This window comes from Oncorhynchus masou, chromosome 32 (genome assembly GCF_036934945.1).
Source record: "Oncorhynchus masou masou isolate Uvic2021 chromosome 32, UVic_Omas_1.1, whole genome shotgun sequence".
Classification (NCBI taxonomy): Eukaryota; Metazoa; Chordata; class Actinopteri; order Salmoniformes; family Salmonidae; genus Oncorhynchus; species Oncorhynchus masou.
This window is the reverse complement of record NC_088243.1, coordinates 42,439,314-42,511,402: the sequence shown is the minus strand read 5'-3', so window position 1 is coordinate 42,511,402 and position 72,089 is coordinate 42,439,314. Positions and strand designations below refer to the sequence as shown.

At 44.1% G+C, this 72,089-nt stretch overlaps 1 protein-coding gene across 2 annotated transcripts; it reads right to left on the bottom strand.

Moving 5' to 3' along the window:
* Positions 1 to 26,012: 26,012 nt before the first annotated feature.
* msrab (methionine sulfoxide reductase Ab) lies at positions 26,013 to 70,325 on the bottom strand. Of its 2 annotated transcripts, none has more exons than XM_064954179.1 (6): positions 70,095 to 70,325; positions 61,558 to 61,626; positions 60,653 to 60,772; positions 52,630 to 52,734; positions 44,911 to 45,017; positions 26,013 to 29,436 (listed from the first exon to the last, which is right to left on the bottom strand). In XM_064954179.1, the coding sequence occupies exons 1-6, from the start codon at positions 70,273 to 70,275 to the stop codon at positions 29,251 to 29,253; spliced, it is 768 nt and encodes a 255-aa protein (XP_064810251.1). In that variant the 5' UTR covers positions 70,276 to 70,325; the 3' UTR covers positions 26,013 to 29,250. The 2 variants fall into 2 exon arrangements, with proteins under 2 accessions (XP_064810251.1, XP_064810252.1); XM_064954180.1 differs by lacking the exon at positions 70,095 to 70,325 and adding an exon at positions 66,574 to 66,674.
* Between the last annotated feature and the right edge of the window lie 1,764 nt (positions 70,326 to 72,089).

Genomic DNA, 72,089 nt, shown 5'->3' with positions numbered 1-72,089 from the left:
AGTGGGTTAACAGCCTTGTTCAGGGGCAGAACGACAGATTTTTACCTTATCAGCTCAGGGATTCGATCCAGCAACCTTTCGGTTACTGGCCCAGCACTCTAACCAGTAAGCTACCTGCCTTGAGGGACAACAAAAGTTAGACGGGTGGAGAGAGAGAGAGAGCAAAGAGAGGAGATACAGTGTAATAATAATAGTGACAGAGAAACATAGTTTTATTTGGAAATCTGCCCATGATTTTGACACAGTCAACCATGTCATACCACCATCATATGCTCTCAAGGTAGCCGGGGGCAATGTAATTTCATCACCCACTGTCTAGGTGACCACTTACATACGGAACATAATTGAAAGGTTGCATGCCAGCAGTGGTGATTTTAGCATGTAAATCTTGGGGGGGCAAACAATTTTTTTATTTTTTTATGCATGCCTACAAAGTCACTAAACAATACATGAATTGCACTATAACGGTGACAAACGGTGCCCACAGACTGTTAAGGCCTACATAAAGCAGTCCCAACAACAGAGTCCCAACACCTTACCACTGCTACACCTGGTTATCAGCGGAGCCTTGTCTGGCAGCAAAACAGCCCCATTTACTGCCTTTAAAAAATAAATAGCTGATATGGCTGACTTGCTTATACAAATGTGGTTTCTATTGACAATTGAGATGAACAAATTTTGGCATAAGGGGACAACGAGCGCATGAGAGGCAATCCGTAATTTTGATTAAGACATGAATGAGCGAGCTGGGACGGACGTAATCAATGTAACTATTTGTTCAGCACTTTTGAAATGTACAGCGACAGAATTCAGAACATGGGCCGATCTTACAGTATTCTCCTTGCACACCATGTCAGAACCATAGGATAAATAAAGGTGGCATAAAAGCAGACAATGAAAGCTCTTACAATATTCTACGATTACATTTATCTAAAACAGGCTGTAGGCTACATGTGCACCACCAAGTCAGAATAGCAGGCAAAATCAAGAGCGACACAACATACACTTAGCTACAGTATACATACAGTGGGGAGAACAAGTATTTGATACACTGATGATTTTGCAGGTTTTCCTGCAGGGCTGTGTTTCATGTCATCAAACTGTCATCAAGGTCTGGCATTTTCTGGACTTATGGTGCTTTCAGGATAACTGAGACCTCGGAAAAAAACAAGGTCGAATCATGATGACGTCAGTGATTTTCAGGTCAGAGCTCTAGAAAGAGGCCAGAGTTCCCGACTTGCAATTCCGAGTTGGATGACCATTCAAAACGTTTTTCTTTTTTTTCAGAGTTCCCAGTTCCAAGTTTCCAGTTGTTTTGAGCATGGCAGAAGTCATGCTGGATTGACAACATGGCCAATGTTGAATGTTTATCCTTTTAAGCTTGGAAAAGAGACCCTTAAACTCAGACTTGGGACCACACAAACACTCCACTGAATCTATTGATTGTTTTGCAATGCTTGCCATTTGCCACTGATTCATCCCAAACCACTCATTGTTGAATTAGCGATTTCCAGATTGTTGTGTAATGTTTATGTCCAATGGCCAATGAGCACCGATACATTTTATATATAATTTCTCTTCATTATTTCTCTTCATATGACAAGGATTAAAAAGCATTTGCCAGTAGATTGCCAACTTGATTCATGATGATGACTGCTAGCTTGCTAGCTAAGATCAGTCCAATCAAAGCTACTGTAGATATAACGTGATTTGACATCATTTATCTGTGGCCAATGACTTTGAGCCTTCTGAGATGGGCACTTCTAATGTAACTCAATGGCAGCATCCAAGGGGCTTGCATTTTTGAGTTCCACCCTTAGATATGGTGGTGGCGTAGTGTCCCCATGAGTGACAGAACAATGAGCCAATCACGGCGCAACTAGGGAACATTACCCACTCACAGCGCTACTAGAGAACATTAGCAAAACTCCACAAAAAAAGAGACCAAGTTCGTATGCGGGTTTAATAAACTTAGCGATTTAAAAAAATTGTATGCAAACTGATATGTCAAAATAACATGCACAAAAGATACGGCTCAACAGCCCCACCTGCCCTGCATGACGGGTCGCCACTGCATGACGGGTCGCACTGCATGACGGGTCGCACTGCATGCCAGGGATAAATAGTAGTAAGGGGTTTACATGAGTGTGTGTGTGTGTGTGTGTCTGTGCATGGATAAATATGTGAGTCAGGTAAGGACTTCTATGAGCAAGGGAGAGAGAAATAGCAGCGAGACAGAATAAGAGAGAGACAGAATAACAAAAAGAACTGCCTGGCGACAACAGTCGGACATCACAGTTGGTCAAATAGTGTTGTTGTTTTGACTGCTCCACTCAACAAACACTGACCTGTCTTCTCACCACAGGACCTTTGTACAAACACACAAATGTACAAGCATGGGCATACAAGCACACGCGCGCGCGCTCGCACGCACGCACCATCCACAACCAAAAGTCATACCCCCACACTTCCAACCCAGTGAACACTGAACACACATGAAACCACTCACATTATGCATCCACACACACACACAGGACAGGAAGTCAGTAGTGAAAACCAACCACTTCTCTCTCTTCAGAAGAGCCTGTAGGCCAGGTCAAAGTTACCCATTCTCATTCTCTCCATCTGAGGAGTAATCCGTCACTCCAGCCAGCGCACGCCCCCTTCCTCACCCCCGTCCCCTCTCCCCTAGTCCCCTTCAAAGGGTGCAGGTGATGGATGGGGTGCGTTGGTCCTTGCTGGGAGCCCAGTGGGGGCTTGGCGGGGGGTTATAGCCGTGAAATTGGGCGCCGTGCGGAGGAGCTAATTGAAGTGAGGGTCACTAGCGCGTGTCTCCGGCTATGGCAGTCAGCGAGGTGTCTGATTGGCCCTAACAGAGAGCGAGAGACAGATAAGGAAGACGATGGTTGTGTGTGTGTGTGTTTGTCAGTTTGACCAGGGGTATATGGCCACTCAGGCTATAGAGTCGTTGGAGGAACAAACAAACAATAATAAAAACAACAACTAGGAACAATTTGGAGGGCTTAGCAAATTAAGTAAGACAAACAAAAGTGGGGATGTTGGTTGATAAGGGAGGGAGAGGTGGAAGGGTAATGGCTTTTAGACCGAGAAGTGTGTGTGTGTGTATGTGTGTGTGTCATAGCTTTGTATGGCAGGAAAGAGAGGACAAGTCAGTGGTTTCAATGGAGACTACCCAACATGACAAACTACACACACACGTACACACACAAGCAAAACATTTTAGCGGCCCTTCTTGTGACAGTGAAGATGAAACATTTTACGTTTTTAAAGTTCAGTTCCTGCAATTCTATGGGGATGAGAGAAAAATGAGCAATTTTACAGATACTTTTCTGAAATTGTTCACATTCTGCCAGAGGGTGGAGGCAAATTTTTGCCGTTTTTAACGTGATAATTGATGATAAGTTAACTTGTAATACTACAAGTTTATATAGTTGGCTGCTAGACTCATTCACCAATCTAAAAATGTTTAGCTGACATGGTCTAATTGAGTAACAGCTGATGCACAGCCAAATTTAGAAATTGCACATTGTGTATTCTATTATTCTAACTCTCAACAGTAAGTTGGTATCCCGACTGAGTAAAAAAAAAAAAATGGGACTTGGGCCTACAAGTGGGGCCTCTGGCTCCATGCAGCCAGTTGACCATCACTGGTCCATAGCATGAGACCCTTGGTAGAGGGTACTGAAGGACACTAGCTCAGATATGGTAAGAATCACATTTCCATTTACTATTGATCATAAACGGTATAAGGACAAAGTACAAAGTATTAGCCTTACAGCAGAGGTCGCTGTCCTAAATTCTGTACAAAGCATTATGCTAGCCCCTATGAGCAAAGATGTTGAAAATACACCTTGTTTTGTTGAAAATATATATATTGTGTTGAAAACATGTTGAAAATACATCTTGGGATCAGTAGAAGACTAAACAGTTAGCATATAAACATTAGGGGGTCAGGGCATTGATTGGTGTTTGAAGGCAGATCTTCTATAGAGGTCGTTGTGTTCAACTGGAATAATTATGAACGGACTCTGTGAATGAAAGCCCTGTCGTCTCTGCCTGTTTGATGTTGACCGTACCGTACTATTATCAAATAACCAGCACTCAGATCCATTGATAGACTAGACATCCAGGTGGGCTGCCGTGTGTGTGTGTGTCTAATCTATGTTTGTGTATGTGTGTGTGTCTAATCTATGTTTGTGTATGTGTGTGTGTGTGTCTAATCTATGTTTGTGTATGTGTGTGTGTCTAATCTATGTTTGTGTATGTGTGTGGGTCTAATCTATGTTTGTGTATGTGTGTGTGTGTGTGTCTAATCTATGTTTGTGTATGTGTGTGTGTGTGTCTAATCTATGTTTGTGTATGTGTGTGTGTCTAATCTATGTTTGTGTATGTGTGTGTGTGTGTGTGTCTAATCTATGTTTGTGTATGTGTGTGTGTGTGTGTGTCTAATCTATGTTTGTGTATGTGTGTGTGTGTGTCTAATCTATGTTTGTGTATGTGTATGTGTGTGTGTGTGTGTGTCCCACATTATTCTTTAAACACTTGAGCACACTTTAATAAGCACCACTATCCCAGGTCAAGTGTGTTACACCTACTAGTAGAGATACGTGATCGTTGTATTCCCTGTTTTCCAGATGACTTGCTCCCTCTGCAGAAGACCCTAAGAATTGCAACTGCATCCCGACTAACAACAACTCAATCCTCAAACTAAGGGCTAAATTCACTCCGGACAGTGGAAGATCAACGTTATAGTGCCATTGACATTTAAAGGTAATTTCCGATCGTGCGGGACATATGCAGCGTTTACCGTGAACGCAGTCTCCGCGAGCATGTCAATTTTAAATTTAAATGTCAATCGCGCTATAATGCAGATCTCCTGCAGTCCGGATTGAATCTATTATTCTAACTCTGACGGAGTTTCCCCCCCCAAAATATATACATATATACAAAAAATATATACGACCGCTTATGTCGCTTATGTCTGGGGCTGGCCCTGCTAACACCTCACTCCTATGACTGATCATAGATACTTGAAACTTATACTGAAAAAATAGTTTCGTAAGGTAATGGATTGAACTTATGATAATGGTTTGACTGCTGTCATAAGCTCCAGATTTGACTTTGTTAATAAAGTATTTCATCAAATATGAAACATCCAAACTGTGTTGTCCAACCTCTGACCAATATCATTTCCAATGAAAAACAGGGAGGAATCGTTTTCAATAATATGGAGATAAGAGTATTGTGAAGATGCCAAGGGGATCAAAAGCATACAGTATGTTGTGTTCCCTCCCTACTTTAATAAGAAAATAACAATATTGTTGTATCATGTCATCATCTGACCCTTGGCATTCAAGTCCCTTTCTGATCTCCCCCATTAGGTAAACCAATTGCTTTTAAATGTTGTCACCAAGCTGAGAAAAATCTTGGCTTTACTACTGGCTTTACTAGTTTTTATGAATTTAATGAATTCAAACAAGCATTCCAGACAATAATACAAATATTTTTTTGTAATAGTTAACAGCACACAGATATGTGAGCACACTCAAACAGACCTCTCCCTCTCAGACAGAGTTCTCCGGGCCCCATAGTAACACACAGGGCCTCATTCGTCTCCTCCCATCCCTCTATCTCCCCCTGCTAGGATCCCCACAGCTGCGCGGACCAGGTGCGTTCCGCCCATACACACACACACACACACACACACACACACACACACACACACACACACACACACACACACACACACACACACACACACACACACACACACACACACACACACACACACACACACACACAGACAGATTTCCACCCGCCAACGGACACAGCAGGAAATGCCTAATACCAGTTTTAGAATGATGCCACTATGCCAGCGTGACAGGGTGCCTGCAGGAGCTGCCACTCTTCCTCCCTGAGGAGAGAGCGAGAGAGATAAAGAGGCAGAGATGGAGAGAGAAAGAGACAGATATGGAGAGAGCGAAAGAGGATGAGAGAGTTAATCATAGAAATGAAGTGCTATTTAGCATTTACTTCAGAAAATAGATTGAGAGGAGCAGTAGAGTATCTCCCTTCAGCTAGATTGTATACCAGAAAAAAAACCTTTTGAGAAGGTCAGGCCTCTGGTTCTGCAATAAAAATAAATTTAAAAAAGCTAACGGAACACACGTCGTAGTTCAACAGTGTCAAGTTCTGACCTTAGTTCCTTTGTTATGTCTTTGTTTTAGTATGGTCAGGGCGTGAGTTGGGTGGGTTGTCTATGTTCGTTTTTCAATAATTTGGGATTTCTGTGTTCGGCCTCGTATGGTTCTCAATCAGAGGCAGCTGTCAATCGTTGTCCCTGATTGAGAATCATACTTAGGTAGCCTGGTTTCAGTTTTGAGTTGTGGGTGTTTATTTTCCGTGTTAGTGTCTGTGCTACACGGGACTGTTTCGGTTTGATTTACTTCACGTTTATTGTTTTGTTCAGTGTTCGTTATTCATTAAAAAACATGAACACTTACCAAGCTGCGTTTTGGTCCTCCGGTCCTTCATACTACTCCTCTTCCTTACAAACAGTTAGTCATATTGGACTTTCTGGCCTTGTCTAAACCTCAATATCCCTCTGGCTTCCTCGAGTTGAATAGGAGAGCTGGAAGTGTGGCAAAGAGATTCTAGCCTTGTCCAAACAAGAGGCCTTGGTTTATAGGCAACAGGATGAAAGGCTTTCCTCTTTCTCCTCAGTCAGAGGAACTAGGAGTGGTGGTGGAGACCTGGTGTTACTGACTGAGCGGGAAGCAGCTCCACTCACATTGATAAGACACAGTGTGTGTGTGTGTGTTACAGCCCATGTCAACATCAGGCCTATTGTACTGTGTACTGAGAAAGATTGGGTCCTCCCAAGATCAGCTTTAGCTTCCCTGGTCTGGTTTATTCAGTGCTTCCTAGAGGAACATGGAGCATGATACTAGGATAATGGTACAGAGAGTAGGGAGAGAGGAGATAGGGGGAGAGGGAGCCACCATGGTGGGAATCTCACAGTCACTAAGAAGGGTGTGGAGCTTGGGTATGTTTTCATGTGTGTGAATGTGTGTGTGTGGGGATTCAAATCAAATCTTATTGGTCAAATACACATGGTTAGCAGATGTTATTGCGAGTGTAGCGAAATGCTTGCGCTTCCAGTTCTGACAGTGCAGCAATATCCAACATGTAATCTAACAATTCTCTAACAATTCACAAATCTCAGTAAAGGAATAAGAATATATACAGTGCCTTGCGAAAGTATTCGGCCCCCTTGAACTTTGCGACCTTTTGCCACATTTCAGGCTTCGAACATAAAGATATAAAACTGTATTTTTTTGTGAAGAATCAACAACAAGTGGGACACAATCATGAAGTGGAACGACATTTATTGGATATTTCAAACTTTTTTAACAAATCAAAAACTGAAAAATTGGGCGTGCAAAATTATTCAGCCCCCTTAAGTTAATACTTTGTAGCACCACCTTTTCCTGCGATTACAGCTGTAAGTCGCTTGGGGTATGTCTCTATCAGTTTTGCACATCGAGAGACTGACATTTTTTCCCATTCCTCCTTGCAAAACAGCTCGAGCTCAGTGAGGTTGGATGGAGAGCATTTGTGAACAGCAGTTTTCAGTTCTTTCCACAGATTCTCGATTGGATTCAGGTCTGGACTTTGACTTGGCCATTCTAACACCTGGATATGTTTATTTTTGAACCATTCCATTGTAGATTTTGCTTTATGTTTTGGATTATTGTCTTGTTGGAAGACAAATCTCCGTCCCAGTCTCAGGTCTTTTGCAGACTCCATCAGGTTTTCTTCCAGAATGGTCCTGTATTTGGCTCCATCCATCTTCCCATCAATTTTAACCATCTTCCCTGTCCCTGCTGAAGAAAAGCAGGCCTAAACCATGATGCTGCCACCACCATGTTTGACAGTGGGGATGGTGTGTTCAAGGTGATGAGCTGTGTTGCTTTTACGCCAAACATAACGTTTTGCATTGTTGCCAAAAAGTTCAATTTTGGTTTCATCTGACCAGAGCACCTTCTTCCACATGTTTGGTGTGTCTCACAGGTGGCTTGTGGCATACTTTAAACGACACTTTTTATGGATATCTTTAAGAAATGGCTTTCTTCTTGCCACTCTTCCATAAAGGCCAGATTTGTGCAATATACGACTGATTGTTGTCCTATGGACAGAGTCTCCCACCTCAGCTGTAGATCTCTGCAGTTCATCCAGAGTGATCATGGGCCTCTTGGCTGCATCTCTGATCAGTCTTCTCCTTGTATGAGCTGAAAGTTTAGAGGGACGGCCAGGTCTTGGTAGATTTGCAGTGGTCTGATACTCCTTCCATTTCAATATTATCGCTTGCACAGTGCTCCTTGGGATGTTTAAATCTTGGGAAATCTTTTTGTATCCAAATCCGGCTTTAAACTTCTTCACAACAGTATCTCGGACCTGCCTGGCGTGTTCCTTGTTCTTCATGATGCTCTCTGCGCTTTTAACGGACCTCTGAGACTATCCCAGTGCAGGTGCATTTATATGGAGACTTGATTACACACAGGTGGATTGTATTTATCATCATTAGTCATTTAGGTCAACTTAGGATCATTCAGAGATCCTCACTGAACTTCTGGAGAGAGTTTGCTGCACTGAAAGTAAAGGGGCTGAATAATTTTGCACGCCCAATTTTTCAGTTTTTGATTTGTTAGAAAAGTTTGAAATATCCAATAAATGTTGTTCCACTTCATGATTGTGTCCCACTTGTTGTTGATTCTTCACAAAAAAATACAGTTTTATATCTTTATGTTTGAAGCCTGAAAGGTGGCAAACGGTCGCAAAGTTCAAGGGGGCCGAATACTGTACATATGAATATATGGATGAGCAATGACAGAGCGGCATAGGCAAGATGCAATAGATGGCATAAAATACAGTACATACTGTTCATATAAGATGAGTAATGCAAGATATGTAAACCTGATTAAAGTGGCATCATTAAAGTGACTAGTGATCCACTTATTAAAGTGGCCAATGATTTAAAGTCTGTATGTAGGCAGTAGCCTCCCCTTGTTAGGGACGTTTAACAATCTGAAGGTATTTTTCACTCTTGTGAACATGTGCATGTGCGTGTGTGCACATGCTGAGAGCATGTGTGCATGAGCATACGAGCGCGAGTATCTGTGTAAATCTGTGTATGCCTGTGTATGCGTGTGGAATTTGTGTGTACATACTGTACAATATGTCAGTGTGTACATACTGGACATTATGTCAGTGTGTGTCGGCCACATGCGTGACAGGCTGTAGACACACAGAGAGATGCCAGAGACAGAGGAAAGGGTAGAGCACGGGGAGGATGAAAAAGAGTCGTTTGTGGCCAGGGCCTGCTGACAGGTGGGCTGGGTCGATCCCTTTACCCGTCCACCCGTCCACACCACCCCCCCCCGCACGCCCTCCCTCTGCCCACACTAACTCAGCCAGGTGCCGTTGCTGTGGCAACAGGGTGGCCCTCGACCGACACACACACACATACTGTGCATCACGATAGCATGCTAACCACAGAGAGGAAGGGCTACCAGGCGCTGTCACTTAACCATAAAACACAGTCCATTTTTCCCTGACAACCAATGACAATGCAGGTGTGGTACAATATCCTGTTGTGATGGTTGCAAATCATTTGTAGGTGGAAAAGAACAGACATTGGTATCGTATGCTATGCCGTTGGCCTGAATGCTTATCCTGTGTGTTGTCATCATGGTGGTGTATACACTGACTATACCAAACATTATCAACACCTTCCTAATGTTGAGTTGCACACCCTTTTGCCCTCAGATGAGCCTCAATTCGCCGGGGCATGGACTATAAAAGGTGTGGAAAGTGTTCCACAGGGATGATGGCCCATGTTGACTCCAATGCTTCCCACAGTTGTGTTAAGTTGGCTGGATGTCCTTTGAGCATTCTTGATACACACGGGAAACTGTTGAGCGTGAAAACCCAGCAGCATTGCAGTTCTTGACACAAACCGTGCGTCTGGCACCTACTCCCATGCCCCGTTCAAAGGCACTTGAATCTTTTGTCTTGCCCATTCACCCTCTGAATGGCACACATACACAATCCATGTCTCAATTGTCTCGAAGGCTTAAAAATCCTTCTTTAACCTGTCTCCACGTCATCTCGACTGATTGAGGTGGACTTATCAAGTGACGTCAATAAGGGATCATATCTTTCACCTGGTCAGTCTAAGTCATGGAAAGAGCAGGTGTTTTTCATGTTTGTATAGTCAGTGTATATGGAGCTTCTCCCACCATCTTCACTGATCAGCCCAACAAGAGGCCTTCTTCTCTGGGGGCATTTGTGTGTGTGCACTTGTATGCGTGTAACTGTGTGTTTGAATCTGTACGTGTACATGTGTGTGTGTGTGCATGCGTGTAACGGTGTGTGCACTTGTGTGTGTGCTCTTGCATGCGTGTAACTGTGTGTTTGAATCTGTATGTGTACACGCGTGTGTGTGTGTGTGTGTGCGCTTGCGAGCGTGTAACTTAGCTATGTGTGTGTCTGTGTATCTGTGTGTGCATCTGTGTGTGGGTGGGTGCACATGGGTTTTTATAAAACAAGTACTAGAGTTATTTTGGTCTGTGGCTCACCACAGCTCACACTCTCCCTGTCATGTTCTGTTGTCACACGGCCTTGAAGAGCAAGAGAAAGACTGAAAAGAAGAACGGCCCCACGGACAACATGCTAGCCCTGCTTATCATAAGGCTCTTCGCTTTCCGAATAAACACCATAGAACCAATTGAACTCACACTGGATGGTAATGCAACATGAACACCATAAGACACGGGCATGCTTAATGGTTATGTCTGAATGATGTTTTAGCCAGTAATATTAGTCATTCATCATTTATGTGAAATTCATATATTAGTAACTTATTTTACCCACTGTGTATGTATGTTGGTGAGTATGCGTATGTGTGTGCACACACACGTGTATTTGCATGTGTGTGTGTGTGTGTGTGTGTAGTGTGTGTTGAAAAACAGGTCAAGTAAGGTCCCAAACCAAGCTTCACCTGAATGGAGAGGTCTGGCTGCTATGAACAAGCCAGTCAGTTCATTCGGATGTGACCAGTCATATCTAGAGTTGTCGCTGCTGATGAGCAGTATATGTACAATGGAAACAACTCACCACAACAAACATCACTGTTTGTCCTGAACCATCTATACCTAGTCCACCTACCACTAGTCACTTCCACCCTCAATGAGCTGGGGCGCCTACCTATGCAGTGGGAGGATGGGTTCACACATATAGGTGTGTGTGTGTGTGTGTACGTGTGTGTTTTAACGTTTTCCATCCACAAGCTGCCAGGCCAAGCTGCCACCACCGGATGTTTTTTGAGGCCAGTTTTGTTTGACAATACTGCTGCGTAGCGTGAGCCTCACGGAGCTACAGGGGGTTAAGGTTTAGTCGACTTATTCATATCGCTGTGGCTGTTCTCAGTCATAAATAGGTTACTGAATGGTATCAGGTAGCACAATGTCTTTTCAACATATTTTTAAAAAGGTCCAATGCAGCTATTTTTATCTAAATAGAAAATAAACAAAGATGGCTTCTAAGCAAAGAGCAGTGTCGCGAGCAAGAACTTTGCTCGGACTGTCTGGGAGTGGTCTGTGTGGGGAGGGGAAAACTAGTTGTTATTGGCAGACAGGTATGGAGCTATCTTTCTTATTGGTCTATTAACTCATTTACTGCCTGGTAATGTCACCATGGAAGGCCAAAACTCCATCCCACCAAAACAGGCAGAAATTTCAGGCCGTCTTTTCAAACAACCCTGACACTAAACGCGCATTATCATAATTTCCACAATTTCAAAGTATTATTCCAACCCCATAGTGTGGATATAAAACAGTTTGACAAAGTATTTACATTTGAGAAAAATAATACGATACATAAAAGTATGTAAGTTTTTATCTATGTAGAGCCATGTACAAATCCAATAGCAGCCCTACACACACACACACACACACCACTCCAACAGGAAGAGTGTGGGTGTTTGGGAGCAGCTGCACGGGAGAAGTGTCAAACATGGTTTCCTCCTGAATCTCTCTTCTTTCATTCTCTCTCCCTCTTGTGTGCACGCGCTCACACACACACACACACACACACACACACACACACACACACACACACACACACACACACACACACACACACACACACACACACACACACACACACACCATCTCCACCAACTATCTTTACCACTCCATAGCTCTTATCAGGAAGCAGAACCATATCATGCAATTCAAAGAAGCAGGAGATTAAAATCTGCAGAGTTAGCACAGCTAGTGGGTGTGTGTTTGTGTGACTAGCGTAGAGAAAACGGAAGGACTGACGCAAAGACCGTTACTTATACAGTGTCAGCCAAAAGTTTGGACACACCTACACAATCAAGGGATTTTCTTTATTTTTAATATTTTCTACATTGCAGAACAATAGTGACATCAAAAAAGACATCAAAACTATGAAATAAAACATATGGGATCATGTAGTAACCAAAAAAGTTTTAAACAAATCAAAATATGTTTTATATTTGAGATTCTTCAAAGTAGCCACCCTTTTCCTAGATGACAGCTTGGCACACTCTTGGCATTTTCTCAACCGGCTTCATCAGGTAGCCACCTGGAATGCATTTCAATTAACAGGTGTGCCTTGTTAAAAGTTAATTTGTTGAATTTTTTTCCTTCTTAATGTGTTTGAGCCAATCAGTTGTGTGGTGACAAGGTAGGAGTGGTATACAGAAAATAGCCCTATTTGGTAAAAGACCAAGTCCATATTATGCCAAGAACAGCTCTCGCAAAGAGAAATGACGGTCCATCATTACTTTTAGACATGGAGGTCTGTCAATCCGAAAAATGTCAAGAACTTTGAAAGTTTCTTCAAGTGCAGTCGCAAAAACCATCAAGCGCTATGATGAAACTGGCTCTCATGAGGACTGCTACAGGAAAGGAAGACCCAGAGTTACCTCTGCTGCAGAGGATAAGTTCATTAGAGTTACCAGGCTCAGAAATTGCAGCCCAAATAAATGCTTCACAGAGTTCAAGTAACAGACACATCTCAACATCAACTGTTCAGAGGAGACTGCGTGAACAAGGCCTTCATGGTCGAATTGCTGCAAAGAAAACGGACACCAATAAGAAGAAGAGACTTACCTGGGCCAAGAAACACAAGCAATGGACATCATTTGGACAAAATTTGACATTTGGAATAATTTGACACCGTGTCTTTGTGAGATGCAGAGTAGGTGAACGGATGATCTCTGCATGTGTGGTCCCCACTGTGAAGCATGGAGGAGGAGGTGTGATGGTGTGGTGGTGCTTTGCTGGTGACACTGTCTGTGATTTATTTAGAATTCAAGGCACACTTAACCAGCATGGCTACCACAGCATTCTGAAGCAATACGCCATCCCATCTGGTTTAAGCTTAGTCCCACTATCATTTGTTTTTCAACAGGACAATGACCCAACACACCTCCAGGCTGTGTAAGGGCTATTTGACCAAGAAGGAGAGTGATGGAGTGCTGCATCAGATAACCTGGCCTCCACAATCACATGACTTCAACCCAATTGAGATGGTTTGGGATGAGTTGGACTACCGAGTGAAGGAAAAACAGCCAAAAAGTGCTCAGCTTATGTGCAAACTCCTTCAAGACTGTTGGAAAAGGATTCCCCTGAGAGAATGCCAAAAGCTGTCATCAAGGCAAAGGGTGGCTACTTTGAAGAATCTCCAATATAAAATATATTTTGATTTACTTTAACACGTTATTGGTTACAACATGATTCCATATGTGTTATTTCATAGTTTTGATGTCTTCACTATTATTCTACAATGTAGAAAATAATGACAATTAAGAATAACCCTACTTTTAACTGGTACTGTAAGTATGTGTCCTATTTTCGTGAACTGTAAGTATTGTCCCTTAATGTGATGTGGATGTTGAGCGGCTTCACTGCGGGTAGATTGTATGTTTTAATATTCAATATAATTTATATATATATATATATATATATATATATATATAATGTTGTCACTTAACACCTTCTGATGGTGTCATGATAAATGCTGAAATAAGTCCAACTTAGTTTAAGATCTATTTATACTTTGGTTAAGTGAGTGGCTGATGATAATAGAAAGATGTTTATAGTTAGAATCATTAACCAGGAAAGAGTAACCAATGAGAAAATATACAGTGCAATTTGAAATAACACAAACATACCTAGCTCAACGGATAAACTTAACATTCACAGTCAGACTCTTGGGAGAGTTGGGGCAACTCCCCCATGGCTTCCTTTTGGTACTAAGATTGTGTCTTGGTCTTTAGCTAGTGGAGAGATGGATCCCGATGAGCACAAGACACTGAAAATAAGTATTTTCAATGTCTTGTGCTCACTGGGATGGAGTGGTATACAGGCTCAAAGCTCATGGTGTTTGGACACAGCCCGAGACAGGACAGTCACAGGACAGGAGGCCTCAGACAGGCCCTATTGTGTCCAGATGGGCCTTTATCGAGTCCACAGCTGGGTACAAAGAGCCTGCCGGTATGCCTCTGCAATGTGTCATTCTCTCTCTCTCTCACACACACACACACACACAATATTGTGACTTAGTGGTTAGTGGACAAAATAAATAACATAATTCTGGGAAAAGACATATCACTGTATAGGCAATGGGACTGAGAACATGACATTTGATACATTTGGTGTCTCACTAAATTAGTCCACTTGTTTTCACAAATCAAAGAAAGGTCAATCAGCCAATCAGGTTGCCAGGTGTAGTCCTTTGAGGCTAACCTTTAGGTGGGGTTCCCCACTGGAAAACAACTATTGGTTTGAGGTGAAACTGGCAACCTAGGAACCTGGAGGTGTAAATGAGTCATCGACATGGGAGTGGCTAGTTAGTTGGTTGACAACCAGAAGGGAAGTGATGCAATCTTGTTTACCAGAGCTCCAGCTCCATCTCTGCACCCCCGCTGCCCCCACTTCCCGCCCCCGTCCCAACCGCCACCGCTAGTGGCGTCCTGCAATGTGACTGCAGCCCTAATGCAGAGAGGTGCACCCACGCACCCCTGCTGCACACTCCTGTGAATCAAAACACAACAGTATAAGCCTCGAGCTCAGCCCTTCAATACACCACAGATATTATTATAGCTAACAGCAATTTGGTACTGTATGCTCTGTCCTAGATTGTCTGCTATTTATTATTTGTATGAAACTCCACACAACCCCACACAGGAAAATAAAGTTCTTTGAATTGAATTGAATGAAAGGGACAACATTATTACTATAATTAAGAGATGGTAACCCCTAGGCAGTTGGCAGTTGGAATGGGAACAATTGGTAATGATATTCTGACTGTCGTTCAGAGGGAACAAAGGTCACTCTGAAGAGATGGTCATACTAATTATGCAATGGGTGGGTCTCATCCTGAATGCTGATTGGTTAAAACCGCATTCCAGTCGGTGTCTATTCCACAAGTTACCGCCGGCAAGATCGATGACGTTAAAATGGCGCTTTACTCGGTTCCATCTGACTGCGCAATCCACTGTCTCATCAGCCCAGCCAGGCAATTTATAAACTTGATCTCCAATATAAAAAGAATCTAGACATTTAGCTTTCAACAGCGGAGAAGTGTATAAACCTCGCTGTCTGTCTCTCAGACATTTGCAACATTGTTTCAATAGTCAAATTCGATCTCCAGCTGTCCCATAGTAATGAATGTGTCCTGAGTCGGAACGAGACAGACAAGCAGGCAGCGTTTCTCAGCCAGTCGAAATCACGAATCAGCCGGCATAATTTGTATGGATACTGTATATACAAAACAATGTCTGTTGAAAAAAGGTCAATGGAAACGAAGTGCGGCTAGTTTGCAGTGTTTCCAGCTTCAGTTTGAAGTGACTGTTTTAACTGTGCTGTTGGCTAGCTCCTCTGAACAACAGTGTCCTGATGATTTAGCTCATTGTTATGGATGTATCCAAATAAATGTCACGAGAAAACAGCATAAACAAATGCAAATGCAACCACTTTGCTGTGATTCTGGCTGCACTTTTTTGACGTGACTGTAAGTTAGCCGTAGTTGGCTAGCTAGCAAGCATGGGATAAGAACGTTGCCAGCCAGTATGGCAATGGAACATTCAGAATGAACGATAGATACAGAACAAAAAGACTGAACGACTGGGTCGCGTCTCTAGCAACCGAACCGATAGAACGAACGACCAGTCGGCTTGGGTAGCAACCCTAGATTTGTGTTGGGACTATATTTTGTGGAAGGATGAAATAGTATAAATAAATTGAAAGTGTGTCAATCATTATTTGAATATGTTGGTAACGCGTTGCATAAAAGTGATAAAGCCCTCGAAGCCGGTGTTTGGAGGATATATTGGCACAGTTTGTCGACAGTTGACTTTGTCTCGGACCTAACAACACCTGTGCCAATATATCCTCCAAACACTCAGCTTCGAGGGCCTCGTTACTTTATTAGAACATTCTAAGTTAGAACCTATTTAAAGACATAAATTCACAAAAGTACAACGTCTTCGAACATACAATTACGAAACTTCAGAAGCTATTTTCAATTTTCTTTCTTGGTCCTGGAGTAATGAAATGTTCAGAGTGCATTCAGGGGAGTTACTGCTTTCAATACATTTGAAAACATTTAATTGGGCAAAAAAATCAGTTGGGGAAGGTTTTCGTCCGACAGCGACACGATGTACAGACTTGGAAAGGGACAAACAATCGGTTATATGTGCACCTGACAAAGCTTGGCTATATCATCATGACACACCGCAGGTGCACCATTATCATTCCTTATCGATAAATACCAGTTTTTCCATTTGATTAGAAATGCCATGGCAGTCATGGAGCCATTACTATACGCACTGAGCACACACACACACACACACACACACACACACACACACACACACACACACACACACACACACACACGCAGCCTCGCTGCTCAGCTCCTCTCTTCCGCTTGTGTTGTCAGCTCCTCACTGACTATGTCCTGTTTTGTGTGTGTGCGTGAATGCGTATATGAGCGCGTGTGTCAGTGTGTGTGACTATGCTTGTACGCGTGTGTGGCTGAGTGTGTATGTACGTGTGTGTTTGTGCGTGCGTGGATGCCAGATGTGTTTTGCGTCCCCTCTCCGTCCGTCCGGCACGCCGGGTCTTAATCGGAGCGTCACAGCTCTGGAGCCCCGGAGCACAGCGGGCCCTCTGTGTCGCCCCAAGAAACGCACCGTTGTGTGGGCCTGGGCATCTGCAGCCCGGGGGCGAGGGAGGAGCCGGTGGCCTTCCCTGGTGGCTTTTACAAGCTGCCTCCTTTTTTGGGATGGTTGACCTCTGAACTCTTGGAGATAGCACTACAACCTCCACACAAATACACACATGCATGCAGATGGACACACGCGTGAGCATGTCACGCACATGGGTACACGCAACCGTGCACACACGCAAGCTCGAGCAAGGGCATGCACAAACTCGCACACACACCCTCGTATTCACCCATCCACACACACATGGATGGTCTCGGGGGGCAGTGTATGGCGTGTCACTCTCTCTGGCCCCAGTGGCACGTGCTCCACTAGGCCTGGCTGGAGGCCCAACTCGCTGGCACCCTGCACCTGTGAGCCTGAGCCACCAAGAGACAGGAAACCCCGAAATAACTGCTGAGTGTCTTCATCTCGTGAGTGTGTATGACAGAGAGGGAGAGAGAGATACAGAAAGAGAGTGGGTGGGGGGGAAATCGCTGGAGGGAGGTAGAGTGATAGAGGGAGAGAGAGAGAGAGAGAGAGACATTTGCACCTGGACAGTTTGGCTGTTACAATCGCTGCCTCAATATCACCAGTCAAACTCTTGGCCTGCCCATCCTACAGCAATTCCCCTCAACCCAAAGTGAACAGGGTCATCTACTCAAACTACACATCCTTCATTTCTGACTATAATAAAGCCTCAGTACCCTATACATTTAAGCGTTCATCATTTTCAATGAGGAGACCACACAGCCAATCACGACCTCTGAACCCTCCAGAGGCTCAGAGAAACTGTAACTCAGTGTGGAAAACAATCAACAGTGCTGCCGTAGCATGCTGTTGGCCTCATTGAGACACCGACATTGAAACTACAACAGTGTGTGATTAAAATCATTCCACTCAGATACTGTGTGTAAGTGTGTGTGTGTCTGCTTTGTGTGTGTGTGTGTGTGTGTGTGGCTGCTTTATCAGACAAGTACAGACGCTAACAAACAGGTAGCCAGCCCGACCACATATGTCTCTGAGCTAGCGGGCATAGTTCATATCCTCATCATTCAAACGCTTAGAGACACAGAAACCTATAGAGACACAGAGAGACAGAGAGCTACATGCAGACCCATGCAAAAATCTGTGGCCCAATACTAAAATAAGCCCCGAGAGCGTGCACCTGCACCCCAGTCGGGTCCACCTACACACAGGTGTCAGGAAGTGACACACACAAAGAGAGAAAGAGGGAGGGGGGGAAAAACTAGAGCAGGGTGAAATCTGTCTGCTGCGGTCACCCAAAGAGCTTTCTCTAGATTTCTCTTCTCTACTCTTTGGAGGGTACGCATGAGTGTTTGAGTAGAGATGTGAGTCTGTATGAAAGTGTGAGTACTTCTGTATGTGTATGACTGTGTGTGTGTGTGTCTGGGTGAACTGGAGGGTGTAACTAGAATTTGGGTAGACAGCAGTGGAGGCTCCTCAGAGGAGGAAGGGGAGGACCATCCCCCTCGGTGAATTTCATAAAAATATGAAACATTAAAAAAGTTATCCTTTTTAGATAAAACTATACTAAATATATTCATGTCACCAAACAATTGACTTAAACACAGTAGCCTCAACAACACTCTGTAGGGTAGCACCATGGTGTAGCCAGAGGACAGCTAGTTTCCGTCCTCCTCTGGGTACATTGACTTCAATACAAAACCTAGGAGGCTCATGGTTCTCACCCCCCTCCATAGACTTAAACAGTAATTACGACAACTTCCGGAAAATGTTCTCCAACCTATCAGAGCTCTTGCAGCATGAACTGACATGTTGTCCACCTAATCAAAGGACCAGAGAATTAGTACTAGAATTAGTACTATTTTAGTACTAAAAGCATAAGCTATAGCTAGCTAGCACTGCAGTGCATAAAATGTGGAGAGTCGTTGACTCAAAGAGAGAGAAAGACAATAGTTTAACAGTTTTTAACAAATACATTTTTTGCGGTGTAAGTGTCGATCCACTGATCACCCGTCTTGGAATACCTGACGGTCAAATATTAACCCTTCTACCTTCTGAGGGAATTTTCAGCTGTTATCGTAACTGCTGTATACATTCCACCTCAAGACAATAAAGATAACAAGCTGGTGCTTAAAACTTCTTAAGGATAGGGGGCACTATTTGGTCGATTTGGATAGAAAACACTCTAAAGTCTCTAAAACTGTTAAAATGATGTCTGTGAGTATAACAGAACTTATTTGGCACGCAAAACCCCAAGGACAAACCATCCAGGAATAATTTTTTTTGAGGTCACTCTCATTTCAATGGGTTTTCTATGTGGATCTAGATTTCTAAGGCACTTGCTTGCAGTTCCTATCGCTTCCACTAGATGTCAACAGTCTTTAGAAATTGGTTGATGTTTTTCCTTTGAGAAATGAAGAAGTAGGGATGTTCAGAACGAGGGTCGAGTCTTGTGTACTGTTGTGGTTGGGGCGCAAGACCTGAAAGCTCGCTCCACTTTGTTTTCATCCGGTATTGAACACAGTTTATTCCGTCTTAAATTTTTATCGATTATTTATGTTTAAAACTACCTAAAGTTGAATTAGGAAAGTTGTTTGAAATGTTTGGGTCAAGTTTACAGGTAACTTATTAGATACTTTGTAGTCATGTTGCGCAAGTTGGAACCGATGTATTTTCAGAATCAAACGCGCCAAATAAATTGGCATTTTGGGGATATAACGACAGAATTAATTGAACAAAAGGACCATTTGTGATGTTTAATGGACATATTGGAGTGCCAACAGAACAAGCTCTTCAAAAGGTAAGGCATGAATTATATAGTTATTTCTGAGTTTTGTGTCGCGCTTGGCGGGATGAAATAAGATTGTCTGTGTGTGTTTGATGGGGTGCTGTCCTCAGATAATATCATGGTTTGCTTTCGCCGTAATGCCTTTTTGAAATCTGACACTGTGGCTGGATTAACAAGAAGTTCATCTTTAAACCGATGTATAACACTTGTATGATTTATGAATTATCGTTATGAGTATTTCTGTTTTTGAATTTGGTGCGTTGCTATTTCACTGGGTGTTGTTAACGAGATTGGCGCGCGAAGGGATCACTAAGAAGTTAACGGACTGTACAAGGCTATAAACAAGCAGGAATCCCTACACACAGAGGCTGCCTTTCTGTTTGCCGGAGATTTTGAATCCTCTATGACACATGATGCCCAACTTCCATCAGCACGTCTCCAATGCCACTAGGCGCGACAAAGTCCTAGACCACTGCTATTCTACCCACAAGCAAGCATACAAGGCACTCCCTCGTCCACTATTTGGTAAATCAGATCATGACTATGCACTCTTGCTTTCTGTTTACAACAAGAAACTAAAACAGGAAGTACAGGATTGGAATATGTTTGGAATATGTTTTGAGACGATCTAACCTCCTCCGCCCCCAGCTTCATTAGAAAATGCGTTGGCGATGTTGTACCCACACTGAGGGTTCGCTGCTTCCCCAATCAAAAGCCCTGGATTAACACAGAGGTTGGCGCTAAACTAAAGAGCAGGGCTGCCGCACACAGACCTATCGTAGACAACCCTGATGCTACGGCCGAAGACAAGAATAAGTACAAGAAGGCCCGCTATGACCTCCGCAGAGTTATTAAATGAGTAAAAGGACAATATAGGAATAAGGTGGAATCATATTACACCGGTGCCGACACCCGCCGGATGTGACGGGCTACAATAAATGACGGATTACAAAGGCAGACCAAAACATGATCTTCCCAAAGATGCCTCTCTACCAGACGAACTCGATGCATTTTATGCACGCTTTGACAACAACAACATCGAACCGGGTGTGAGGGCCGTCACCGACACAGAGGACTGGTTGATCTCACTCTCCAAGGCCAACGTGAGATGGGTCTTTCATCAGGTCAACACCCGTAAGGCCGCGGGCCCAACGGTATTCCAGGGTGTTTTCTGAGAGCATGCGCAGAACAGCTGGCAGGCATATTTTTAACCTCTCCTTGTACCAATCTGTAATCCCCATGTTTTAAGATGACCGCAATCATCCCTGTCTCTAAGAACTCTAAGGCTTCATGCTACAATGATTACCGCCCTGTAGCATTCAATTCTGTAATCATGAAGTGCTTTGAGAGGCTGGCACACATTAACTCCACGATCCCAGCCCCCCTAGACCCACTCCAATTTGCATACCACCGCAACAGATCCATAGATGACGCAATCTCAATTGCTCTCCACACTGCCCTTACCCACCTAGATAAGAGGAATACCTATGTGAGAATATTCTTCATTGACTACAGCTCAGCATTCAACACCATTATCCCCTCCAAGCTCGTCACCAAGCTAAGAACTCTGGGTCTGAACACCTCCCTCTGCAACTCGATCCTGGACTTTCTGACGGAACGACCCCAGGTAGTGAGGGTAGGCATTTACATTACATTTACATTTAAGTCATTTAGCAGACGCTCTTATCCAGAGCGACTTACAAATTGGTGAATTCACCTTCTGACATCCAGTGGAACAGCCACTTTACAATAGTGCATCTAAATCATTTAAGGGGGGGTGAGAAGGATTACTTTATCCTATCCTAGGTATTCCTTGAAGAGGTGGGGTTTCAGGTGTCTCCGTAGGCAATCACCGGCGACGATGAGTCAGCCTATAGGGAGAAGGTTAGTGACCTGGTAGTGTGGTGACGGAGCAACAACCTCACCCTCAACGTCTGCAAGACCAGGAATCTGATCATGGACTACAGGAAACGGAGGAGGGGGCGAGCACGCCCCCAACCACATCGACAGGGCGGCAGTGGAGCAGGTAGACAGCTTCAAGTTCCTTGGTGTCTAAAGACTTAAAATGGGTCTTCAAAAGTTTGGCATGGGTCTTCAAATCCTGAAAAGGTTCTACAACTATACCACTGAGAGCATACTGACTGGCTGCATCACTGCTTGGTATGGCAATTGCACCGCCCTCATTCACATGGCGCTACAAAGGGTTGTGTGGACAGCCCAACATCACTGGGACCAAGCTCCCTGCCATTCAGGACCTCGTTATCAGGCAAACAAAGACCCCAACCACCCAAGCCAAAGACTATTTTCTCTGCTGCTGCCAAGCAAGAGGTACCGGTACATCAAATCTGACACTAACAGGCTCTTAAACAGCGTCTATCCCCAAGAAATACGACTGATAAATAGCTCACAAAATAGCTACAGTTGAAGTTGGAAGTTTACATACACTTAGGATGGAGTCATTAATACTTGTTTTCCAACCACTCAAAACTATAGTTTTGGCAAGTCGGTTAGGACATCTACTTTGTGCATGACACATGTAATTTTTCCAACAATTGTTCACAGACAGACTAATTCACTGTATCACAATCCCAGTGGGTCAGAAGTTTACATACAATAAGTTGACTGCGCCTGTAAACAGCTTGGAAAATTCCATAAAATGACGTCATGGCTTTAGAAGCTTCTGAGCTTCTTTGAGTCAATTGGAGGTGTACTTGTGGATGTATTTCAAGGCCTACCTTCAAACTCAGGGCCTCTTTGCTTGACATTATGGCAAAATCAAAAGAAATCACCCAAGACCTCCGAAAATAAATTGCAGACCTCCACAAGTCTGGTTCATCCTTGGGAGCAATTTTCAAATGCCTGAAAGTACCACGTTCATCTGTACAAACAATAGTATGCAAGTATAAACACCATGGGAGCACGCAGCCGTCATACCGCTCAGGAAGGAGACGCATTCTGTCTCCTAGAGATTAACATACTTTGGTGCAACAAGTGCAAATCAATCCCAGAACAACAGCAAAGGACCGTATGAAGATGCTGGAGGAAACAGGTACAAAAGTATCTATATCCACAGTACAACGAGTCCTATACCGACATAACCTGAAAGGCCGCTCAACAAGGAAGAAGCTACTGCTCCAAAACCACCATAAAAAAGCCAGGCTACGGTTTGCAACTACACATGGGGACAAAGATCATACTTTTTTTGTCCTCTGGTCTGATGACACAGAAATAGAACTGTTTGGCCGTAATGACCATTGATATGTTTGGAGGGAAAATGGGGAGGCTTGTAAGCCGAAGAACACCATCCCAACCGTGAAGCACGGGGGTGGCAGCACCATGTTGTGGGGGTGCTTTGCTGCAGGAGGGACTAGTGCACTTCACAAAATAGATGGCGTCATGAGGTAGGAAAATGATGTGCATATATTTAAGCAACATCCCAAGACAACGGTCAGGAAGTTAAAGCTTGGTTGCAAATGGGTCTTCCAAATGACTAATGACCCCAAGCATACTTGCAAAATGGCTTAAGGACAACAAAGTCAAGGTATTGGAGTGGCCATCACAAAGCCCGGACCTCAATCCTATAGAAAATGTGTGGGCAGAACTGAAAAAGCGTGTGCGAGCAAGGCATACAAACCTGACTCAATTACACCAGCTCTGTCATGAGGAATGGGACAAAATTCACCCAACTTATTGTGAGAAGCTTGTGGAAGGCTACCCGAAATGTTTGACCCAAGCTAAACAATTTAAAGACAATGCAACCAAATACTAATTGAGTGTATGTTAACTTCCGACCCACTGCGAATGTGATGAAAGAAATCAAATCTGAAATAAATAATTCTCTACTATTATTTTGGCATTTCACATTCTTAAAATAAAGTGGTGATCCTACCTGACCTAAGACCAGGAATTTGTACTTGGATTAAATGTCAGGAATTGTGGAAAAACTGAGTTTAAATGTATTTGGCTAAGGTGTATGTAAACTTCCGACTTCAACTGTACATGGACAGAGTTTACCTTATATTTTTATCGACTTTAATTTCAATATTTGCACTCTCTTTTTTGAGTTTGCAAGAATGGCATTTCACTGTACTTGTGCATGTGACATTAAAACTTAAAACCTGAAAAAAAGATGCAGGCAAGAGTGTGCAAGGCGTTATTGAATGTGTCACTGCCTGTCACCTTGATTACTCACATTCTTCTCTTGACCTGTGCACTTACGTTGTAAACTTTCATTCATAGGCTAGGTTGTAGCAACTTCAAGATGGTTATAGGAAAAATGTGAGTGTCATGTAGTAGCCTAAACATATCGATTATATATTGATCTCAGTGAAGGGAAAATTAATGACAGTCATCCAATACGCTGTAATAGAAATAAGGCCATGCTCATAATATATATATTTTTATATCCCTTACCTTGAACGGCACCCACCGCCACTGACAAGTCTGTGTCTCTCTCTATATGAACTGTTGTGTGTATTTGTGTGTGTGTGTGTGTCACGTTCTGACCATGGTTCTGTTATTTGATTATTTTTTTTAGTATGGTTAGGGCGTGAGTTGTGGTGGGGAGTCTGTTTGTTTTTCTATGTTGGTTTTTGTTTTCGGCCTAGTATGGTTCTCAATCAGAGGCAGGTGTCGTTAGAATCATGGTTTGTGGGTGTTTGTTCCCGTGTGAGTGTTTGGGTCACACGGTACTGTTTTGGTATATTCACGTCATCGTTTATTGTTTTGATTCAGTGTTCAGTGCTTTCTTTTATTAAAATCACCATGAACACTTACCACGCTGCCCTTTGGTCTGATCCTTACTCCTCCTCAGATGAAGAGGAGATCCGTTAGTGTATGCGTGTGTATTTGCATGTTCAATCTTCTGTCTATAATAAGGTTTGTCTGAGTTCTAAAACAGTCTGTGAATCATATTCAAGAAGTCCCAGTGTTGCTCATCTGAAGAGCAGAAAAGGTGACACACACACACACACACACACACACACACACACACACACACCCCTCTCAAACAGAGACTCAGGGATTACCAACATATTTAGAAGAAGAACCTTATTTAGTTTACAAATGGATGGTTCACTCTGGCAGCTCCGGACAGGAGGGTGGCTTGGTTCTGAGAGCAGGCACAGGACTCACTAGGCTGGGGAGACATACAGGCGGCCTCTTCCTTGGCCGAGGCACTGGACACACAGGCTTCCACCCGGGAAATGCGGGACGCTGGCACCGAGCACACCGGCCTGTGAATACACGGCCGAGACACAGTGCGCATCACCCCATAGCACGGGGCCTGACCTGTCACCTGCTTGCCCCAGTAAGCACGGGGAGTGGGCTCAGGTCTCCAACCTGACTCCGCCACACTCCCCATGTGTCCACCCCAAAAAAATGTTTGGGGCTGCCTCTCGGACTTCAGTGACCGGGTCTTGTCCTCTACCATTCTCTCCTCCCCGGTCCAACTCCTCCTCCAGGTTGGCACACGCTGCTTGGTCTTCTTGTGGTGGGTAAGTCTGTCACGCTCGCTATCCTCAAACTCCCTGTCATAAATCAACCAAGGCGCAGCGTGCATGTAGTTCCACATCTTTTAATGAAAGTGAAACCGAAACAACCAAAAAACAAACAGGTAAACAGCAAAGACCGTGACGCAACCGAGGTGCACACAAACACAAGCGGAAAAATAATTACCCACAAAACACAGGTGGGAAAAGGCTACCTAAGTATGGTTCTCAATCAGAGACGACAGACAGCTAGCTGTCCCTGATTGAGAACCATACCCGGCCATTAACAAAGAAATACAAACATAGAACGCCCATCCTAGTCACACCATGGCCTAACCAAAATAGAGAATAAAAAGCCTCTCTATGGCCAGGGAGTGACACAAACACCCCCCCCCCGGACATCATTGTACATGCGATACAACAACAGAGTACTACGTTTTTATTTTACCACCATGCTGGATTTTCATTTCCTCAAAACAAAAACAATAACAAATGCGCCTAGGGGCACATTTGTTTCGCCTATCGCGGATGTCAGCTTTAATGGCCACTCTGTAGATTATTAAGGACCTCACAGACTGTTCACTCGGCGCAGACAGAGATAGTGCAGGCGCATCAGTGTCAAGACAGAGAGACTATAACACTGCTTCTATTACCAGGTATCAGACTGTTGAACAGCCATCACTAGCCGTCTACCATGTGATGCAAAACACACACACACACACCTCATACTCATAAACACACGCACATACACAAATTCACACACACTCCCACACAGCCAACTCTGCTGTCCCATTTCATAGAGACATTGAACCATTGGACACTTCCTGTTTCTTACATACTGTAGCTCATTCAAATATTTTGTACTACTGTACTTTATATTTAGTTATACTGTTTATACATATACATTTATACATATTTATTTATATACTGGATTCTTGGCATAGCTTACTCTAATATATCTACTGCTGAACATACTAGGCTTGGGCGGTATTCTGCATATACTGTATACTGGGGTATTTGGAAATAGCCACGGGATGGTTTTTCAATACTGTTGAAAATATTTATTTGAAGTTTTTCAATACATTTGATATTTGTAGCTATTTTTTTAAGTAAATACCTGCAGTCAACTTGTGCAATACGTTAGGAGATAAAGATCCCATACTTCATTTTTATCCGTCACATTATTTTGCATTATGAAGCTTACTTATGTCCCCAGCACAGTTGAGCCAGTCACGTGTTTGTTTGTAAATAGCACAACAGTAGAAAGCAGGAGCAGGTGATAGCGGTCACGTTTTATATTGAAAGTCAACTGTGTTTTTATTTGCTTCAATAGAGTGAAAAGGGACGTGCAACTACAGTTTTCCTTCACAGAAAATACATTAGTGCAACACAGCCACACAAGTAAATGAGCTTACAATGAAAAGGCAAGGTATTTTTTGCATAACTATGTATGGCCATCATATTTCTAATGTTTAGGGCTATTATAGAAAGCCAGCTACATTTCCTTAATGTTTTGCTTAAAGTTAATCTAGCATTTTAAAATAAGCTACACATCAGAGTTTAGAAGTGCAACTGAAGCAAACAATCAGTCTGATAACGAGCATAAATTACAATTGGAAGCATTTTAGATCTGTTTTTACAAAACGCAGCAAGATGTTTTTTTTACGCGTTTTATCTTTTTTTCCTGCGTGAAAAAAATGATGTATCTGATATGCATCTGTATTCCCAGTCATGTGAAATTTCAATATTTCAATTCACAGATTTCCTCATATGAACTGTTACTCAGTAAAATATTTGACATTGTTGCATGTATATTTTTATTCAATATAGCATATCTTGTCTAAAATCTTCCAGTGTACATGCGTATAGTTTGCATTTTGATTACTGTTACGATGCTATTTAGGTTATTAATTGGCTTTGTCCCAATGTTCTTGATTTATAGTGCTTTTTTTCTCCCCAATTCCGTGGTATCCAATTGGTAGTTAGAGTCTTGTCCCATCGCTGCAACTTCCGTACGGACTCGGGAGAGGCGAAGATCGAGAGCCGTGCATCCTCCGAAACACAAAAACACTCCTGTGGCATTGCGCCCGCTCCTGCCACAGGAGTCGCTAGTGCGCTGCCGCTCAAAACCTTCCCTAACCTGGACGATGCTGGGCCAATTGTGAGCCGCCCCGTGGGTCTCCCGGTCGCGGCCGGGTGCAACAGAGCCTGAACACGTACCAGGTTCTCTAGTGGCACAGCTAACACTGCAATGCAGTGTCTTAGACCACTGCACCACTCGGGAGGCCCTGTGTGCTTTTTAAAAAACATTTTACGGTATTGTTAGGAGCCGGTAACATATGCATTTCGCTGCACCCACTACAACATCTGCTAAACTGTGTACTCCACCAATAAACGATTTGATTTTGTTTAGCTGAAAACCAGGGATGCTCTCACACATAAGCCTGAGTGTACAACACATAATGAATACCTGCTCTTTCCATGGCATAGACTGACCAGGTGAAAGCTATAATCCCTTATTGATGTCACTTGTTAAATCCACTTCAATCCGTGTAGGTGAAGGGGAGGAGACAGTTTAAAGAAGGATTTTTAAGCTTTCGAGACAATTGAGACATGGATTGTGTATGTGTGCCATTCAGAGGGTCAATGGGCAAGGCAAAAAATATAAGTGCCTTTGAACAGGGTATGGGAGAAGTGTCAAGAACTGCAATGCTGCTGAGTTTTTCATGCTCAACAGTTTCCCGTGCGTATCGAGAATGGTCCACCACCCAAAGGACATCCAGCCAACTTGACACAACTTTGGAAAGCAATGGAGTCAACATGGGCCAGTATCCCTGTGGAATGCTTTCGGCACATTGTAGAGTCCATGCCCTGGCTAAGTGAGGCTGTTCTGAAGGCAACTAAATATCAGAAATGTGTTCCTAATGTTCGGTATATACTCAGTGTATGTTTCTGAGCAATGAGACAATGGAAGGAGAGAAAACTGATGTGATTCCAACACACATGTAAAAAATTATTCTACCACAATGTGCAAATCCCTTCTACGGAAAGGGTACTAATCTCTCTCTTAATGGAAGATAGCCCTAAAGGGTGAGGATGTCACATTGAGTGGATGGAATGAAATCCTGAAGCTGTTTTGTTGAGAGGTTAAGCTTGTTGGTATATATTGCCATCTTGTGGATTTCTATCAGTACTTCAGCCTCGCATACAAAGAGGTCTCATGGCATCATGCACCAATATAATAATAAAATAACCTTAAATTGGGCTATATTGAACTGTAACACTTCAATTTAAATGAGAAAATACAATTATCATTGTATACAATAGAGTTCATACAGATTGCTAAATACTTTTGAAATGATTTAGCCAATTAGTCAAATTAACACAATGCTAAGCGAGTTCAGAAACACTTTAGGGAGTGGAAACATTTTTCAACCCATACCTACTGCTGATTGTTTATAGAAAGTCAAGATTGTCCAAACAAGTCTCCTAAATTGGCCATAAAGAGACTATATGAAGCAGGAAAATTAAAAAGCATGATTTCCACCTGGATAGCTACAAACTCAGATCTGCGAAAAACCCACCTTGTATTCAATCCACTCTCTCTACCCTCTCTCTCTCTCTACCCACTCTCTCTCTCTCTACCCACTCTCTCTCTCTTTTCACAGCTCATCTTTGTCATCGTCTGCTTCAGCTCCGATGGGACAGTTCACCCCGGTCCCCTTCAGACAGCAGTAGCCCTTGGGGACCTTCTTCAGGTACTGCTGGTGGTAGTCTTCCGCGTAGAAGAACTCCTGGCCCTCTAGGACCTCTGTGGTGATGGATCCATAGCCCTTCTCAGATAACACCTGAAATGGACACAAGGTCAAAATACAAGAAAGGTATCATGAACGGAGCCAGGAGATTTTCCTCCTGACCAGGAAAAATTCTAGATTCTGTTTTTGAGGCATTAGTCAGGTTACATGGTCAGGAAATGCCCTAATCATAAGAACAGCTACAAACTGACTTCAAGGTTTTGTTCACTAGTCAGAAAATCTAAGAAAAATAACCGGAAATGGAGCCAAACTGCTCATTTTTGTTATCCATTGCACAACATTTTGAAATGTTTTGCTACGATATACCCAGAACATGAACCAGGTGCACTTTTTCCAAAGATAATGGATCTGCTCTCTGACTTAGAAAGCAGCGTGGTTGATTGATTGACACATGAAACAGACTCTGTTTCTCTATAGCGTTGGCTCTGTTCCTCGCGCTCTGGGACAACGCTTGAAAGAGTCCCTGGTAGCTTTGAGCTCTCCATAAGTGTTGCAACATGGTGTAAGCACCTCGAGAGCAGGATTCAAACACTCTACCTGCTGAGGGAGTACTCCGTTGCAGCAAAACACAAGGCTTCCTTCCACCCGCAAAATACATTTAAAGACTAGCACTCTGGAGACCCCAACAAAAACAATCATTCTAAGGTGTGCTGGATTGTTCACCGCCACAAGGGGATCCCTTCATCCTTCCACGATTCTTTGCATCCTCGTAGTCTTGGCCTCGTTCTCAAAACACATTGGAAGGACCGAGAGGCGGAGAGAGGATGCCAAAAATCGCGGAGAGACATTGTACTGCTACAGAGCAGTATTAGTCCCTTATTTGTCAGGGAGAAAGAATAAAGCCGCGACATGCAGTACCAGCCTTCAGCCACAAGGCAGCAGTGAAGAATTTAGAGTGGGATTGTGCTGGAGGTGATGCCCGAGGTGGTGGTTCTCTCTCTATATCAAAGCACTGACTGCCCCCAGAAAACAGACTGATTTTGATGGAGTAGAGAAGGTTAGTATTTGAGGAGGTAAGTTGATCCTAGATCTGTAGCCAAAGGATCATTTAGAACCCGAGCACGTTCAAAACAGGATTCAAGACCATCAGTCCTCACTGGCCAATACGGTTTGTGCTGAGATATTTCAGACTGACATTGCATCAAAATCAAATGCCACATTTTGAGAAGTTGAGGGACAAAAAGCATTGCAATTATATTAAATGTAGGATATTCCTATGGCAAATGCACTGTTATAATATACACATTCCCCAATGAAAGCTGCAAAGGGATTGCCCACCCTTTGCATATTTTACAATGGAGGGCAGCTTTTCCAGACTATAAATAGGCCCACTACACACTCATTATAGACAGAAAGCCCCAGGGTATCAGATGCATTAGAGGTTCGCTTTTATATGAGAGGAACACAATGCCCAAGAAATGGCCTGATAACAGAGAAGGAATAGGCTACACTCTCAAGCCTGACTCTAATGCAAGTCACAATACGGCAGCCATTTTGAGCCCATAAATCAGAATGCATGCAGTCACGTCGTGTCAAAATGCCGTAGTGGATCCGCAAGGCTCACTGCGGCTGGAGAATCCGCGAGCGCTAGTGTTAGCAATGGGTCTGACTGAATAGCCTTTGAGTGCAGGGCACCTTAGCGCTACACTAGCCCCAGTGAGCCCTGCATTGCGAGCTAGCTCAGTCAGACCATCTTCACGCCTGTCGGAAAGGCTTGGCTGTCAAAGGCACTACGGCCGAGCGAGCGCGTCTCTCTCCCGTGTGACGACGGAAGGACCGTGGAGAGCGAGCTTCACCGTAGCTCCAGTCAAGCGAGAAAGCAAGAGACACCCCCCCCCCCACCGTTAGAGAGAGAGACGGACGCCCGACACAAATAAAATGTGACACACCGGGTAAAGAAAAAGAAAGGTTCACTCTCTATTTATCTACCGTATTCTCTCTATATCTACTTCGGGAGGCCCACGCTGTAGAGAGAGAAAGAGAGCGAGAGAGACAGAAAGAGCGAGAGACAGAAAGACCGAGAGAGCGACAGAAAGAGAGACAGAGAGACAGAGAGAGAGAGAGAGAGACAGAAAGAGAGAGTGACACACACAAACACATTGAGTCATCAGTTGGACATTATTAGAGGAGTTTTGCCCTCACCATGGACATGGTCATTTATGCAATCTTTAAAAAAACATGGTTGACAGTTCTGTCAAAAGCAAGCTAAAGGACTGTTCCTTTTCTCCCCAGTCCTCTTCTGGGTAATGCTTCACAGATAAATGACATACCATAATATCTAAACAGAGCACACAGCATCCCATAATAATGTTACTACAATACAAATACGTTACTCAATCAAAGAAAGGTTGCTCGAAAACAATACACGTATACAGTGCCTTGCGAAAGTATTCAGCCCCCTTGAACTTTGCGACCTTTTGCCACATTTCAGGCTTTAAACATAAAGATATAAAACTGTATTTTTTTGTGAAGAATCAACAACGAGTGGGACACAATCATGAAGTGGAACGACAATTATTGGATATTTCAAACTTTTTTAACAAATTAAAAACTGAAAAATTGAGCGTGCAAAATTATTCAGCCCCTTTATTTTCAGTGCAGCAAACTCTCTCCAGAAGTTCAGTGAGGATCTCTGAATGATCCAATGTTGACCTAAATGACTAATGATGATAAATACAATCCACCTGTGTGTAATCAAGTCTCCGTATAAATGCACCTGCATTGTGATAGTTTCAGAGGTCCGTTAAAAGCGCAGAGAGCATCATGAAGAACAAGGAACACACCAGGCAGGTCCGAGACTGTTGTGAAGAAGTTTAAAGCCAGATTTGGATACAAAAAGATTTCCCAAGCTTTAAACATCCCAAGGAGCACTGTGCAAGCGATAATATTGAAATGGAAGGAGTATCAGACCACTGCAAATCTACCAAGACCTGGCCGTCCCTCTAAACTTTCAGCTCATACAAGGAGAAGACTGATCAGAGATGCAGCCAAGAGGCCCATGATCACTCTGGATGAACTGCAGAGATCTACAGCTGAGGTGGGAGACTCTGTCCATAGGACAACAATCAGTCGTATATTGCACAAATCTTTATGGAAGAGTGGCAAGAAGAAAGCCATTTCTTAAAGATATCCATAAAAAGTGTTGTTTAAAGTTTGCCACAAGCCACCTGGGAGACACACCAAACATGTGGAAGAAGGTGCTCTGGTCAGATTAAACCAAAATTGAACTTTTTGGCAACAATGCAAAACGTTATGTTTGGCGTAAAAGCAACACAGCCCATAACCCTGAACACACCATCCCCACTGTCAAACATGGTGGTGGCAGCATCATGGTTTGGGCCTGCTTTTCTTCAGCAGGGACAGGGAAGATGGTTAAAATTGATGGGAAGATGGATGGAGCCAAATACAGGACCATTCTGGAAGAAAACCTGATGGAGTCTGCAAAAGCCCTGAGACTAGGACGGAGATTTGTCTTCCAACAAGACAATGATCCAAAACATAAAGCAAAATCTACAATGGAATGGTTCAAAATAAACATATCCAGGTGTTAGAATGGCCAAGTCAATGTCCAGACCTGAATCCAATCGAGAATCTGTGGAAAGAACTGAAAACTGCTGTTCACAAATGCTCTCCATCCAACCTCACTGAGCTCGAGCTGTTTTGCAAGGAGGAAAGGGAAAAAATTTCAGTCTCTCGATGTGCAAAACTGATAGAGACATACCCCAAGCGACTTACAGCTGTAATCGCAGCAAAAGGTGGCGCTACAAAGTATTAACTTAAGGGGGCTGAATAATTTTGCACGCCCAATTTTTCAGTTTTTGATTTGTTAAAAAAGTTTGAAATATCCAATAAACGTCGTTCCACTTCATGATTGTGTCCCACTTGTTGTTGATTCTTCACAAAAAATACAGTTTTATATCTTTATGTTTGAAGCCTGAAATGTGGCAAAAGGTCGCAAAGTTCAAGGGGGCCGAATACTTTCGCAAGGCACTGTATTCTCATCTTCACACGGTGCACTCTACAATATCTTGTAAAAAGTTACAAAAAAATGTCTCGAAAAGCAATACCTCATTGTGATATAATATTATAATATGATGCTCCTGACATCAGGGATCATCATTTACATTCAGCCGCAGGACTTTTACTGGCGCAGATGGTCAGGGGGTCGGAACATCATTTGTAGACTGTAAAGTGACCGCAAAAAGCCCAAAAAGGATATAGTGCCTTCGGAAAGTATTCAGACCCCATTGACTTTTTACACATTTTGTTACGTTACAGCCATATTCAAAAACATTTTTTTTTTTTTTGCCCCCTCATCAATCTACACACAATACCCCATAGTGACACATTTTTTCTAATTTATAAAAACTACCGAAATATCAGAATTACATAAGTTATTCAGACACTTTGCCCAGGTTCAATCTTGGTTTCATCAGACCAGAGAATCTTGTTTCTCATGGTCTGAGAGTGTTTTGGTGCCTTTTGGCAAACTCCAAGGCTGTCATGTGCTTTTTACTGAGGAGTGGCTTCCGTCTGGCCACTCTACCATAATAGTCTGATTGGTGGAGTGCTGCAGAGATGGTTGTCCTTTTGCAAGGTTCTCTCATCTCCACAGAGGAACTCTAGAGCTCTGTCAGAGTGACCATCGCCAAGGCCCCTCTCCCCCGATTGATCAGTTTGAACGGGCGGCCAGCTCTAGGAAGAGTCTTGGTGGCTACAAACTTTTCCATTTAAGGATGATGGAGGCCACTGTGTTCTTTTGGACCTTCAATGCTGCTAAAATCCCCAGATCTGTGCCTTGAACACATTCCTGTCTCGGAGCTCTACGGGCAATTCCTTCGACCTCATGGCTTGGTTTTTGCACTGACATGCACTGTCAACTGTGGGACCATATAGAGAGTTTTTTTTTTGCATTGTCATTATCGGGTGTTGTGCGAAGATTGCTGGAAAAAAATGACATAACAAAACGTGGGAAAAGTCAAGGGGTCGGAATACTTTCCGAAAGCATTGCATAACTTTAGACTAAAACATAATCATTTCAAACCTTGCTTGCATTTGTTTACGGTCACATATATCTCTCTATTATGCGTGTGAATAGTTTGGAACAGATTTCCAAAATTAAAATTATGTTATTTGTTGCTGTTTTTACAGTTTTTTTATGTCCAACAATAAAACTTTAAAATATATATATATATATTTTTTGCTCTGAAAACTTCTGGGCCAATTAAAATCCTGCCAGTTGGGGAATCCTTCCCTATGTAGAGGATTAACAGCAAAATAATAGCTGAAAGACGAAGGGAAGGGAGAGGTTCGACACAATTGTTATCCAGATAGACAAAGCGAGCAGCCATGACAGTGCACCAAATGACCTGAGTGAGGGGGGAGATTGAAAGAGGGCGATGAAGAGGAGAGAGGGTGATGAAAGAGGGTGATGAAGAGGAGAGGGGCATGGAAAGAGGGTGATGGAGGGTGATGAAGAGGAGAGGGGCATGGAGATGGATAGGCGGGGAGAGGTAACGGCAAATAAGAGAGGAATAGGGAAGCCCCCTGCTCTTCACTCTTTATCTGGAAAAAAAAGGAGGACAGAGAAACGGAGTAGAGAGAAGAAACTTTAGAGGCCTGACTATTAATGTCTTCTCCTGACAGGTTTGGGACAGCGACAGAGCCAAGAACACTTTTGAGTGTGCGTGTGTTTGTGTATCCCTACTCTCCAATTATGGCCTTTGTTCTTTATGGGAACAGTGAACTGACAGCGCACATCATATACAGTTCCAGTCAAAAGTTTGGACACACCTACTCATTCAAGGGTTTTTCTTTATTTGAACTATTTTCTACATTGTAGAATAATAGTGAAGACATCAACACTATGAAATAACACATATGGAATCATGTAGTAAACAAAGATTCTTCAAAGTAGGCACCCTTTGCCTTGATGACAGCTTTGCACACTCTTGTTTTGCACAGCTTTGCACTCTCCAGCTCTCCAGCTTCACCTGGAATGCTTTTCCAACAGTCTTGAAGGAATTGCTGACCACTTGTTGGCCTGTACTCTGCGGTCCAACTCATCCCAAACCATCTCAATAGGGTTGAGGTCAGATGATTGTGGAGGGAGCACTCTATCACTCTCCTTCTTGGTTAAATAGCCCTTACACAGCCGGGAGGTGTGTTGGGTCATTGTCCTGCTGAAAAACAAATGATAGTCCCAAGTGCAAACCAGATGGGATGGCGTATCGCTGCAGAATGCTGTGGCAGCCATGCTGGTTAAGCGTGCCATGAATTCTAAATAAATCACAGACAGTGTCACCAGCAAAGCACCCCCACACCATCACACCTCCTCCTCCATGCTTCACGGTGGGAACTACACATGCGGAGATCATGCGTTCACCTACTCTGCATCTCACAACAAAATCTCACATTTGGAATCATCAGACCAAGGACAGATTTCCACCAGTCTAATGTCCGTTGCTTGTGTTTCTTGTCCCAAGCAAGTCACTTATTATTGGTGTCCTCTAATAGCGGTTTCTTTGCAGCAATTCGACAATGAAGGAAGGCCTGAATCACACAGTCGCCTCTGAACAGTTGATGTTGAGATGTGTCTGTTACTTGAACTCTGTGAAGCATTTATTTGGGCTGCAATCTGAGTCCCAGTTAACTCTAATGAACTTATCCTCTTCAGCAGAGGTAACTCTGGGTCTTCCTTTCTTGTGGCGGTCTTCAGGAGAACCAGTTTCATCATAGAGCTTGATGGTTTTTGCAACTGCACTTGAAGAAACTTTAAAATTTCTTGAAATTTTGCGGATGAACTGACCTCCACGTCTTTAAAATAATGATGGACCGTCATTTCTCTTTGCTTATTTGAGCTGTTCTTGGCATAATATGGACTTGGTCTTTTACCAAATAGGGCTATCTTCTGTATACCACCCCTACCTTGTCACAACACAACTGATTGGCTCAAACGCATTAAGAAGGAAAGAAATACCACAAATTAACTTTTAAAAAGGCACACCTGTTAATTGAAATGTATTCCAGGTGACTACCCGATGAAGCCGGTTGAGAGAATGCCAAGAGTGTGCCAAGCTGTCATCAAGGCAAAGGGTGGCTACTTTGAAGAATCTCAAATATAAAACACATTTTGATTTATTTTACACTTTTTTGGTTACTACATGATTCCATATGTGTTATTTCATAGTTTTGATTTCTTCACTATTATTCTACAATGTACAAAATAGTCCAAATAAAGAAAAACCCTGGAATGAGTAGGTGTGTCCAAACTTTTGACTGGTACTATATGTAAAGTACATTTGCCGTGTGAGTGGGTGCTACGTTCTGTGTATCCTCTGTGAGAGTGTGAGTGTGCATGCTCATTTCTGTGTGTGTGAGTATGTGTGAGTGCGCATCTGGGCACGTAGGATGAAGAGCGTGTAAGCGCTTCTCCGCTCATCCCACTCACAGACCGGGTCAGGCATCCATTTTAGGTTGCTTCTCAAATCTGCAGCCAGAGTGTGAACCTACATTTTGTTTGGGAGGCAGCGAGACACCAGCCAGCGTGGCTGTGCTTTTTCACAGCCACAGCACTCCGGCTACACGCTGCGATATCACACAGCTCACCTATGAACACTCCTTTAATTTCGACTTATTCATGACCTTCAAAATACTTATTCTGTATATGTACATATGAATGCACGCAAGTATATGCATGTGTTACCTGCATGGGTTTTGCATGTTCAATAGTGAACGGTAGTGGATTTTAGTAGCATTCAGAGCCTTTTTCACTGTGGCGGTTATAAACTAGAGGGTGGATAAGTAGGACTAAGGGGTGTGTGTGTGTGTGTCTGTGTGTGCATGTGCGTGTGCATGTGCGTGTGTGTATGTGTGTGTGCGTGTGTGCGTGTGTGTGTGTGTGTGTGTGTGTGTGTGTGTGTGTGTGTGTGAGACAAAATACAGACTATGGGGATAATAGAGATATATATCACTGATAGTTCAACTCAAGGGTATGCTGAGACACAACGTGGTGCAAGGACATACAGTTGAAGTTGGAAGATTACATACACTTGAGCCAAATACATTTAAACTCAGTTTTTCACAATTCCTGACATTTAATCCTGGTAAAAATGCCCTGTCATAGGTCAGTTAGGATCACCACTTTATTTTAAGAATGTGAAATGTCAGAATAATAGTAGAGAGAAGGATTTATTTCAGCTTTTATTTCTTTCATCACATTCCCAGTGGGACGGAAGTTAACATACACTCAATTAGTATTTGGTAGCATTGCCTTTAAATTGTTTAACTTGGGTCAAACGTTTCAGGTAGCCTTCCACAACCTTCCCACAACAAATTGTGTGAATTTTGTCCCATTCCTCCTGACAGAGCTGGTGTAACTGAGTCTAGTTTGTAGGCCTCCATGCTCACACACGCTTTTTCAGTTCTGCCCACACATTTTCTATAGGATTGAGGTCAGGGCTTTGTGATGGCCACTCCAATACCTTGACTTTGTTGTCCTTAAGCAATTTTGCCACAACTTTGGAAGTATGCTTGGGGTCATTGTCCATTTGGAAAACCCATTTGCGACCAAGCCTTAACTTCCTGACTGATGTCTTGGGATGTTGCTTCAATATATCCACATCATTTTCCTTCCTCATGACGCTATCTATTTTGTGAAGTGCACCAGTCCCTCCTGCAGCAAAGCACCCACACAACATGGTGCTTCCCACCCCCGTGCTTCACGGTTGTGATGGTGTTCTTCGGCTTGCAAGCCTCCCCCTTTCCCTCCAAACATAACAATGGTCATTATGGCCAAACAGTTCTATTTTTGTTTCATCAGACAAGGGGACATTTCTCAAAAAAGTATGATCTTTGTCCCCATGTGCAGTTGCAAACCGTAGTCTGGCTTTTTAATGGAGGTTTTGGAGCAGTGGCTTCTTCCTTGCTGAGCGGCCTTTCAGGTTACGTGGATATAGGACTTGTTGTACTGTGGATATTGATACTTTTGTACCTGTTTCCTCCAGAATCTTCACAAGGTCCTTTGCTTTTGTTCTGGGAATGATTTGCATTTGTTGCACCAAAGTATGTTCATCTCTAGGAGGCAGAAAGAGTCTCCTTCCTGAGCGGTATGATGGCTGCGTGGTCCCATGGTGTTTTACTTGCGTACTATTGTTTGTACAGATGAACGTGGTACCTTCAGATATTTGGAAATTGCTCCCAAGAATGAGCCAGACTTGTGGAGGTCTACAATTTTTTTCCAGAGGTCTTGGCTGATTTCTTTTGATTTCCCCATGATGACAAGCAAAGAGGCACTGAGTTTGAAGGTAGGCCTTGAAATACCTCCAATTGACTCCTCCAATTTTTTTAATTTTTAATTTTACCTTTATTTTACTAGGCAAGTCAGTTAAGAACAAATTCTTATGACGGCCTAGGAACAGTGGGTTAACTGCCTGTTCAGGGGCAGAATGACAGATTTGTACCTTGTCAGCTCGGGGATTCGAACTTGCAACCTTTTGGTTACTAGTCCAACACTCTAACCACTAGGCTACCCTGCCGCCCCAAATGTTGTCAATTACCGTATCAGACACTTCTAAAGCCATGACACAATTTTCTGGCATTTTCCAAGCTGTTTATAGGCACAGTCAACTTAGTGTATGTAAACTTATGACCCACTGGAATTGTGATACAGTGAGTTAGTTATAAGTGAAGTAATCTGTCTGTTTAAAAAAATAATAAAAAATAAAAAATAAAAAAAATAAATAAATAATGACTTGTGTCATGCACAAAGTAGATGTCCTAACCTAACTGTCTACTGTACGTAGACACATACATGGGCACACACAAACAGGCACACAGTCAAAGACCACACATAGGGAAGGACAGGAGTTTTATGGACCAAACCAAGGTGACGAATTGGATAAGGCATTCCGTAGTGACTGTAAAAGAGCACAGGTACACTACACTCTTTAGAGCCCCGAAAAGAGCAGTTCTGCCCCCATTGAAGAACGCCTGGGTCTCTCCTCTAGACTTTTTAGCCCACAACACCCCCCCCCCCCCCACACACACACACACAGCTCTTTAAGCCAGGCTCTCTTATCAGAGCGCACACTTGCTTCGCCAAGGCTCTCCGATCACATACTCAGGCGCACGCACACGCACACACACAAAGGTGCACACACGCACGGGCGCAAGCACGCACACTCACTCAATGCACTCTGGCTGGCTTGTTAAAAACCATTGTTCTACACACAGAACGGAACGCGGTCACACCCTCCCCCAACTTCCTACAAACCCCCTAGCCCACCTCACACCATCCCCCCGCCACGCTTCTCCCCTTAATCAAACCCTCCCATCCCTCCTTTCTTCCCCCTAGCTCAGGAGAGACACCACAGGAGAGAGACAGAAAAGGAGAAAATATGAAAAGGAAGAGAGCGAGAGAGAAGTAGAGGGAGGAAAGAGAGATGGAGAAAGAGAGAGAAATGTAGAGGGATTGAGGGAGAGGGAAAGACAGGAGAGAGAGAGGTAGAGAGATATGGAGACAGAGAGAGAGAGAGAGGGGGGGAAGAGAGACAGAGAGTGTGTGTGTGGGGGGGGGGGGGCGTTATGGTGCTCCTTAGCACAGCAGCGCTGCTTCAGAAGTCTTTGATGTTCCGCACATTTCAAATTTCATTAGAGCGAATTCTAAAACCTCATCCTCTACTCATCCCCCTCTCCTCTCCTCCATGCCCTCCCCTCTTCTCACGCTTAAACAAGCTTTTCTGCCTCTCTATTTTTTGTTGTTGCTTTAAATACGCACACTATCTTTTTTGTGCCGCTGTACCGAAGTTAAGAAACTGAAAGCCCTGCAAAAGGAAGGAGCCTTGTAAGGGTTAATTATTCATTGGGCTGTGTGTACGTGCGTCTGTGTGTGTGGCAGAATCTTGGGCAGCCTCTAGTACCTATTGCCAAGCCAACCACATCTCTCCAAGGATGAGGATGTGCTTTTAGGGGGGCACACACACATACGGGCACTGTACATACACACACACACACGTAAGCACACACAGTCATGCTTGCAGTGGACGTGCGTGCAGTACACACACACACACACGCACACACACACACACACACACACACACACACACACACACACACACACACACACACACACACACACACACACACACACACACACACACACACACACACACACACACACACACACAGAGCACAGAGCACCAAATCGTAATGAGACGGCAGAGCAATAGTAATTTCACATTACATCAGCTATTTTGCAACGGACAGATTCTTTGAAATCCATCAGATGTGCTTTGGCACTGTACGAATGAGAACTTGAGGTATATAGAAAAGACTAACCATTTAAGTTATCACAGAGAGACGGAAGTCCTTCTATGGCAGGGTTCCATTCATTAAGGTATGCAACGAAAAACATTGTGCAACACAAATCGGAAATAAGTGTTTCTTATTGGACAAGTGGTCCTTCTCTGTTTTATTCCGTTTTTGTCAATTTCGGTGCCTAATGAACATGACCCAAGCTTACAAAACAAATCTCTCTCTACAATATGCAATTGTTCAAAACTAACCAACAAGGCCACAAGCTCCCTGAGAAGCAAACGTTTGTTTCAACAGTTTATTGTCAACTGCTTTGACCGTTGTGATCTTGAACGGCCCCAACCGCAGCAAGCCCCCTATCTGCACATGCAGCCAATGACTGGGGTTAGCGGTTAGCCTCTCAATGACAATGACTGGGCTTAGCAGTTAGCCTCTCAGTGGCAATGACTGGGGTTAGCAGTTAGCCTCTCAATGGCATTGACTGGGGTTAGTGGTTAACCTCTCAATGACAATGACTGGGGTTAACAGTTAGCCTCTAAAGCCCTGATCTTTTCTACTGGAGGCCAGTTTGTGAAACAAGCCATCTCGCCTATTCACCCCATCTTAGATTGACAACCTGCGCCTCTCTCTCTCTCTCTCTCTCTCTCTCTAATGGCACATTAATCCAAACCGACTCTGAGACGCACATGTATTGCCTAATCCATTCCTCCATCCCGTCCTAAATGGGATTCATAGGAAATGAGGGGAATGGGATCGCCATGGTAACTGTTCGGTCCCAGGGTCAGCGGTCATGGACTGGTGGGCTGTCAGGTTGCTGTGACAGCGACCCCCCCCCCTCCCCACCTCCCTAGCCTTGGCCTTGGGCAGGGGTCAAATGTCAGGCAGGGGTGGCAGCTGGGACCAAAGAGAGGGGACAAGGGGAGCTAGGAAGGGGACAGGGCGGGGATGCAATCAGATCACAGAGCCGAGACTGAAGGGCTGTCAAAAGGCCGCTGAGCCCCCCCCCCACACACACACAAAATGATTCAGAGGGGTTAGGTTAAATGCGGAAGACAAATTGAATGCATTCAGTTGTGCAACTGACTAGGTATCCCCTTTCCTTTCCTAAATCGTAATGAGACACATGAACCTCACACCCCAGGAACCACCACACACACATATATTATGACCCCCCCAGAGGGGTGGAGGGCTAGGTCCGTCCAGACTGTCACAGAAGGACAGTAGGACATGCCCTGCCACCTCTGTAACCTCAGTGTCAGCCAAGAGCCCAGTGACCTGACTCAACAGAAAACAAGAGGGACAACAGAGTCCCGCTCAGTCACAAACCCTGCTGAGGCCTCTGCTGTGTCAAGCATTTCACTGTCTTCTCAGTGCAACTGATGCGAAGAGGCCCAAAATGGCACCTCTGTAGACTAAAGGGTCAGACACACTTAGAAACCTGACTGCCGATAGGTACTTACCACCTCTGCCCAGAGTGATGGAAGTTAACTTTCTGTTGTTCACATAGAACAGTTCTACCTCCAATTTGCTTTGTTTAAATACTCCAGGCCACAAGGTGGCAGTGGCTGGTTGACTTGTGCCTGTAGCTATTAAGCTAATTAATGTTCTGACATTGTTGCTAGCTAGCTAGAATATGTAGTAAGCCCTTGTTGATACTAACCAGATGGCCTCAACTAGATATAATTACATCACAATGGATTTGTTTTTGAATTAAGCTGCCTGTTAACTGTAGAGAGTCGGTGGAGTACCTAGCTACATTGTGCTAAATGGCGATGCTAACCATTTAGCTAATGTTAGTTAGCAAGCAGGAAGGGACAATGCTAAGTGAGGGTCCTTGAAAATGAAAATGGTTAAGGTAAGGGTTAAGGTTAGGTAAGGGTTATTTTTCAGTTTAGGGTTCAGGGTAGGGATGTCCCAAGGATCCCAGATAGCACTAACCATGGAATAATGGAGAGTGAATTAAATTATTTCATCAAAATCTTGATATATCACTAGTTTGGTAAAACATTTAGTGTTGTGTGCATTGTGCTGCACTTTACCACCCCATTTGTTTCATATGAAGTGTGTGTGACTGCCTGGTGCACATTATCAAACTCAACCTAACAAACAAAAAATCCTTCAAGCACAAGATTCCTTAGCTAGATGTAAAGACGTATTATAAGGCTTTATTGTTTTAGTTTAAACAATTCTCGTGAAATAGGGGTTGGACAACACCGGGGAAAAGTGCCCTCTTTTTTCCTTTATCTTGTCACTTTTGTTGGCTTTCCCATGTGGAGGTTTGTGTTCTCTGATTGGCTCAAAGTCAAGTTCTCGACCACTGACGAGCATTGCGAACTGCAAACTGCAGGTTCGTCGGTACCAGGTCGGAACACAGCAGGGGCGTCTTTTATTCTAGCAAGAGAAGGAATGGCCTCCTACGGTGCTACAGTAAGTACCTGGTTCTATGATATTGAAGGGTTATCCTTTGCTAGCAATGAATCATGACTTGCTGGAGACAAGTGAACCCGAGGAGCAAAAAGTAGTCTGTGTTTTTACACAGCGGCACTTGTGATATCAAAATTCCCTAATAATGACGTAATGTCAACGTAAAGCAGAGATTCAGGTTTGTTTAAACCAGTATTTCCCAAACTCGTTCCTGGAGACCCTGGTTTTTGCGCTAACACTACACAGCTGGTTCAAATAATCGCAGCTTGATGATGAGTTCATCATTATTATTATTATTATTATGTAGTGCTAGGGCAAAAAACAAAACTGTTATCCTAGTGTAAGAGGCAACGTGTTAGAAGTGTAGTGTTAGATCATAGTGTATGTGAGTACACTGACAAAACAATAGGAACACCTACTCTATCCAAGACATAGACTGAACCAGGTGAAAGCTATGATCCCTTATTGATGCCACCTGTTAAATCCACTCCAATCAGTGTAGATGAAGGGAAGGAGACAGGTTAAAGAATGATTTTTAAGCCTTGTGACATTAATACATGGATTGTGTGTGTGCCATTCAGAGGGTGAACGGGCAAGACAAAAGATGTAAGTGGCTTTGAAAGGGTTTTGGTAGTAGGTGCCAGGAGACTAGTTGACTCAAAGAGAGAGAAAGACGGTAGTTGAACAGTTTTGAACAAATTGATTTCTTCAAAAATGAAGAAGAAGCAAGAGAGAGAGAGAAATTATTTTTCACTTTCACTTACTTTGCTAGCAAATGCAACTAGCTAGTTTAGCCTACTCAAACACCCGGATCAAACAGAGGGATGCTATCTTAGCTAGCTGGCTATGACTATCCAACACTGGAACTCTTCCAAGTCAAGATAAGCTTTTGGTTTTAGACCTTTATTGCCACCGGGGCTCGTAGATGTAACTGCTAAACTGCTTACTGACTGTACACACTGTACTGCATGATTGTAGCGGCTTTACTGATGCGTTAGTTCTATTAGCTACAGTATGCTGATTATGCCGTTACTTTAGCTAATATGGTGACATCCATGTAGGCTGTGTGTAGAGGTCAGGGCTTATGATATGGTTTGGCTTTCACCTGGTGACAGACAGCTGTTATGCATTGAAGTCCACAAGCGAAGGGAAAAGGTGAGAGAAGGGGAGCGCCTAGACACTCCAAAGAATACAACGTGGCTGCTATGAAAGTGAATTGTGTTTACATGTGATCAGGGTGTATCCATTCCACTGATTCTGTTGAAAAATGTTTCTTAAACTCCAGCAAACAGAATGAAACGGGGATAAACATACCTTCATTTGTCCAATAGAAACTCTCGTTTGCAAATTGTTGGACTAATGATCACACCCTAGACCAGCTAGATGCAGGCAAGAGTGTGCAAGGCGCTATTAAATGTGCCAGTCTGTCACCTAAAACAATTATCTCGACCTGTGTGCTCCTACGTTGTAAACTTTCATGCATAAGCTAGGTTGTAGCAACCTCGTGGTGGGTATAGGGAACATTTGAGTATCATGTAGTAGCCTAAACCTATCGAGGTCACATTGAGCTGGGTGAATTGAATATGAATGACAGTCATCCCAATATGCTGTCATAGAAATAAGGCCACGCCTTATCGTCCTCCCTCATCTTAAACGGCACCGACCGCCATTGGTGCGTGTGTGCGTCTATGTGTGTGTGAATGCACACGGGTGTGGGTGTGTGCGTGTTTGTTCGTGTAGTTAGCGTAGGGTTAGAAGGTTTTTCAGCACCTCTTGGTAGGCTTGTCTGGTGTTGAGAGCCAGCTCCTGTTGAGAGGGACTGGAGGCGTAAATGGCTGAACGGTACTGGGTTCCATAGTCTGCCTGCTGCTTCATCCCTGAAAGCACACCGACGAGACAGACAACGCAGGTAATTGTAGTAGAAGTGCCAACAAACATTGTGATATACACATCATATTTTTCCCATGAAGGAGCAGACTTGACTGGTCAAGATTGTAGCATACATTTTCCACGCCGCCTGGCTACATTTCCATACTGTATGAAAAAAATATTCAAATTGTAAGTGAACTGAAATTACATTTGTCATTGAGTTACCCATTTAAACATCTCCGTGCATCTATTTCTATAAAAGTGCAGCTCTTTCTCTTGTGTTGTAGACACAGTAGTAGAGGACAGGCAGTGTATCTGTTTCCCATTCTCAGTCTGCTAGCGCGGCTCGTCAAGCTGTGCTCTGCAGCTTGTCAATATTTTCATCAGCTTTACATCAGACGCGTTGGAGAAGACTTGGCTCCCGTATATGTACTGCTAAGTGGCCAAAAAGCTTGCTTCTATTTTCTACTTTTGAAATGCCACTATCCTGGGGGACGTTTGGCATCGAATGGCATCAGAGTCTCTTTCAGGCCGTCTGTCCCTCTATTCATCGCTCTCTTTCTCTCTCTCTCTCGCTCTCTCTCCCTCTTTCACCATCTTCCCCTCTCTGGTCCTTCTTCACATCCCTCCCTCCCTCTCAATTTCACTCTCTGTCCTGCTTCTGATCCCTTTCTCCTTCTATCCCTCTGTCATATTCCCCCCCCCTCCCTCTGTCCCTCTCTTTCTCTCTCTCCTTCTCTCTCGGCAGGGCTGGATGAAGGCCATTTTACCCCCAGCTCCCGTCAGTGCTTATGGCTGCCGCCAAAACACCTTCATCAAAGGGCACAACAACGCTCCCTGATTGGCTGCCCCAGCGCCGCCGACCGTTCCGCTTGACCTTCCCATGTGACGTCCTAGGGTCCCTAACCAGCCACAGTGACCATCGCCGTTGCCACTTCATGCCCCACATGGCTTTCACCATGACGTAGGATGACAAACAGTTGTCAACAAATATTTTGGAAGCAAAAGAGACTCAGGTTAACTTAGTTTTTTTTTAAAGAGGGAAGGGGGAGAGATGAATGTAGGAGGAGAGCAGAAAGATAGAATGGAATATAATAAAATAGAATATAATTAAATGGAATTAATTTAATATAATATCATGGAACAGAATAGAAAGGAATAAAATAGAATAAAATAAAATGTTATAGTTTTCACTTCAGAGGTTGTGATGGAGTAGAGGGAGACAATGATGAAACCAAGGAATCCATGACATGATCCACGGCATCATCACACTTCATCCTATATCACGATTAAATATTGTAAATCATGTCACATTTGATCCCTCTTACTCTTCCTTTAAGAACTCCTCAGAGCCCCAAAAATAATCTAATACTTAAAAACTCCCCATCTCTGCCCTCTTTCCTTCTCTTCCCCTTCCTTTATTTTTAAGGGCCCTTATTTTTCTCCACCATCCATCAAAGAGCATCAGAAATTATTAATGAGACCCTCCCTGCTCCTCTTGAATAATTCATGAGTGCCTTGCTTCTGAAAACAGAGGGGATAATGGGGGGTGTAGAGGGGGCTAGGGGTTACCCCACCCTCTGCACATTTCACAAAAGGTCACCCACCTAACCTACGCACCACCAAGCCCTAATTATAATTGTGTTCTTAAAAAAAACGATCCCCTTCCCAAAAATGCCCCCCCCCCCCCCCATCTAAAAATGTGGCAACAAAAGTTGGGTGATAAAAAGTTTGTTTTCTGAGTTCTAGGGAGATTACTAGTTAGTAGTGACAACTCTCCCCAACAACACATCTCGCCTGCGTCCCAAATGGCACCCTGTTCCCTGTGTGGTGCACTACCGTTGACCACAGTCCTATGGGCCGTGGGCCCAAAGTAGATGGAATCGGGTGCCATTTGGTACACAGCCCTCTTGGTTGTGCTTTAAACCCTCAAGAGATTTCCTACTTATCCATTCTCCAGAAAGAAAATCTCTTTCAGCACTAACTCCGGCACATACGTACACACTACAGTCCCTGCAGCTAGCTTCCTACTTCTGGCAGTTGTTGGATGTGGATACATCCTAAAAGCCTCTTTCTTTCTTTCGTTCCTTTCTGTCTCTTTCCTGTATTTCTCTCTCTGCCCCTCTCTCTTTCTTTCATCTCTCTCTGCCACTCTGATGAAATTGCGTGGCCGGATGAGGAGTGTGTGAGTGTGTGTGTGTGTGTGTGTGTGTGTGTGTGTCTGTGAAAAGTGTGTGGGTATGTGTGTGCATAGGTCTGAGTGTGTGTATTTGAAACATGTCTGTGCATTGTGTGTGTGTGCACGTTTGTGTAGGCCTTATACTATGCACAGATTTGTGTGTTTTTCAGTTGCAGGCAAAAAAGTGGATGAAACGGTAAGAAGTTAATCAGATTAAGGGGCACGCCGGCTGCTATAAAAAAAAGTCAAACGGGAGGGAGGGAGGAGGACGAGGAGTAGGGGTGGAAAGAGGGAAGAGAACTGAGGGAGAAAGGTCTACTCGAAATGATGATGAACCATAATTCAGAAAACAAAATGGCAGACACCCCCACCACCATCTCAGCACCTCAGTGCTTAACACTTTGTTTTAAATACTCAAGCCAAAAGATAACAAACTATGTTTGATGGAGACGGTGTTATGGTGTAAATGTGTGTGTGTCCTCTCCCTTATCCCATTAACAACTTAAAGTGCTCCAATTAGCCGCTACTTCTCGCCGCGTTCCTCTCCTCCTCTCTGGCCTCTCTTTAGTTCCCTTTTCACCCTGCTGTCGGCAGTGCCACGCGCCTTTGCACGCAAATATACGTACGCACGCACTCATGTCTCCGTGCCTGGCAGAGAGTGGAGCGGAGACGAGGACAACTCAGTCACTCAGTGTCACAGTCGGCAGCTAGGACAGAGCAGAACAGAGCGCATGGATTGGCAAGGAAGCCAATGCAATCCTGCGCCATAACCTTGCACATCTCGCAATAATTCACACCAAAGAACAGAACCAAGACAACACAGGCAATTTTATTCAAATCGACTCGCATAAAAAATAAGCCTATTAGGCGTAAGGCTATCCGATGTGATTAGAATAGCTTAACTTAGCCCACAGTAATATCTACACACACAATAACACTTTTTCTATTTTCAGAGACAAACACACTAAACACAAGCCAAACTCCTTCGTTCACAGCTAGTATTCAAATTGTATTCTATTCTAAACTTCTATTCTAAAGAAAGGCAATAGTACTACAGAACAGTACTAGAGAGCCGCAGTGCCACTAAAGCCCCCAGTGTTGGAGCAACAGCCAGCACCCAGGTAGCGCTGTGGCCCGAAGGGACTACTTGAGCTGTGTGCGTGCCAACCCAGAGACCGACCGCTCCACTCACTGCTGCTATTTTTGCCCCTGTCTTACGTAACCCGTTGCTGACGCGCAGGAGAGAGAAACGTAAGAAAGACCCCTCAGGGCCCGTACGCAATGAAACGTGCGTGTAGATGTGCACGAGCAGGATGGCAGTCACACAAACAAACAGTCACCCGTCCCGTCCCTCCACCGCGCTCTCTCTCTCTCTCTGGCAGGGTGAGAGGGTAGGGGTTAGGTGTAGGGGATCATTGAGGAAGAGGGCACAGCTAGCCCTTCAGCTAACCCTGCTAAAGTAGAACAGGGCTGCTCCTCAGAGGGTTGGCTGAGGGTGACGCACGGACGCACACACACTGAGGATCATGGAGAAGGACAGGGGAAGACGCTCTGCTTGTCTGCTGCTACTCCTTGTACATAGCCATGTTATTGCTATTTCATTGTGCTATTATATTGTGCTACTATTTTTCTGTTTCTCTACTTGTTCATGTTCTAACTTCTGAACTGCGTTGTTGGGAAAGGGCGTGTAAGCAAGCATTTCACGGTAACGTCTACACTTTTGTAATCGGCACATCTGACAAATACAATTTGATTTGATCACTGTGTCGTCCAAGTCTTCCCGCTATGGTAACACGACCCTGTGTGTGTGTCTGTCTGTCTGTCTGTCTGTCTGTCTGTCTGTCTGTGTGTGTGTGTATATACAAAAACCTCACCTCCTATCACCACATATTGGTGTATTTGGGGGGGGGGTTCACCGGGTACATGTCTGGTGATTGTTTGTTGTGTCTCATCACAAGCTAATTCATCTCCTCAATGAGATATTAATGCCATACCGGGAGGCCTCACCTACTACCACACACACACAACGCAGACAATCTCCATAAATTTGACCTGTCACCCCACCCGTCGTCAGTGACACGTGGTAATGAGAAGGGGAGTGGGCCACTTTCAGCATGACGGAGGGGTGCGGCAGGGGGGGGTTAAGGTCACCCCCCAAGAGGGCGTCTCGCTTTAGATAGGGGGTTCCCCTAAAATATGGCGGGGGGGGGGAGATGTGTGTCATTAGGGATGCGTGTCTTTTCCAGCTGGGGAGGAGGGGAGGTAAGATGGGATGGATGGATGGTAGCAGACAAATGTGTGATGGCGTCACTGGCTTATAGGGGGAGGTAGAAAGAAATCAAATAAAAAGGGTCCCGCAGTTCGTTGATGCGTTTGGCAATTTGATTTATGTGGAATCCTCTCGACATTCACAACCGCGAAGTTGGTTTGCTGTCTTCAGCATGTGTGTGGGAGGTAAAGGGAGGTATTCACGTACTTATATGCCCTGTACCATATACTGCAAAACCTATCTCTTACCTCTTTGTGTCCATGCATAAGCTAACTCGCAGAACGGGAAAAAATAATGGAACCTAGTGAAGAGAAACATGGAAAATGCATCAATGCAAATACAGGTTCCGTGGTCCTGTGCTAGCGTAAACAGGCCCGCAATTGAGCAGGACACAGCAGTGCGGCACATTCAGATACATTATGTCGAACAAACATGCCGCTCTGAAATGTAGAATAAGGAATCGGGTCAGCTCTATTCGTGCCATTTCATTGTGCAACGATTGACACGTGGAGCCTACTGAACGTGGCCCAGGTCTATCACTTCAACAGTCACACAGCGAGCGCGTCGCTGTCCTCTGAAGAAAACGTTTGCGTCGGCCATTTTGTTGCCTTGCTCACTGACGCAGCAGCATTGGCAGCCAGACACATGGCGGGCATGTCTTCAAAAAATGTACGAAAGAACGAGAAAGAGGGGGAAGGAGGGAAAAAAAACAGACGAGAGGAGACAAAGGGGGGAGGGGGGTAAGATGAAGAGTGGGGGTTGATGATGGGGGAAGAGAGAGAGGATGAGGAGAGGAGAGAGTGACTAAGACATAAAAGGGGAGCGTGAAGATGAGCGGGACGGCCTCGGGGGGAGCGGTCGACTCATAGCGCCGCTCTGCGGATGTGCTGACGGGACAATAGGAGAGGGGAATGAGGAGGAGAGGAGAGAAGGGGAGAGGAAATGAGAGCAGAGAAAAGGAGTGGAAATGAGAGGAGAGGAAAGGAGGGAAGAGGAGAGGAGAGGAAAGGAAAGCATCAGCTCTGGGGTGTTAGGGGATGGGGGGAGAGGGGGATGGAGGGATGGGAGGAGGAGAGGGGTGAATGGGTAAGGAAAGGGGAGATAAGATGCTCTTATCCTCCAGACAGATTGAGAGCCCCGGGGTCCGCTGAGAGAACAGGGGGTTGGGTCCCTCTTTTAACAAGGAAGTAACGAACTGCTGAAGCAGCCAAGCGTGTGTGTGCTCTCTGTATATATGTGTCTGTGTGTGTGTGTGTGTGTGTGTGTGTGTGTGTGTGTGTGTGTGTGTGTGTGTGTGTGTGTGTGTGTGTGTGTGTGTGTGTGTGGCTGTCTGTTTGTCTGTCTGTCTGTGTGTCTGTCTGTCTGTCTGTCTGTATGCGTCTCTTCATGTATGTGTGGGTGTGTGCTCTGTATGTGTGTGAATGCGTTTTGAGAGTGCGTACACGTAATGTGTGTGATGATGTATATGCGCCCAAGAGAATCTACAAGCTCTTAGTACAGTAGTTTTCGAATCCACACAGGAACAAACGTTACATTTGAGTATTTCCATATGCAGATGTCACATACAGGGTTTGATCATTTTACGACACAGCATTGTGTGTATAAGAGTAGAGTGTGTGTGTGTGTGTGTGTGTGTGTGTGAGTGAGAGAGAGAGAGAAATAAAGAAAGAGAAATGGAGGGTGTTGGTGAGGAGACAGAAAGAACAAACTTCTAATTTGTGTTGAGGGTATGCACGTACGTCTTTATGCAACATCCAAGAGAACTCACCAGATTAAGTGTGTTACTGAATATGGAAACAGGGCACAAAGAGGAGGCTGCTGGGAGTATCTGGTTGGCTGGGAATGTTGCTATCCTAGCCGTGATTGGTGGAGGCTGTGCAGTTCGACATCACATTGTTGGGACTAAGCCCTTCTGAACTGAGGCAATGCAAAAAGGCAGAGATCTCACACATGCATGCACGCTCACAAACACACAATGGGAAGAACTGTGTGTGTGTGTGTGTGTGTGTGTGTGTCTGTGTGTGTGTGTGTGTGTACAGTGCCTTCAGAAAGTATTCACACCCCTTGACTTTTGTGTTACAACCTTAATTTAAAATGTATTAAATTGAGATTTTCTGTCGCTGGCCTACAAACACTACCCCATAATGTTAAAGTGGAATATTTTTCTACATTTTTACGAATGATTACAAATGAAATGCTGAAATGCCTTGAGTCAATAACTATTCAACCCCTTCAAGCCTAAATAAGTTCAGGAGAAAAACATGTGATTAACAAGTCACAGTATGAGTTGCTCTTTGTGTAATAATAGTGTTTAACATGATTATTGAATGACTACCTCACCTCTGTACCCCACACATACAATTATCTGTAAGGTCCCTCAGTTGAATAGTGAATTTCAAACACAGATTCAACCACAAAGACCAGGGAGGTTTTCCAATGACTCGCAAAGAAGGGCACCTATTGGGTAAACATTCTAAAAGCAGACATTGAATATCCCTTTGAGCATGGTAAAGTTATTCATTACACTTTGGATGGTGTATCAATACACCCAGTCACTACAAAGATACAGGTGTCCTTCCTAACTCAGTTGATGGAGAGGAAGGAAACCGCTCAGGGATTTCACCATGAGGCAAATGGTGACTTCAAAACAGTTAGAGTTCAATGGCTGTGATAGGAGAAAACTGAGGAAGGATCAACAACATTTTAGTTACTCCACAATACTAACCTAATTAACAGAGTGAAAAGAAGGAAGCCTGTACAGAATGAAAATATTCCAAAACATGCAAAATATATATTATTCTATATTTGTATTATTCTATATTTGTATTATTATATTATTTGGCAGAAGCCTAGTCATGGAAGGTTTGAGGAACAAACACAAACTACCCCTGCCATCAGTCTCATGGATGATTGGCTCCCAGACACATTAACACAGTCTGTCGTTGACTTACCCTCCTGAGACCCACCCAACCCCCACTACCATCACACGTGTGCGCGCACGCACGCAAGCACGCATGCAAACACACACACACAGAAACACACACACACCCATGCTTCCTTCTGCTCTAATACACCCTGGCCCCCCCCGGGATTGGGTCCTGTCTGAGGAGGGCAACTTTTCTTTTGCATGTGTGCATCGTGTGTGTGTGTGTGTTTGTGTGTAAGGTGCTACCTTGAGTGGGGTCGTGGCTCTCCCAGAACACCTTGAGTAGCTCCTCCAGACTGATGTCCTCGGGGGAGAAGACCACCCTCACCACCTCAGCGTGTCCTGTCAAACCTGGGGACAAACCAGATGGTTGTGTTCATTAGGCACAAAAGGTGCAATTTATTTTCCTGTTTGCAAAATGTTTTTCTACAGTGTGACAAAAGGAATGCAACCCAGGCCATAACAGTGTCGAACACATCATAGTCACATATGGACTCATGCAACTCCATTCCATAGACATTTCCATTAAATTGAATAGAATATTATCGGTGAACACATCTTTTCATCTATCCTACTGTGAGAAGTCTGATTGATCATTTATTTCTGTGATCATTATCATCATCATCTTGTAAAGTGTTTTGCATGCCCCACTTACACATCAAACTATAGCAATTATTTTCTAAAATGTGTTCCTTTTCTCCTTTGAAATCAATTTATTGACACAAACAGCTATTACATAGATATAATGGTCTAGCTGAATGTAGAAATCCTACGGAGTGCGCTTTAAAATATTCACCCACTGCATCACATGTAATATATTAAATTTGCTCATCACCGCTAGTGTTTGGAAGTCTGCCCATTAACGTTGCCTGATTAGAATGTAGCCTCTGTGTGAAGAGGAGCGCACAGTCACATGCACACACAAGCGCGTGAATCCACTTGAGATACATGTTATTGCTAGAGGCGGCGTGGGTGCACAGCAACTGTTTCTGTTTCGAGTCGGAAGTTGCCAAAAGCACACAGGCACCGTGGGGGGCACCTCTCTGGCTGCCTGCAGCTGCCAGGACCCCAACGCTTCAACAAGCCGCCTGGAGGCATCCGGAGAGTGGGTCCTGCTCAGGGTCAGCTGTTACACACATACACGCACATATACAAACACATATACACAACACACTCAGCTGGTGCAGTAAGACTCACATCCACATATGCAGACACAAAGCAATAAGCAAGCTGAGGGTCATATATAGCGTTGCAAAGGGTCGGAAACTTTTCGGTAAATTTCCAGATTTTTTTAATGGGAATATAAACCTTGGAATTTTGGGAATTTTGCTTAAATTCATTTAAAAAAAAGTTAGCTTATAACAGTGAACCTTTTTTGTGGGATACACATAAGGGAATTCTAGCTCTTGTGGCATATTTTGGTAAAACTATCCCCAATCCAATGGAATTGCAACCCTCTGCATGCACAGTGCATTCTTTCATCACATGTACAGCTGATTCTCAAGATCTTGGACATGAGATGTTATTGAGCCCACACTACTACACTGTCTGAGCCTAGGACTACATACTTTCTGGTAAGATGTGATTACAATACTGGGTGGTATATTTGATATGACATACATGAGTTGTTGTTAACTAGTAAATAGTAGCCTACAGCAAAGTGTGTTTAAATCTTGTGTAATAATTTCTGCTAGTTAGTTTCTACCATGTGGGTTTTAGCTTGCTCGAGCCTGCTAACTGAGGAGTGTTAATTCACCTGTTTCCATACACATACATAAAAATATTTAACTTACAAAGGAGTTGCTTAATCTAACTGCTTAACTATTTATCTGTACACTGAATTGTATTTGGGTTTTTTTACTCATTTTTTTCTAATCTTTAAAGGAAAATGTCATGGGCACTATCTGATGTGTCGAGACATTTCACTGCAGTTAATGTAGAAGGAAAAGCTGTGTACATTTGCAAATACTGTGCCAAATCATATGTGAAGAATGCAACAAAGATGCAGAATCATCTGGCCAAGTCCATAAAGTTCCCTCAGCGCTCACAACAAGCAACCTCTGACAAAAGTCCCTCTACTTCTATTCGAGGTGAAAATGATGAATAAGACACCTTATCGATGGCGACAGCTCATAGTCCTCCTGGAATCATATGTTTTTTTGACTCAATGGAGGAACGTAGTCAGAGAAATGCTGATGAATGTCTTGCTTGAACTGCGTACGCAACTGGTTCACCTCTGATGCTCACAGGCAATGTGTATTGGGAGAGATTTCTGAATGTTCTTCGCCCAGCATTCACCCCTCCAACCAGACATGCTTTATCTACTCATTTGCTGGATGCAGAGTTCAACAGAGTTCAAGTGAAGGTCTAGCAAATCATAGAGAAAACAGACTGTATTGCAATCATCAATGACCTTGGACCACAGAAGGTATTTGCACTGGTGACAGACAATGCTGCGAACATGAAGGCTGCTTGGTCTCAAGTGGAAGAGTCCTACCCTCACATCACACCCATTGGCTGTGCTGCTCATGCATTGAATCTGCTCATTCAGGGACATCATGACACTGAAAACAATGGCTACACTCTACAAGAGAGCCAAGGAAATGGTTAGGTATGTGAAGGGTCATCGAGTTATAGCAACAATCCACCTCACCAGGCAAAGTGAGAAGAATAAGACCACCACATTGAAGCTTCCCAGCAACACCCCCGTACATTGAAACACTGACCCCGCTATTGTTATTCACTGCTGTTCTTTAATTAGTTATTTTTCTTATCTTTGACCTTGTTCTTCATTTTGTATTTCCTTAAAACTGCATTGTTGGCTAAGGGCTTGAAAGTAAGCATTTCACTGTTGTGTTCGGCGCATGTGACAAATCAAATTGGATTTGATTTGGTCATCACGTTTGCCAGTCTCCTGGAGGGGAAGGAGTCTCTCCAAGAAATGGCCATATCACAGTCTGCCGATATGGACAGCCCCATTAAGAGGATCCTCCTGGATGATGTATTTTGGGAGAGAGTGGTAAGCAGCCTGAAACTCCTGAAACCTACAGCAGTAGCCATTGCACGGATTGAGAGAGACGATCAATGCGGTCCTGTCTGATGTTCAGACTCTGCTTGCAGATGAAAGAGAAGGAATCCGTACTGCCCTGCCCATGTCACTGTTGCTCCAAGCAGAGGAAACTGCAGTTCTGAAATAAATACATCAAAAAGCGTGAAGACTTCTGCCTGAAGCCCATACACGCCGCAGCGTAATGTTGGACCCCAAGTATGCTGACAAGAGCATCCTGTCTGGTGCAGAGATCAACAAGGCCTATGGTGTCATCACTACCGTGTCTCGCCACCTAGGCCTGGATGAGGGCAAGGTTCTTGGCAGTCTGTTAAAGTACCCTTCCAAGCAAGGGCTTTGGGATGGAGATGCAATATGGCAGTCGTGCCAACATATCTCATCAGCCACCTGGTGGAAGGGACTTTGTGGATCTGAGGCTCTTTCCCCTGTTGCCTCCATCATCCTCCAAGTCCCACCAACATCAGCCACCTCAGAGCGCAATTGGTCCTTGTTTGGGAACACACACACCAAAGCACGCAACAGGCTGACCATTACAAGGGTTGAAAAATTGGTGACAACGAGCCATCCTCAACACGGTTGGAAAGTGACCGTGAAGATGAGGCCTCAGAGTCTGATGTTCAAGAGGAGGACATTGAGGAGGTCCAGGGAGAAGACATGGAAGCCTGAGAGGAAGACAATCAAAGCTTTAGTTTCTAGACTAAAATTTTACAGATGTATGTTGAAAATGTTTTTGGGAGATGCAATGGATCATTCAATAGTCCCTTTCTTTTGTTGTTCAGTGAAATCATCCCATGTGAAGAGTGAACTCATTTAATTAAAGTTAAATTCATAACTAAATTGTTTTTTTTCTATTGGAAGGACTTAATCGTTTGCAATTATGTCTACTTATGATAAGATAAAAGGTTTATGTCTACATATGATATGGTAAATATATCCAATGCAAAAAAACATCTACATTTGAATGGTATTAATATTAATTTGCATATATTTCCGTTAATTCCCACGGAAAATTTCCACCTCTGAATATTCCCCAAAATGTGCAACCCTAGTCATATACATGGAAAATAAATAAATAAATCCGGTATGATCTATGAATCACACACACTTTAACACACACACACACACACACACAGAATCAAGTATGCAGAAGGAAAACAGAAAGAATGCACAGACACACACACACACACGGCTGCATGCATACACACACACAGGAGATACAGGTGTGACTCACACACAGGAGGGACCCGGTAAAACTGACATACACATCAATCACGCAGTCCCAGCTGTCAGTCCCTCTCTCCCTCTCTCTTAGACACGGCCTGATTCTAACACACCCACACACACTGGACTGTAGTGGACTGGACCCCTGTCTCTGTCTCTCTTCCCCCTCCCGTGACTCAGTGGACAGCTCCTCTCCTCCTTTCTGTCTCCAGAGCAGCGTTTGGATCCGTCACACCCAGTGAAGCGATGCTCGTTCCTCCGCTGTGCCCAACTCTCCTCTCTCTATCTTTTTTTTCTCTCCCTTTTTTCCCCCCAGCTTTTTTCGGGGCTGCCAGCAAGAGGGAGCTCGCACCCCCCCAAAGGGTTTCCACTCAGAAGGTCCGCCAGCCAAGCCAGAAGCGCCCCTCTCGCCGCCCGCCCGCTCACCCCCCTGCCCGCTCGCCTCCCTGCTCACCCGTGCTCATGCTTGCATTCCAATGCCTTGAGCGGCGGGGGGCGCCCAAAGTTACTGTGGAAGCTCCGCAGTCGAAAACACTCTCAATGTGTTTGGAATCGTTTCACCTCTTTCATTTATAAAACAGGGACATTGCACCCTTTGGTATTGTTCACATTGAATCTTCAAATGCACCAATGAACTGCTCTACGAAGTGTTATGCTAACCAAAACAATAAGTACTCTCCTAAAAAGGTGACATGCAGTATCATATGTAAGGTTTTTTAGTTTGAGCGACTTTTCGAACATGGCCACAATGGCTATCATGGCCAAATATGAATCAGTATCAATCAATAATGATGAATCTATTTGAATGAATTCATCCTCCCAGAGGCTGTCCCTTCACAGTGCCAAGCAGCCCAAGGATGGAGTCTGAAATCCATTGTGTTACGCTTTTCATCCCAACCCTCCTTCTCTTTCTTCCATTGCAGGTTTAAGATGTCTGTCTGTCCCCCATTTTGCCGGTTGACATTTGAGTAATTTAGCAGACAACTCTTATCCGGAGCAACTTACAGTACTGAGTGCGTACTTTTTCACAACTTTTTTCCCGTACTGGTGCCCCGCAGGAATCGCCCTCCCAACCGTAGGCGTTGCAAGCGCTATGCTCTACCAACTGAGCTACACGGGTGTGAGTGGGACGACATAAGTCTCGGACTGCGTGGAATCCTGGATCTACAAATCACTGTGCATCCCCAAACAACTTCTCATTATGTGATCGAGATCGGAGATTCTGTGCCTCGCCTTGCTCAAACCGATCCCCTCAAATAAAACGCCGATTGTCTACTGAGGAGTGAACATTGTCCCCTGTCTAAATACTTCAAAACCACCCTTCCACCCTTGAACTAACCACTGACCTAAACACATTTGTATAGGTGTAAGCAACGTATCCATCACATAGCATTCAACAATCCAGCTATATCAGATCAAGGACGTCTTCAATCAAGGGTAGAAGGATTGGTATTGGAAGAGGGCAATTGCCTTGGGCTGAGCTGCAGGGTTGAGTTACAGTATGAGTAGAGAGAGGAGTAGTGGTGGAGTGCATTAGCAGTGTATGGCAGCGGAGGCGAAGGTGGCACAGGAGCCAGTGTGAAGCAAAACGCCGCAGTACAGAATCCAATCCCTCCAAGTAGGTCACAAGTGGAGGGGGGGGGGGAGCAGAGATGAAAGAGAAGCATAGCGAAAGAGAGGGAGGATCAGAGAGCTTTACTGTAGAACGCCTCTCTCTCTCTCTCTCTCTCTCTCTCTGACTCGGACTGATCCTTCTGAGGAGTAGGGTGGCACTACCCACTCTAACTATCCTATGCAGGGATACTGGACAGGTATTATCTTGAAATTGGTGATAACGCTGGTATTATCAGGGCGGAGGACTGTCAAAGGAGGGGATGCCATGCCACTCTGCGTGGCCCACAAAAAGTGGTTTAGGTATATTTTTGGACATGTCATTGTCCATGCTAGCCATGGGAAAAGCATAGAATTGTGAAATGCGTGTGTGTGTGTGTTCATGACCAAAATGTGGACACCTGCTCGTCGAATATCTCATTCCAAAATCATGGGCATTAATATGGAGTTGGTCCCCTCCCTTTGCTGCTATAACAGCCTCTACTCTTCTGGGAAGGCTTTCCACTAGATGTTGGAACATTGCTGCGGTGACCTGCTTCCATTCAGCTACAAGAGCATTAGTGAGGTCGGGTACTGATGTTGGGCGATTAGACCTGGCTCGCAGTCGGTGTTCCAATTCATCCCAAAGTGTTAAGATTTCTCTTCACTGGAACTAAGGGGCCTAGCACGAACCATGACAAAACAGCCCCAGACCATTATTCCTCCTCCACCAAACTTTACAGTTGGCACTATGCATTGGGGCAGGTAGCGTTCTCCTGGCATCCGCCAAAACCCAGATTTGCCCTTTCGGACTGCCTCGTGGTGAAGCGCAATTTATCACTCTAGAGAACGCATTTCCACTGCTCCAGAGTCCAATGTTGTATGCGGCTGCTCGGCCATGGAAACCCATTTCATGAAGTTCCAGACAAACAGTTATTGTGTTGACGTTGCTTCCAGAGGCAGTTTGGAACTCGTATGTTGCAACCGAGGAGAGACTATTTTTTACACGCTACGTGCTTCAGCGGTCCCATTCTTTGAGCTTGTGTGGCCTACCACTTCACGGCTGAGATGTTGTTGCTCTTACAGTTGACCGGGGCAGCTCTAGCAGCTCTAGCAGGGCAGAAATTTGACGAACTGACTCGTTGGAACGGTGACATCCTATAACGGTCCCACATTGAAAGTCACTGAGCTCTTCAGTAAGGCCATTCTACTGCCATTGTTTGTCTATGGAGATTGCATGGCTGCGTGCTCGATTTGATACACATGTCAGCAACGGGTGTGCTGAAATAGCCGAATCCACCAATTTAAAGGTGGACATACTTTTGTCCACATACACTGCATATACAAAAGTATGTTCTGCCCAGATACTCAGGTGTTGCACAGACGTACATAAGCAAACACTGCAGACATATACACATACACGCTAACAAAGACATGGCGTACATAAGTGATGCGCAGGTTTGACTTTATTTCGCTTTAGTGCGTAAGCCTTGGCTTTAAGGCTTAACTGTACGCGCGCCAAACACATGCCAATTGCCAAATGCTTTTGCGAACTCGGGCAGAAAAAGTTCATGCTGATCCACTCAGGCAAAAAGGATCATGTCTGAGTGGAATTCAACAAGAGAAAAGCTGCATAATGGAGATTTGAAAATAAAGAGAAGGGAGGGCCAGAACAGTGGCCTAATGTTTGGGAAATATGTTGTGCGTGATGATTGTGAAGCGCTATGCAAATTCGACAGTCACAAAACAATACGGAACGTCAAGGGAACGGCACTGCTCAGATGGGTTAAATAGTAACTGAAATCTGGACACTGACTATAGGTCTATAACCGCTCACATAGCCTTAATATTAACTCCTGCAGAATTAAGCAGTTCTTGCAGTAAAATAATTCAACAAATGTACATTTTGACCCTGGAACAGGATTGAAGAGTGTTCCAGTGTTGGAACTTGTAAACAAGGCTGCACAGGATTTCTGGTAATGCGACTCCGCTTTAGGTATAATGCCAGGAGCCGCTTGTGGATATGACAGCTCTAACGCAGTTCCACCTACAACACCGCCAAAACAGCCGCTATACGGATGTTGTCTAAAGCGGATCTGATTGAATAGAGTCCCAAGTAATGACAGAAGAGAAACTGCATGTATCTAATTATTATAGACAAGTTGAATACCAAATAATCATTCCGGCATCTCTGACTGTGGAGCACATTTTCTATATTTGTGGGTTAGGGGGTCGGGTGTGGGCCTCAGATTCTCACTTTATCACCTGTAGTCAGGTGGTTGCAGACGGGTGAACAAACAGCTGACCCGTGATTCACTAGTGTACATAGACGTGTTTTTGTGTGAGGAGGGTGGGGTTTGTGTATGTGTGTGTGTGTGTGTGTGTAGTTACCTGAGCACACTTCCTGGTAGTTGGGGTTGGGTGTGTGTCCCCCTGAATAGCCCACATGGGTAGAGAACACCCCCGATTTCTGCCAGAAGCGCTTTTCAGGCCCCCAGAAACAGCCCATACCTGGCCCAGAGAGAGACATACTTAAGACATGTTCTAAGGTCAGTTTGACATAGTTTTACCTCATAGACTCCAGCCACCCTAGTCATAGACTGTTCTCTCCATTACCGCACCACAAGCGGTACCGTAGTGCCAAGTCTCGGTCCAAGAGGCTTCTAAACAGCTTCTACCCACAAACCATAAGACCCCTGAACATCTAATCAAATGGCTACCCAGACTACTTGCATTGCCCCCCCCGCCCTTCTTTTATGCTGCTGCTACTCTCTGTTATTATCTATGCATAGTCACTTTAATAACTCTACCTACATGTACATATTACCTCAATTACCTCGACTAACCGATGCCCCCGCTCATTGACTCTGTAATGGTACCCCCTGTATATAGCCCCGCTATTGTTATTTTACTGCTGCTCTTTAATTATTTGTTACTTTTATTTCTTATTTATGGCGGTATTTTCCTTAACTGCTTTGTTGGTTAAGGGCTTGTATAAGTAAGCATGTCACTGTAAGGTCTACTACACCCGTTGTATTCGGCGCATGTGACAAATGTTATTTGATTTGATTTTGTCAAGTTTAGAATTTGGGGAGGGTAAGCTGATCCTCGATGATCAAAAACACATCCTCTATCAATACTACTGTGTTCCTCCATATAACACTACTACTATAGTATACTAATAACTCTGCTACTATCGTTCATAAGACTGCAATATGACCACAGCTAACGAGAACCAATGAAAAGTGAAAGCGGTCATCGGTGCTAGCGGTCATTTGAAAGAGATTGAGGCTTACCAAACATGATGGTCTCCATGCCCTCTGGAAACGGCTCCACTGTGGGGTTGCCATTGACAGCATGCTTCTCTATGGGGGGAGGGGGAGAGAGAAAGAGAGAGAGAGAGGAGAGAGAGAAATGACAGTCAGTATCTTTGTGTATAAAATGCTTTGTGCAATTCAAATGAAAATGGTGACGACCGACGATGACGGATTAATATGAGACAATCAACATCACAGCATCAGAACCCTGACCAGTGAGTGGCGACATCAACATGCCATTGTGAGAGTATGTATGTTTCCTATCTGTGCCATGCTGCTTAACAGTAGTGGATGGAGGTCAGGAGGACAGAGGTCACCACAGCGGAGCAGGGTAAAGAGGCACTCATCAGGCGATGTCCCAGTATAATCTCCCCTCCCCTCGTCCTCCTCCTCTCCTCTCCCCAGGTAAACTAAAACCGTGGCATGCTGCATGGGTCGGATTAATGACTGCTTTGGCAAGCTGGCCTGTTCTTGCTAAGCGGGATCAGAGCCGGGTGGCTCTAGAGTTGGAAGACACTAAGAAGATTAAATGGTTCTGACCCCCACTTCTAACCCTACCCTAGGGCTGGGCGATATATTGATGCACAGAACGGTTTTGGTTTTTACTTTACCTTCTATAACGGTATTTGAATGTTTTGATTGTTAAATGTGATACGCCGTGTGTAACGTCCATTTTTATTGTTTACTCCGCTACTTCGAGTCATTCCTTCTCCGCTCGCTCTCTCGCCATGCCGCTTTCCACACAGACCTCGTCCCACCTCCTGTCACTCAAGGAGCGCATTGGATGTTCCTCAACCACGAAACACTTGCGTTCAGTCTGCATGGTCAATGCAGCACATGCAACAATGTTGACGACAATGACGCCGTTTTCACTTTGCTTCTTAATATAAATCTACTACCAGCATTCTATAATATCACTATTAGCTTGTGCTTCTTACATCTGCAAACAGCTAGTTTGCCTTTTCATTGCAAGTTGTTCCTAAATCTTGGTGGACGCTAATGCTAATCGCTAGCGGGCTAATAAATGTACTGGGTAAGAGCAAGAGTAATTAGCTATACAGCCTGATAATACCAGTGATGGTGTAGACCTACATCAGCATGTTGTTTGGGCAACAGTGTCTTCTAAATTAAAGAGGTAAACGCAAAGTAAGAATATGTTAGCTACATGAAGTAGCTAAGAGAAAACATTCAATGTAGCCAAGGATGATTTATTTTCATGTCAAACAACACTTTATTAAACGTGCCCACTAGTATATTCTAACTATGTAATTAGAATATACATAATATTCCCATGAATACAACAGCTAACTAAAGTGTTTTGCTCCAAATCGCAAGTCAAATTGCAACATTTGGTTAAAAATAAGGACCAGATTACTTGCCAATATCATGCAGACCTACGTGGCAGTGTGGAGATGATCTCAAATGCAAATGAAAATGCTGACGTTTTGGGGGTTTGAAGTTGAACAGTATAAAACAATCAGAATGGAGAAACACCCATTGAAATCACTTAGAATGTATGTGTTGCCACCTTAGGGTCACGCACTACATATAACACAAATTTAGAACTTGTATTATTAAAAAAACATCAAATAACGTCACTTGTTTTTTTAAATAGCGTGAGATAATATTTTGTCCATATCGCCCAGTCCGACCCCACCCTCCCCTACCTCAAACCAACCAGCAGCCATTTCTGTCACGGGGGTCAAAACGTGGAAAGATGCATTCGCTTTGTATGACCCTGGTGGCATGGTGTAAATGGCTGTTGTGCCAAACTGTGCCCCTTGTTATTGAACAGAACCTGAAAAACAAATGATATGCTACATATACGGAAGTGGTTGCGGGAGCGGTGCATCGATGCCAACTGTGCCGATATGGATGGAATAAATGGAATGGAAATAAAGTGCAAAGTATAAAACTGAAAGACTAACCAGCACACAGATTAATGCTAACATGACTGAGGTGACTTCGTCTGTAAATCTCTAACCGAGCCAGGCTGGTTTACACTCCACAGACTCATTTTAGTTATAAACGGCTGTGAATGTGTGCGCACAAATGCTCACACACACACCAGAGTGTAAAAGGGGGCGTTTGCTTTTGGTCAGTGTTATATCTGGGTGAATTTCAGATCATGTTTGACATTAACCTGAATAGTGAAGATTTCCAATCGCCAGGTGCCACCCGCTTGTGTGTGTGGTTGTTTTAATATGCTCAATGTTATCTATACAGTGGACTGCTGTCACTGTCAGTTAGGGAAACATCGGATAATAGAAATGATGGACATAATTGTGATCCTAAAGCCACACACAATGGATAGCTTGGGTTGTAATTTTAGACTTCTGATGAAATGACTAGCGACCTAAAGGCATACAGTGCCTTCGGAAAGTATTCAGACCCCCTGACGTTTTGTTACGTTACAGCCTCATGTCCCTCATCAAGCTACACACAATATCCCATAATGACAAAGCAAAAACAGGTCTTTAGAATTTTTTGCTAATTTATATAAAACATTTTTTTAAAAACAGATCACATTTACATAAGTATTCAGACCCTTCACTCAGTACTTTGTTGAAGCACTTTTGGCAGCGATTACAGCATCAAGTCATCTTGGGGATGACGCTACAAGCTTGGCACACCTGCTTCTTCCATTCTTCTCAGCAGATCCTCTCAAGCTCTGTCGGGTTGGATGGGGAGCGTCGCTACACAGCTATTAACAGGTCTCTCCAGAGATGTTCGATCGGGTTCAAGTCCTGGTTCTGGCTGGGCCACTCAAGGACATTCAGAGGCTTGTCCTGAAGCCACTCCTGCGTTGTCTTGACTGTGTGCTTAGGGTTGTTGTCCTGTTGGAAGGTGAATCTTTGCCCCAGTCTGAGGTCCTGAGTGCTCTGGAGCAGGTTTTAATCAAGGATCTCTCTGTACTTTGCTCTGTTCATCTTTGCCTCAATCCTAACTAGTCTCCCAGACCCTGCAGGTGAAAAACATCCCCACAGCATGACTCTGCCACCACCATGCTTCACAGTAGGGATGGTGCCAGGTTTCCTCCAGATGTGACGCTTGGCATTCTGGCCAAAGAGTTCAATCTTGGTTTCATCAGACCAGAGAATCTTGTTTCTCATGGTCTGAGAGTCCTTTAGGTGCCTCTTGTTAAACTCCAAGCAGGCTGTCATGTGCCTTTTAATGAGGAGTGGCTTCTGTCTGGCCACTCTACCATGATTGGTGGAGTGATGTTGAGATGGTTGTCCTTCTGGAAAGTTTTCCCATCTCCACAGAGGAACACTGGAGCTCTGCCAGAGTAACCATCGGGTTCTTGGTCACCTCCCTGACCAAGGCCCTTCTCCCCCGATTGCTCAGTTTGGCCGGGCAGCCAGCTCTAGGAAGAGCCTTGATGGTGCCAAATGTTTTCCTTTTAAGAATTGAGGCCACTGTGTTCGTGAGTACCTTCAGTGCTGCAGACATTTTTTGGTACCCTTCGCCAGATATGTTCCTCGACACAATCCTGTCTCGGAGTTCTACAGACAATTCCTTTGACCTCATGGCTTGGGTTTTGCTCTGACATGCACTGCCAACTGTGGGACCTTATATAGACAGGTGTGTGCCTTTCCAAATCATATCCAATCAATTGAATTTACCATAGGTGGACTCCAATCAAGTTGTAGAAACATCTCGAGGATGATAAATGGAAACAGGATGCACCTGAGCTCAATTTCCAGTCTCATAGCAAAGAGTCTGAATACTTATGTAACTAAGTATTTCTCTTTTACATTTTTTTATAAATGTGAAAATATTTCAAAAAACCTGTTTTTCACTTGTTCATTATGGGGTATTGTGTGTAGATTGCAGAGTATTAGGTTTTATTTAATCAATTTTAGAATAAGGCTGTAACGTAACAAAATGTGGGCAAAAAATCAAGGGGTGTGAATACTTTCCTAATGCACTGTATGTAATAGGGTCCATACAAATAGATGTTATATAGCATTTCAGCTTGAGATCAAGTAAATACCCACAATATGAAATGCATTGACTTGTGTGGAGAAGAAAGTAGATAAATACGATAACTTGGCCAACACAGAGTTCTTTAGAAAATAGAAAAGCCAACATTGTGACAAATCAATGTAAACCCTGAACCCCAGAGTAGCCTCACTCTACCCACCCCTGAACAGCCATCTTGAATGACGGGGCGCCAGTGGAAAGTCTCTAAGATCATACGTCTGCAGACAGTTTCTCCTGACGAAAAACAACCTTGATCAGGAAAAACTCCTGATCCTAATGTTGGGATAGATCGCTTCAAGCAGACACTCGTCTTACTGCGCTCCCCGTGTCAGGTTACATCTTGAGCCAGTAGGTAGACTGGCCTTGCCTTCCTATTCATGGGCACACTCATACCCCTACCACCCACCACCCTCTCACAAGAAGACAGGATCAGGCAAACGGCAGTATCGCAGTATTGCAAGAAGGCAATGAGTGGAGAAATAAGTGGAGAGAGGACAGAAAAGCAAGAGTGGGAGGAGTAGGAGAAGAAGAAGGAGGAGTGTAGGATGCCAAATGCGTAAAAAAGAGAAAAGAAAATCGCCAGGGAGAAGCAACAGATGACCGTGGCAGAGGGATGGACGGCGAGATTCTTTTGGCTTCCGGGACCGCCATGCCTTTGGGCAGCAAATGAACGCAATGGCACGGGCGCCAGGTCCAAAAAGTGAACGGGGGTCGAAAAAACAAACAAACAAGGAATTAAATATGTAAAAACAGAGAAGGCCAAGAACACGCTGACATGTAGCGGTCGTCAACAGAATCTAGCTCAGCGCCAAAATCGCTCTCTCTCTCTCTCTCTATTCTCTCGTTCTCCCTCTCTCTCTCTCTGTGTTCCTGCCATTCTCCTGCCTTCTCTCTCTTCACACCCCCTCCTCTCCTCCCACCATGTTCTATCTATCATCAGCCTCTCTCTCCCTTACACACACACACACACACACAAAAGCCACATCTCCTTGGAGCACACACACCAACCTCTGCTGTGGGTATTTCTCCCATGGAGCCCTGGCAGAGGTCCAGATGATTTCAGGATGACTCTTTTCACTGAGCCCAGTCCCCCCGCCATTGCCAGCGGGCGCCTTTGCCAACAACACCCTACCTTACAAATAGCACCGAGGAGGCAAAATAACTGGTTGAATATGCCAGCAATGGAGAAGAGGGAGAGAAAGGGAATAAGGGAGGGTGGTGGTGAGCTTACAAAAGGATACAACGTGTGAAAAATACTTTTGGTGTGACTTGGATAAAATATGGGCGTTTCCTTTGTCCTTTGTTTTTGGAGGAAATTGAAAAGCGCCTACAGTCAAACCGTAAAGCAGTAGTAATCAGTAATTAGACAGCATTTGTTGGCTTATTTGGTTTTTAATTGTGGCGGTAGAAATAAAACTCCGCAAACCATCGGCTACCACGTTCGGTCAAAACTTGCTTTAGCCAGCCTCTCCACCGGTCATGGTAGGGCTAACTTCGCTCTTTTGCTACCAGATAGTATGTCCAGTTCCGTCACCGAACTGGAGTTTTCCTTTGTTAGCCTTTCGTGCCACTGTAACATTCCTGCGTTTTTCGTCCGCGGAAACAGATTCCTGCCGCACACGTAAATATGAGAGAATCCAGGTTTCCGGGAATCGGGGATTCCATGCCAATGCTGTGATGTAGAGGTTGCATTCCAGGCTTTTAACTTCTCCCAAGTGGCATTGTCCCTCTCTTTCTCTCTCTCTCTGTCCCCTCACACAGGCTGGCAGACAGTCCGGCACGAGGCGAAGGTTGGCGCTTTCTACTGGTGCCAACTACGCTCTGCTGCACCGCAAAGCATCATGGGCTGATAAGTTGGGATGAGGCGAAGCGAGGCATTGTGGGGAGAGGTAGGTGGGATGGAGCAATATGGTGGTGGTGATGGTGGTCTGTAGTTGTATAGCTATTGGAAAGAAGAGGTGAGTGAGCCTTGAGCTCTTCTGAGTGAGAAAAAAATACATGACAAACAAAATGGTTTTTCATTTGGAGTGGCTGAAAGTTCAAAACTAAACTTACTATACTATCTTTTTCTGTGAGTAAAAATAGTCATTGGTATATCTACACGGTCAGCATATTTGAAAAAGTTCCAAAAAGCTATTTGCAACGGGCCACTAGTAGTGAAGCATTAAAAGCGACGACTTTCGCTAGTTCAGCCAAAGCGAGACAGTATTAAGTGGGAAAACTGGGGTTGTGGGCACGTTTGTGCTAACGTTTAAACAGTGAGGGAGAAGGGGAGACCACAGACCGTCAGAACATTCATCCCCTGTGCTTCCCATACCACGTGTATCCTAGCAACCATTTCCGGTTGCTATGGAGAGGACTCCCGCCCAATCACCCGATTGATCTTGACTGCTACAGTCAGCAAGATGGAGCTGCTACAGTATGGAATCTGAGGAATTGAGAACTTCAGGAGGTACAGGGAAAGACGGCAGCATGCAACAGAATACTGAAGAAAATACCAAATACACTATAGGCTACAGGGAAAACCAAAGAGCAAACCGTGTTAAGGTAGCCTCTATTCCAAAACAAAAGCATGCGGATTCTTTATCAGTTATGACTCCTTCTCTACAGTAGGCTGTATCCTGACTGTCAGCGGCTACTACGATGATGCCATATCAAACCAAATACAAGCCAACCAGTCATTCCCTCTGCTGTCTGTCATCTGAAGCTAAGCAGGCTTGGGCCTGGTCAGAACCTGGATGGGAGACCATCTGGGATACTGACAAGAGACTGGGTCATATCAGGGATACTGACAAGAGACTGGGTCATATCAGGGATACTGACAAGAGACTGGGTCATATCAGGGATACTGACACCATGTAGGAAACATGACCTGCATTGACAGGACAAATTTTGGTCGATAGCCCACATCAGAGAAATGACATTACAAGTTCCTTTCAGAGAACAACAGCTCCCGAATGGCGCAGCGGGTTTAAGGCACTGCATCCCAGTGCTAGAGGTGTCACTACAGACCCTGGTTCAATTCCAGGCTGTATCACAACCGGCCGTGGGAGTCACAAAGGGCGGCGCACAATTGGCCCAGTGTTGTCCGGGTTAGGGTTTGGCCTGGGGTAGGCTGTCATTGTAAATAAGAATTTGTTCTGAACTGACTTGCCTAGTTAAATAGAAATTGTGGCAACGCACAGTGTGTAGACATTCACATCACTATAGCCTGTGTGCACTTCCTTCCATGAAGGCCTGAGGTTAAAGTCTGACTTAGGATAGTATTGCCACCTTATCTGTCCATCCTAAAGATAGGTGTTTCTGGTTAGTGCCTACAGACAACAAGACCACGATTAGGATATATGCTGAAGATTGAACCATCAACCATGGACAAGTCTTGTGCAGTACATGCAAAGCATCTGCTCTACTGCTGAGCTACAAGCCTGGGCTTATATTCACAAAGGTTCTCAGAGTAGAAGTGCTGATCTAGGATAATTTTCCCCTTTTAAATCCTAATGAATATTATTTCATGGACATGGGGACCTGATCATAGATCAGCGTTCCTAGTCTGAGATGCTTTGTGAAAACGGGCCCTGACACGTTTAGGACCAAGTTGGCCAGGAACAGGGTGTCCTTCTCTCAGTCCCTCTCCCAAACCACCCCAACCCCCCACGGTGACTAGGGGAGGACAGGTTTCCGCCATGCGGTGTCTCCGAGCTGCTCCGACAGACGGCCCGGGAATTTACGACAGGGCGGAGCTTCTCATGCGCATAATGCACAGATGGGCCCCTGGACGCTGCAGTGGGCTGCAGAGCTCCCCAAAATGCTTTGGGTGTGGTGCTCAAGGCCATGCACTAAGCAGCTAGATGGTCAGGGGGAGGGGCGTGGGGGGGTTGACCGGACCTCAAAATCATCCTCTTTGCAATCTCAGGATGGATGATGCATTGCATAATCAATGCCAACAATCTGATATGCCATGTGTGCAGACTTATGTGGTTGGAATCTTGAAATTGGTGATTATGCTTATTACAAAAACATTCTACATAGACATTTATAGACACCATCCAAGCACATACTCTCGTAAGCATTAAACTCACTCAAATGATCTCAAATAAATAGCTCCTAAAGAATTACACCACAGTGGAGGGGAATGTTTGCAAAGGCTACTTTGTCAAAAAAAAATATTTTGTCCATTATGACACAGAGACCAAGTCAAACAACACTTTCAATGATCTGAGGGCAAACTATGTGCCTGATAAAGTGATACGGTAAATAGTTTGGGATAACTTTGAATATGACTGGTGACCATAAGGTGTAGCCTAACACGTCACAACACTAGGCTCAGGACCACCCCTCATTGGTCGTTAAACCCATATGCCTATAGTTGAACCAGAGAGGTGAATAACCATATATTAACATAGAAACGTCATATGACAATCGTCAAAAAACGTGTGCATCGTCATCTGACTTTGCTGTGCCCGGAGGACTTGTAAACAAACATCTTCTGTGGCACGATGTAGTTTTACGAGAGACGTGATTTCATTTACCTGCCACGACCATTTTTTCCTCCCTTCCTTTCAGAGCGCGGTCTTTGGTGGGCATGGCTGTTGTGTCTGCCATGTCTGCGACAGCGAGTGACACAATCAAAAGAAGGCGCCAAGCGAGAAGCAGTTGCGCTTTAGCGGATAATAGTAAACATAGTTCCTTCTGTACTTTGACAGTCTCCATGGCGCTGCGTCGCGCCGCTGTTGCGTTGGGATATGGGAGGAGTAAAACGACAGCGAATGTCCATCAACATGAATATTCAACGTGCGTGCGGGACGTCGTGCACTGAATAATAACTAGGCAGGGGTTAATATGACTTTGGCACAAAAGCCTACAGTGCAGTGTGTGCGTGAAATAAATTAAATTTAAATAAATATCCACATTAAGAACGCCGTTCAGCATGCAAATGAGCTTTTTTTTCACCACCCGCCATCGCTCATTCTGGGGGTTAGTTCAGGGCGGTGCATCTGTTTAAACGCAGCAGAGGGCAAAGACAGACTATATATTTTTCCCCTTTGGTAATTTCCAATCAAGTAATTCATGTGTTTTGAGCAGTGGTAGAAAACGTGGAACAAAATGCAAGGTAATTCAATTAAAATAAAGTTTAGGTCTCTTACTGCTCCGCAGACACAACATTTTCCCGATTTGAATGCTCAACCATTTTCCTTTCGTTTGAAATATTTCATTCACTTGTCATTCACCTCCGATATTTACCTAAGAATCGTCACTGAAATGTTTGTGCCATTTTGTTTAGGAGATTGGTGAAATAATCTGCCATATTTGAGTATAATAAACATGCATTTTCTTCCACTGTTACAGTTTAGGTTTATTATCGCTCCAGTGCTGGTACCTGTGTTTAGTGTAAAGTGAATTGGATCGCCGTCAAAAATAAATCCCTTTGTAACAGACTTGTTATAACATGATCTCCATTTTGTGGATGAGGATATGGCCACTTTGATGTTTCTACTAGGCACAGGAAGTTGAATTGAAGTTTGTGCCCAGTGGGTTTCTCTCAAAAACCAAGGGATAATGGGTAAGGGAAGGATGTGTGGTCCATCCCTGCTCACCAAAATGGAGGAGGAAAAGTCCACCATCAGACCCATTTTGATGGTGGTAAGCGGTCTTAGCCACCCTTCTTTTGTTTAGAAGCCAAGAGCTCCGAAACTGTAGTATGTTTTTTGAGATTGGATACTTTGTCAATAACAAGCTTGCCATACATTTTGCTGGAATAACTTTTGAAATGACTTTTTTCTTCATTATAATGTGTGGCCTCTGAATATAAACTAAAACTACCATTATACAAGGTAGAAGATGAAATATTTCAATCACAGGAAATTATTTAAGTTGTTCACCTTGATGTTCACAATCATAAACCAAGAGAACATACCTGTACATCGACTCATAATTCCTGTCTCAGGCAGTGAGAGAGCTTTACTAGGTACTATGCTTTTGAGAGTGTATTAATATGCATATACCCTGATTCTACAAAACATTAGGAACACCTTCCTAATACTGAGTTATATATAACTCCCTTTTGCCCTCAGAACTGCCTCAATTCGTTGGAGCATGGACTCTTCCACAGGGATACAGCCCCATGTTGACTTCAATGATTCCTAAAGTTGTGTCAAGTTATCTGGATGTCCTTTGGGTGGTGGACCATTCTCTATACACATGGGAAGCTGTTGAGCGTGAAAAACCCAGCAGTGTTGCAGTTCGTGACACACTTTAACCAGTGACCCTGGCACATACTACCATACCCTGTCCAAAGGCACTTAAAATAGTTTGTCTTACCCATTCAACCTCTGAATGGCACACATATACAATCAATGTCTCAAGGCTTAAACATCCTACTTTAACCTGTCTCCTCCCCTTCATCGACACTGATTGAAATGGATTTAACATGTGACATAAATAAGGGATCATAGCTTTCACCTGGATTCACCTGGTCTGTATGTCATGGAAAAAGTCAGTGTTCCTAATGTTTTGTACACTCAGTG

What these genes read in the sequence shown, in the direction of transcription:
- msrab (XM_064954179.1), bottom strand. Translation starts at nt 70,275, where the DNA reads ATGGAGACTGTCAAAGTACAGAAGGAACTATGTTTACTATTATCCGCT. An exon ending in CTACCAGGAAGTGTGCTCAG is followed by an intron (nt 52,735 to 60,652) that starts GTAACTACACAC and finishes GTTTGTCCCCAG; the next exon opens with GTTTGACAGGACACGCTGAG. An exon ending in CCAGACAAGCCTACCAAGAG is followed by an intron (nt 29,437 to 44,910) that starts GTGCTGAAAAAC and finishes TGTCCATTTCAG; the next exon opens with GTGTTATCTGAGAAGGGCTA.